At 40.1% G+C, this 60,948-nt stretch overlaps 5 protein-coding genes and 1 non-coding gene across 11 annotated transcripts; 5 read left to right on the top strand and 1 right to left on the bottom strand.

Annotated features, from left to right (window-relative positions):
• The first annotated feature begins 1,296 nt into the window (after positions 1-1,296).
• ints9 (integrator complex subunit 9) lies at positions 1,297-5,570 on the top strand. The gene is made up of 17 exons (XM_054762803.1): positions 1,297-1,452; positions 1,753-1,880; positions 1,965-2,025; positions 2,094-2,156; positions 2,272-2,411; positions 2,511-2,597; positions 2,668-2,788; positions 2,987-3,121; positions 3,282-3,393; positions 3,469-3,649; positions 3,724-3,784; positions 3,866-4,037; positions 4,104-4,228; positions 4,307-4,474; positions 4,671-4,769; positions 5,036-5,173; positions 5,247-5,570. The coding sequence occupies exons 1-17, from the start codon at positions 1,444-1,446 to the stop codon at positions 5,421-5,423; spliced, it is 1,977 nt and encodes a 658-aa protein (XP_054618778.1). The 5' UTR covers positions 1,297-1,443; the 3' UTR covers positions 5,424-5,570.
• On the bottom strand, positions 5,527-8,497 carry glrx5 (glutaredoxin 5 homolog (S. cerevisiae)). Its single transcript, XM_054762811.1, has 2 exons — positions 8,084-8,497; positions 5,527-6,509 (listed from the first exon to the last, which is right to left on the bottom strand). Exons 1-2 carry the CDS (start codon positions 8,379-8,381, stop codon positions 6,337-6,339), a joined length of 471 nt encoding a protein of 156 aa, XP_054618786.1. The 5' UTR covers positions 8,382-8,497; the 3' UTR covers positions 5,527-6,336.
• prkrip1 (PRKR interacting protein 1) lies at positions 7,818-9,755 on the top strand. Its single transcript, XM_054762810.1, has one exon. The coding sequence runs from the start codon at positions 8,864-8,866 to the stop codon at positions 9,431-9,433; it is 570 nt and encodes a 189-aa protein (XP_054618785.1). The 5' UTR covers positions 7,818-8,863; the 3' UTR covers positions 9,434-9,755.
• A 22-nt stretch (positions 9,756-9,777) lies between these two features.
• Positions 9,778-10,058, top strand: LOC129172749 (small Cajal body-specific RNA 13). The gene has a single exon (XR_008567078.1). It is a non-coding gene; the product is annotated as a small Cajal body-specific RNA 13 (non-coding RNA).
• Positions 9,906-28,703, top strand: clmnb (calmin b). 6 transcript variants are annotated; one of them, XR_008567074.1, is made up of 13 exons: positions 9,906-10,080; positions 11,528-11,677; positions 11,831-11,892; positions 13,283-13,378; positions 13,798-13,881; positions 13,962-14,054; positions 14,121-14,326; positions 14,392-14,585; positions 16,086-16,168; positions 17,632-18,326; positions 20,267-21,978; positions 27,614-27,646; positions 27,718-28,703. XR_008567074.1 is itself a non-coding variant. In XM_054762805.1 (12 exons), exons 1-11 carry the CDS (start codon positions 10,071-10,073, stop codon positions 20,391-20,393), a joined length of 1,800 nt encoding a protein of 599 aa, XP_054618780.1. In that variant the 5' UTR covers positions 9,906-10,070; the 3' UTR covers positions 20,394-20,425; positions 21,690-27,586. The 6 variants fall into 6 exon arrangements, 4 of the variants coding, with proteins under 4 accessions (XP_054618780.1, XP_054618779.1, XP_054618781.1 ...); XR_008567073.1 differs by having other exon boundaries at positions 27,614-28,703; XM_054762805.1 differs by lacking the exons at positions 27,614-27,646; positions 27,718-28,703 and having other exon boundaries at positions 20,267-20,425; positions 21,690-27,586.
• A 166-nt stretch (positions 28,704-28,869) lies between these two features.
• LOC129172742 (alpha-1-antitrypsin homolog) lies at positions 28,870-34,584 on the top strand. The gene is made up of 5 exons (XM_054762809.1): positions 28,870-29,020; positions 31,448-32,054; positions 32,125-32,395; positions 32,474-32,621; positions 34,138-34,584. Exons 2-5 carry the CDS (start codon positions 31,457-31,459, stop codon positions 34,327-34,329), a joined length of 1,209 nt encoding a protein of 402 aa, XP_054618784.1. The 5' UTR covers positions 28,870-29,020; positions 31,448-31,456; the 3' UTR covers positions 34,330-34,584.
• The last annotated feature ends 26,364 nt before the right edge of the window (positions 34,585-60,948 follow it).

Below are 60,948 nucleotides of genomic sequence, written 5' to 3'. Positions count from 1 at the left end.
GTATAAAAGTAAGAAAAAAAAGTAAAGCATCATAACCATGGATTTTAGTGGAAAAAAGGGATGGGATATGCAGTTAAAATGAAAATCTCTTTCAAAAGGAGTAAAACTATGAATTGCTATAGGGGAGTGCTGAGCCAGGGTGCAGAGTAGAATTTTGTCCCAAAGGCAATGAGAATTGGAAGGGGGAAAAGTACATTTCAGATAGCCAAAAGATAGAGAATAACGTATAAAATCGTTTTTAGGGACGAGGTGGCGTTACTTGAAGAAATGAGACAATCTCCCCGCTTTTTAATTTAAAATATAGATGTTCTGCGAGCCTCTTCATCTGCTTTGTACACTATGTACGCTGTGCGAATGTAGTCTGCTACGTACGAGATGTGAGTGGTAAGATGGCCTCTCTGTGGCTTCAGCGGCTTGCACGGGCGCGTGCGAGGTATGATCGTACAAATCAGTGGGTGGATGTCATAAGACGATAGAAACATTCCCATGCTAACGAAGTATTTTAACAAGAGTCACTTATAAAATAACCTCCACATTTTAAGTATGTTTATTGACCATTTATTTTCTTACATTTAAAACATAACTACCACAGCATGTGACGTCGCAGAAGCGCTGTCGTAAAAAAATTAGCTAAAGGAGGAAGTGACGTATGCTTGCGCACGCTTGGGACCGATTGCGTTGCGGGTACGTATTGCGCGGTAACAGTTCTGTCCCAAATCGTTTACTGCAGTTCCACGCTCACCGGAAATGACGATCTCTAATATTTATTCTATTTTAGCTGCTTTATAATTGTTATTTTTTTTTATTGAACGTGAATCCTCCATAACAAGAAGACACAAAGACAAAAAAACCTGTAGAGATAATAAAACAAATAACGTAAATACAAATACAATAAGACAGTACAAGAAAGTCCTTCTATTCTGCTAGGTAAAGCTGGCGATGATTATTGTTTTTTTTCTCTAGTAGCAATGAAAAATCGTACTTTTGATCTCAAAGGTACTATAATTATCCAATCAGCGATAATAGCAAAGTCAGTAACCGTACAATTGTCATTACTGTTCATCACATATATTTAAACGAAAATAAATATGTGTGAAGGATAACTCCTGAAATTTGTTAATGGAGATTTTTTTTTTTTTTTTTTACCATTTTCTTCAGAATATGTGAAGTTACGATGATTGAGGGTGGGCACTCACCATTTGGGGCGTACTGACTGCAACATTGGGGTTCTGAGGCACACTGCAGTGTAGTATGGAAGTGCGCAAAATTGAAACACAACAACCAACGTTTACGTCACGTGCCTTCCGACACAGTAGGTGGCGGTGTGGTTGTGGCATTTGCTTACAATGTACCTACTATGCCGACGAAGAAGACTATTATGACAGGATGAACTATCAGCAATACTACAAGTAGTGTTAGATATTTTCTGTGTGCTTTACAAACATGAAATTGGTAAGTCATACGCCTATATTAGTATATTATAAGCACATCAGTTAGTACTTGGAGCATCTCGTGTTCTATTAGTACTGTCTGCTATTAGCTTAGCAATTAGCATAGTTGTCTCTCTGCAGTCAAAATGTGAGCTTTGGCTGACTCAGAACTGCATGCCTGATTTTCTTAATATTAATTAAATTACTTCTTCATCGCTTTAACGCCTTCCTTGTTAATATCTGCACAAGTGGTAATGAGTTTTTCCACTTCTTGAATTTCCTTCGTGATCCATGAACTATTTATCTGACTTGGTTCCATTAGTACTGCCTGTCCGGTCATCCTACATTGCCCTGCAATGTGCTCAAATTTAAATCTACAACCATTATGCTGGATTGTGGACTGGACACCACCTCTGTCCTCAATTTCTTGCCTCTTCCGCTTGTCCACAGGTGAGTACCAATGTCAATGATGTATGAATCACATCGCTCTCGCATTTTAAGACGATTCAACTATAATGTATTTCCCTTTTCCAGCCAAAGACTCTCAAAACTTCCTGGTTGGGCAGCAAAAGATGGAACACTAAATCTGGAAAAGGTGTGAGATGCTGAATTTGAGTAAACACTGTTTTTAGAATAATTATGTTGTATTATATCGCTTTTTAGGAGCTGAAAGAGTGTGCAGGAAGAGTGTTTGTGGACTCACAGCCAGAATTCTGTCTTCCTGAGGTAATAAACACGGCCACCGCTACTTTTCTTTAAGGAAAATTCTCTTTCAGAAAGCTGGAATGACAAACCAGTCATCAGCACATGTTAAAAAATGGTTTTCCTGTGCTATAAAAAGAGGGAACTGCTGGATATGTCGACGGTCGATGTCATCCTTATCTCCAACTACCACTGTATGATGGCTCTACCCTACATAACCGAAAACACTGGCTTCACTGGCACAGTCTACGCCACAGAGCCCACTCTGCAGATTGGAAGGTTCAAATTATTAGTCACGACATTTTAATTCACTTTTACATCAGTGAAAGGTGCCCTCTTATGTTTAAAAAAAGTGATGGTGTTTCTTGTTTCGGTCAGACTGCTGATGGAAGAGCTGGTGAACTTCATGGAGAGGGTTCCCAAAGCTCAGTCTGCCACCTGCTGGAAGAACAAGGAAATACAAAGGTAGAAAAAATGTGTTCTGATGATCAACACATGCATGTCAGGTGACTTTAAACGGCAACTATTATACCAGGATGCTTCCTGGACCGCTGAAGGATGCGGTTGATGTTTGGACGTGGAAGCGATGCTACAGTATGCAGGAAGTCAACTCTGCGCTCAGCAAAGTGCAGCTTGTGGGTTATTCACAGAAAGTGGTAAGAATATGTCCTAATACACGCACTGTTGCTTCCACTCGGGCTCATACTATCTTCATAGATTCATAATTGGCCATGACGCATGACACCTATTGACCAGTGTAGAATAATAATTTTGAATTAGACATTTTAACCTTCCTGGAACCATAAACATGGGTTAAAAAAAAAACACTTTCATTTCTTTATCTTTTGAAACAGGAGTTGTTTGGAGCGGTACAAATCTCCCCCTTGAGCTCTGGATACTCTTTGGGAAGCTCCAATTGGATCATCCAGTCCCATCACGAGAAAGTGTCCTACGTTTCAGGGTCATCTCTGCTCACCACGCATCCGCAGGTAGGTTGAGTGTACTGCAGGTGTGGTAGGCAGCTGCCTGTGAGTGCTTTTAGATGGGGGAGGGGGCCACAGCAGCACCCGCTGCTGGTTTAGAACAGCGATACATGCTTTCATCAACGCTATTCATCCCGTCCAAGTCTCGTCTTCTGTCTTATTCCAGCCCATGGACCAAAGCTCCTTGAAGAACAGTGATGTTCTCATTCTGACGGGCCTCACACAGATGCCCACTGCCAACCCGGATGGCATGCTGGGGGAATTCTGCAGCAACCTGGGTAGGCTCAAACATACCCCTCCTGGCCCACGGTGAGATTTCACAACGGAGACGCTTCTTGTCGTTTTTGTTACAGCCATGACAATTCGGGCTGGAGGCAACGTGCTGGTGCCATGCTACTCTTCAGGGGTGATCTACGACCTGCTGGAGTGTCTGTACCAGTTCATCGACAGCGCCAACCTGGGCACCACCCCTTTCTACTTCATCTCACCTGTCGCTAACAGCTCCCTGGAGTTCTCGCAGATCTTTGCCGAGTGGTGAGAACTTGAGATGTTTTTCTTTTAAACGGCTGCCGACATAACGTCACTCTTTTTTTTCTTTGTTCCTTTAGGCTCTGTCACAACAAGCAGTCCAAGGTGTATCTCCCAGAGCCTCCATTCCCGCACGCAGAGGTGCGTCCTGAAGAGGAACAATTCTGATTCTTGAGTAGGTGGTTGACGGGTAATGTGATGCAAGGTGTGCTGTTCTTTCAGTTGATCCAGAGCAACAAGTTGAAGCACTACCCCAGTATTCACGGCGACTTCAGCAGCGACTTCCGCCAACCATGCGTGGTGTTCACCGGTCACCCTTCCTTGCGCTTCGGGGACGTGGTCCACTTCATGGAGCTGTGGGGAAAATCAAGCCTGAACACTATCATCTTCACTGGTGAACAAATATAGGCCACACATGACTGTAATTTAAGTACCTAAACGCATCTTTTTGTGCCACCAGAGCCTGACTTCTCCTACCTGGATGCTTTGGCTCCATACCAGCCGCTGGCTATGAAGTGTGTTTACTGCCCCATTGACACACGACTCAACTTCCACCAAGTATCAAAGCTGCTAAAGGAGGTCCAGGTAAGCAAAGCTTGTTCAAAAGGGGGGGAGCCCGCTTAAATCCCCACATTGTAACATGGCTAACAATTCCCCCCGCAGCCCGTCCACGTGGTGTGTCCCGAGCAGTACACCCAACCGCCAGTGACGCAGTCTCACCGCTCCGACCTGATGCTGGAGCTGCAGCCGCCGCCCATGCCCTACAGGCGCTGCTCTGTGCTAAGCCTGCCCTTCAGACGCCGTTACGAGCGTGTTTACATTCTGCCTGAGGTGAGGCACGCCAGACGGGGAGGCGGTGCAACCAGGTTATTTAAGAAGTGTCACATTTAAATGTCAGCTGCACATTCTCCATGAGTAATTGCCACTGGGGGGGGGAGTCAAGACTCCATTATGGATGGATTATAGTCCTCCCAGTAAACAGGTGGGCAAGATTTAATATCCCAACATCATCTGCTTCTGTTGCTAGCTGGCCAACTCCTTGGTACCTTCTGAGGTCAAACCTGGCATTTCCGTGGCAACGGTGTCGGCCATGCTGCACTCCAAAGACAACAAGCACACGCTGTTGGTATGTGAGGCTTAAGACTAAGTCAAACATTAGTATTGCTGTTTTTAAAAAATGCCTTATGATTATTTGGTTGTGGAAAAGGTTATGTTAGACAAAGTCAAAATATGAGTCATAATTATGAAAAGAAAATTTACAAGAAGAAAGTTAGGGAACATTTTAAGAAACAGCAGAAATTTGGAGAAAAAAAAAACAGCTGTAATTTTACGAGAATTAATATTGAGAAGTTTATAACAGTTTTGCTATTTTTTCCTCTTCTGTATCACCAGTCAGTTCCTAAACCCCCTCCGGCGCCCCCTACCAAGAAGAGGAAGAAGGTGCTGGAGGAGCCCCCAGCAGGGCAGGCGCCCAAACCCCTGCTGAGCGGAGCCGTTCCCCTGGAGGCCTTCCTCGTCACTTTGCAAAAGGTCTGATACTTTACAACTCTTAATACCACGTTTGCAAAATATTGAGCCATACCAAAGTTGATCTACCTCGCAGCACGGCATCACAGAGGTAAAAGTGGAGGAAACTGCGGACGGACACATCCTGCACCTGCAGGCGGAGGACACGCTGATTCAGCTGGAGGAAGACGGGACGCACATCGTGTGCGACAACAACGAGCCTCTACGCACGACGCTACGAGACCTGGTGCTCCGTTTTCTGCAGAAGCTCTGATTGGATGTTTTCTTTTATTGGACAGAAATGAGTGGAAGCAGGTTGTGTGTGTGTCACATTGTACATTTACAGCAGGTTTACTGTAAAGTGCAGGGAGAGACATTTTGTAAAATAGTATTTTGTATGATTAAAGACTCCACTTTGTGATGATAAGCTGTGGTCGGATGTCTCGCGTGTGCCACATCACTCAAATTGAGTCATAAAATATTTTTATTGTCACACAGTTTTGCTAAAATACATCTGATTATGACATAAATGTACACTATCTTGCAATTCAGTGTCCATCCCTCCTGCGCCGTCTTGTTCTCTGGCAGCCCAGGTGTAGCAGTCCACCACAAATGAGCATAAAAAGCAAAAAATGAAGCTACAGTGATTGATAGATGCGGGATATTTGTTGCGTTTCAGCGGGTCTTCACTTTAAAACAGAGGGTGTGCATTTAAGACACTTGTGGCTTCCATGGAGTGCCTGTTTAGCAGTATCCACTTTATTCAATAACATAATTCAAGACAGAATTGCCCCTTCTTTGCTCAATTCTCGTGCGCTGACATCACTCCCTGGTCAAACTTATGCAGGGACAAGTCAACCGGAGGAGTCATTTTGGTCGTAAAGAGACAGCGACATGGTACAAGACTGGCAGCTTTTGAGTAGTATGACTGATAAATGACAGTGAAATGTATTTGTTGTACTTATGTACTGATATTTAATAGTAACATTTCTGCTTATATGATGCATAACGGCAACAAAGTAGTGAGGTTAAACTTAAAGTGTTCTGCCACCTGATCTGCTCATACCATCCATGCTTCGTCACACCTTGTCAGTCAGAAGGGTGATTCAATTTTGCCTGGAGAGTGCGATGTGATATTCAACCCGGTAAATACGTCCTCTGTTTCGTCAGAACTTTTAAAAGTTTGTCTACTTTGAGTCTTTTTCTGCGTCTAGTAGTGCAGACTGGATGCCCAGCTTCTTCAACTCCTCCACTAGATCGCCATTCTGGTGCATCTGAAGGAGGATGTCGCAGCCTCCCACGAACTCGCCGTTGAAGTACACCTGAGGAATCGTCGGCCAATTGGAGAAGGCTTTGACTCCTGCGGGGGATAGATGCTTTACATCAGATGTGAGGAAAAGAGAATTGAGGAATTTGTTTGTATAAAACTGGAACACATTACAGGAAGTTGCAACAAAAAAAGTACATTTATCTCAATTTTAAAGATGAAATAAAATGTATCAAATTTTTTTAAATGAAATGTAACCAATAAGCAGTCCAATTTGATTGAAACTGGGCACATTTCTGTCTTTTTGGGTCTCTTAGCATGGTGACAGCTCATTCTTCATGGCAAAAGCTCTCCAAAGTCAACCTATAGTGACGGCATCTCTTGTCCACAGCCCCCTGTAGGCCACCCTGCATACTTTCAACTGGTTTTAGGTCTGGGCTCTCGCTGGCGCATTCCAAAATGTTCAATTTTCTTCTGTCATTCGCGTCACCGCATAATTAAGACTTCTTTCTTCTGCTTTAATCTGTAAAATCAGTCTTCAGCTATGAATCCAGCTTAGGTCCCTCCCAACTTGATTCACTCAACAATTTCCGGCAGGAAGATACTTTGACAAGACATGATGTTCAATACTGTATACTTGAAGTGGATTAGCTTACAACTCTTCAGTTCAATGTAAGTAATTGAGGAGGATAAGCCTACCGTATTGCCGATATTTATGACGCTCGGTTGCTATTACATATATTCACCAGAAGCGTGAGCTACTCATGAACCACACTGAGTCATGTTCATGTGAGCCATAGAATAAAGACAGCATAATCCGTTATTGTCTGTTCAATTATGCTAATTTTAAAAAGGTTTCAATTGCCAGTGTGTGATGGGAGAATTTTGAGAGGCGCTGGCCGAGATGAGTTATTTTATTTTGGATGCAATTATCGCCAATTTTACATTAACAAACCAAGAATCAAGTTCATTCATACTTGTAAACAATATTAAGGTGTTTTTACTTACTATTTTGTGTCTCCTACGAGGTTATGCTTTTTTCGTACAGCATTTCACAACATCATATGCAAATAATATGCAAATACGACGATGACGCCATCTAGGACAGCCAATAGCTACTTTTCTTACTGATAGTTGGCAACAGTGCTTCCTACACCTTTTCAGAGCTGTTGACTTGTGCATGAATTAATGTAACACCGGTGTTCCAAAATAGAAAGTCTTTGCCCAACGTACGGTTTAGCAAATATGCTTTAAAACAGAACAATATTAACTTTGGTTCGTTTAATGTCAGTTTGGAACCGCACCACACCCTACTACTGCTGCTGAACACTGATAAAAGCAACTCTGGGCTAGGCTAGCTTGTTAGCAAGGGGGGTTGTAACGTCACCATGACTGGCAACATTCCTAGCGCGGTATTTAAACATTACTTTATTATTTTAATTAACCACGGGAAGTAAACCTTCTACCTGTTCGAACATGTTGGGTTGTACGTAAACGTGATAGGTTTTTTTTATATAACTCTATTCAGCGTGTTTGAAATCAACTAAACCCACATACATGACGACGACACAAAGCTACTTGATGTTTGTGAGACATTTCAGACAAAAACGTGACAACAATGTTGAGGTGACAACTTGTTGCTGTTGTTAAATAATCGTCCAACTAACCTTCCCGGAGGTCCTCGTCTGCTAAGACGTTGTACGCAGCGTAGTCGTCCACGCCGTGCATCCGGAGGATTTGGACCACGGCGTTGCTGAAGCCACACATGGGCTGCGCCGGTGTCCCCTTCATGAAGACAACCACCTTGTCCTTCTTCACCACCCCATCAAGGTCTTTATGGAGGCCCGCCGCCGTGCACAGAAGCCGGCTTGACGCCGTCCACACGCGTCCTTCGGCGTGTCCCGGTAGGGAGTACGCCGCCCCGGACCGCATACACCGAGCAGTATATCTTATTAAGCTATTCATGGTGTTTAATCTTTAAATTGAAGTTAATTTCTCGGTTGTGAGTCAAATTTACTTGAAGACAACCCAAAGGGAGCCAGACAAAAAAAAAAACTACGCACGTCTTGAAGAGGCGGGAGCTTAATGTTCATTGGCCAGCTGCTTCCAAACAAAGTCTGAAGTGATTTGCCATTGGTTTGGACACACGTTCATCTTATTGGTTACAACATCCTTGTTTTACAGTCTTAAAGTCAATCAAACATGAAATGAACGTAAATAAAATAGTAAACTAAGTGAAGGGAAGTACATTTAATTGAATTTGATATTATACAAGTCATTGCTTACGAAAGCGTATAATAACTTCCGGGTGGCTTGAGTAAAGCATAACAGTAGGTGGCGGTATGCACCTTTGACGTCATGGTTGCAAACCGCCATTAAACCAGAAGAAGAAGAAGAAGAAGAAAAGAAGAAGAAGAACAAAGCGGAAGTAGACAACGACTGCAAAAATGGCGGCGAACGCAGAGAAGAACAACAACAAACCTGCAAAACAAGGAGGAAAAGGGGGGCAACCGTTGGTAATTGCTAAAACTCTTGCCGAAGAACAACGCCTGAAGTTGGAAAGGTTAATGCGGAACCCCGACAAACTTGCCCCCATCCCCGACCGACAGAAAGAATGGACCCCTCGAGCTCCCCCGGAGTTCGTCCGGGACGTGATGGGCTCCAGCGCCGGTGCGGGCAGTGGCGAGTTCCACGTTTACCGTCATCTCCGAAGGCGGGAATACCAAAGGCAAGACTTTCTGGACAAAATGTCCGCCAAGCAAAAGAAAGAGCAAGCCTATTTGGATAAAGTAGAGCAAAACAAGCTGGACGCCGCGGAGAGGACGGCGAAGCGCAGGAAGAAGCGGGAAAAACTGAAGCAAAAGAAGCTCATGGCAAAGAAAGCCAAACAAGACTCGAAAGCTGATGAAGAAGCGGAGAGCAGCTCGTCTCACAGTGAGGAAGAGAAGGAGCAGGAAGAAGAGAAAGAGGCTGATGATGACGCCGAGGTCCCAAGCTTCATCATGGGGAAGAAATGATTCTATCTAAGGGTGGTGTCCAAAGTCTGGCTTGGGGCCATTTTCGGACCGGAAGTACTTTTATTATTTGCCCGCCACAACAGCAAAAATGCATATTATAAGGAGAGAATTAGACACTTTTGTCCTGGACAGTCTTTTGCAAGGACTAGCAGTTATTGTTGGTGACATTGTGGACGCACATGACCATAATATAGTAGCAACTATGCAGCCTATTTGAATTGGCATGAAGTTGGACTTGGCTGACTTGAGTGAAATCAAACGTTTTTAGACTTAATTTGTTGCAAATAACATTTTAAATAAAATATCTAATGTGAAACATACATCAATGTTGTTTTTTTCCCCTATCTTTGCAGCCTTGTGACTTTGCCGCTTGCACTTGTCCATTGCTTGTGGCTCTAACAAGGTTTGCGAAAAGCAATTCAAAGATTGAGAAGGCGTGACTTCCGGAGGCTCGGAAGCTTCACGTGCGATGTTCTTTGGACACTGCTCCTGCTTTCCACGGTGGCGATGGCTTGGCTATATAGGCATCGCCTTTCTTGAGGCAGGAAGAGGAAAACGGTGGCAGCCAGATATTGTTTGAAGCAGTTGAAGACCTTCCTGTCAGACACTGTTGGCTGTTGCACAATCAAGAGACACAATGCTTTGTGGTAAATAGCATTTAAAATCAGCTCTGTTTGCATTGGTGGAGGAAACGCGGATTCCAAAAAAAAATCATTTTCTTGAAAATAATGGTGCAGCACATTTTATGATTGAATTTTTTAAAAATAAAACTACTTTTTAAAACAAATCTATATAAAATGTTGAATTAAAAAAAACCTAGAAAAAAGTTGTGTGTAATGTTTTTTCCTTTTAAAAAAACTTGTAATTTTACTGCTTTTTTTCTAATATATATATATATATATATACTTTATTCTCAGGGTTTTTTTTCTCCATAATTTACTTTTTTTCCCCTCTTCAGCACATTCTAAAAATAGAATTTAACAAGAAAATTACTTTAAAAAAAAACAAACTTTTTCAAAAACAGCAAAAATGGACAAAGCAGTCAGCAGTAATTTTACAAGAATAAAGTCAAAATGTTAATAGAAAAAAAGTTATTTCATGAGAATAAATTAATATGAAGAAAATGTCATTTTAGTAGCATAAAGTTAATTTGTTTTAAAGGTTGTCATATGAGAAACAAAAAGAATCAAGTAATTTTTGAAAAATTAGATTGGGGTAAAACTTGTAAAATTACGAGAATAAGGTGAAAATATGGGAATAAAGTCAATTACAAGAGGAAAGTTGAAATAGTTGGAAATTGAAAAAAAAACAGCTGTTGTTTTACGAGAACAAAGTCAAAATACTAAAAGCAAAAAATAAGTCACAATTTTTCGTAAATGGGGAAAAATAATGTCATTTTAGTAGACGTTCGCCTATATCACAATGCTGAAATGCATTTAAAAAATATATATATAACGTCTTAGCTTATCTACATGGGTTGGTTTACAAAATATCAGAGTGGCCCTTGCATTCTTTCTTTTTTCAGTGTGTGGCCTTCAGTGGAAAAAGTTTGGACACCCCTGAGTTAAACACTAGTTCCCTTCAAGGCGTCCCCTATTGGTCTGAAATATAGCTGCAATTTAAGCCACAACGGTAAATACATCCATCTTCTATGCCGCTTATCCACACTCGTGTCACGGGTATGCTGGAGCCTATCCCAGCTGACTTGGGGCGAGAGGCGGGGTACACCCTGGACTGGTCGCCAGCCAATCGCAGGACACATACAGTATAGACAAACAAACATTGCGGTAAATACAGTAGATCACAATTCTGATTTTTGTCTGGCTACCCCAGTTTCCTCCCCCATTCCAAAAAAACATGCATGTAAGGTTAATTGGCGACTCTAAATTGTCCATAGGTAGGAATGTGACTGAATGGTGCCCTGCGATTGGCTGGCCTCCACCACCTCCATTGAATTCTACGATGCACAGACAGACAGCACGAGTCATGTTGAATAGTTTTGAAGGCGTGGCGCAATATTTGATAAATATCTCTTCACAGCGTGTTCAGGCAGACTTCCTGTCTAATCTTGCCTCATCTTTATCTCGAGTTCAGAAGTGCCTGGCATTTGTAAAGTTCGTCAGACTTGTCACCACAATAGATCGGGTACAGTGCTGAACTGCCATTTAATGAGAATGCAGGACAAGGACTGCAGCAGCCCCGCTTATGGAATGAAAGATCATCAGCATTTGCATCATCCTCAAGGTACACATGTCATACTGGCTAACTCTTTTTGGTATATTGTGTTAGACTAATTATCACATGCAGTAAATAGGCAAAGAGAGTTTTGTAATGTGCATAATTGTAGTTTGAATTGTTGTGGAGTGTTTGCATGCGCTTACTGTTCTTCTGCTTCAGATGAGAGAACCGCGGTGCAAAAGAGAACCTTCAGCAGGTGGATGAATGTGTTTCTGCAAAGAGTAAGGCACACAAGCACTGGGTAGTTTAATGTGAAATGTGCTTTTGAAACTATTGTTGCCATATACAGTATATGAGGGCTGGGCGATATTGTACATTTTTGCATTGGTCTGATGCCAAGTGCAGGGCCCGTATTACCGATACTGATACTTTTTACTTGAAATGTTTCAAAACCATTGAAAGATTTTTGTGGTTTTGCTTTTAACATTTCAGAAAACATGTGAAACTAATTTACATTTTCAAAAAATACATTACGACCAGTCCAGGGTGTACCCGGCTTCTCGCCCGAAGTCAGCTGGGATAGGCTCCAGCATACCCCCGCGACCATAGTGAGGACAAGCAGTAGAAAATGGATGTACTGTATATAAATAATCTTTAACAAAACTTTAAACAAATCAACGTTTCAGGAAACACATAAAAAAAAAAGACAAAAAACAAATTACAGTACAATCACACAAACCGGGCAGGGAATACAATAATCCCTCACCACTTCTCACTTTGAATTTCACGGTCTTTCATGAATATATAAATTAATAAATCATGCTATTTCGTGTTAAAAAAATGCATTAAGCTCATTTGAAGCATTTTTTGTTTGCCTAAATTGAGCATTTCCAAGCATACAAATGGTTAAATGAACTAAAATACAGTACAAATATAAGGCATTCAGAAGACACATTCAAAGACATTGGGAAGATATGTAGTATTCTACACTGGTCACTAGGTGTCAGTAATGTTACACTGATGAGACAATAGCCACTGCAGGAAGTACTGTCGAGAACAGGAAGTAAAAAAAAAAAGAACAACAATGAACTCTCCCAATGCCAGCGTGCCTTATTTTGTGTTATTATGGCTACTACTGCATATTAGGTAATATAAGTGCCATCGTGTATCTCATGTAGAGGGCTCTAATAATGTTAAAAACAGTATTTAAAAGGTCATAGGTTTTGTATGCTCTATGAAAATATTCCACTTAGAATTAAGGAGTTCTATTTCACGGAAATTCACATATCACGGATAACCACGACACGCAAGGGATTATTCTACACCAAAGCCCAGATGAACAGGAATGGAGGCGAATAAAGGTGCATGTCGTTCAAACGATTAGTTTGAAATATGCGAGTGTGCGTGGTGTGTTGAATAAAGGCATGAAATGGTTGAAAACAAGGCTATCAACCAGCTTATCTCCCGCGTCAAACATAATGAATGTAGCAGATGAAAATAGCGCTTCCAACACCTATCTGTCAGCATGAATACAGTCTTTCATCATTTCTCTTTGCTGTTATTCCACGAGGGTGATCCATCCATGATCCTTAATGACAGTATTCAACTTGCATCACGCTAGTATCGCATCACTGCTGATACTACCGCTGGTTTCCTTTTCATTCATTCCAGTGCGACCCTCCAGTCAAAGTGCATGACCTGTTCGTGGACATTCAAGATGGCCGAATTCTTATGGCCCTGTTGGAAGAGCTGTCTGGGTGCAAACTAGTAAGCATCATACTGGGAACATACAGTGGAAAGTTCAACCAACATTTTTCCAACCAAAAAGTCAATCCTTCATTTTATGTGACGTCAACATATGCCGTCAGACTCCACAAGTTGTACCACTTTTTCTCTGGCATTTTTAATGAAGGGTGTACCCAGTGATTGCACAGAGGACAAGTGTAATGATAACCAAGCATGTAGTGAAAAATAGTTATGTTTTCCTTTCCACTTTTTCATGCACACCAAACCACTTATACAGCTTTTAAAAAGATAAGCTTGCCGAGGTAAATAAATAAATGCACTGGCTACAAGCACAGCATTTATGGTCATCATCATCTAATCTGCAGCAGGACCCGCTGCTCGTTGAGAAGAGCGATGCATGCGTTCATGGCAGACTCTTATATGTCAAACTCTTATATGAGCTTTACAGGTTTAGGTCATCAACTCACCGCATGTTAAGACTGAGCAACATTTCCAAGGCCCTTGCTTTCTTGGATGAAAGACACGTGAGAGACATACTTAAAAGTAGTTGTATTAAACATGGAAAATATGTTGCGTTATTTTCTCTCCATGTTCTTTCACTCAGGTGAAACTGCTTGGCATTGATGCTCCTGGTATCGCTGATGGCATCCCTTCAGTGGTTCTTCCTCTTATATGGACCATCATACTGCATTTCCAGGTCAGTCTAATGTCTTTTTGTCAAGTCCTAGTTGATGCTCAGGTGCTCTGGAATCTCCTAACACAGGTGAAACAGGTGACAGCAGGACACTTGTTTCCGAGCCAACCATCAGTATCGGTGAGCAGCTACCTCTCCTCCAGTGATTTAGACAATGCTGGCAGCTACTCCAGCAACACTCTGCCAAGTAAACCCAAAAACGCCACCAAGGAACCAAAGTACAAGAGGAAAGCGATCGAAAGACTCCTGCTATTGGTGCAAAGATGCACCTCCAAGTGAGTCAAAAGGCAACATTTGAAGCGTAAGACAATGATGCATGTTTGTGTGCACTGTTTCACAGGTTTGGCATAGAGGTTCATGACTTTGGGAAGAGTTGGAGAAGCGGACTAGCATTCCAAGCTATCATTAAGTCCAGAAATCCAACATTGGTTAACATGACGGAGAGCCTGTCCATGGAGCCAAGAGAATGCATTCAGCGGGCTTTTACCATAGCCCGTCGTCATTTACGTATTCCATCTTTGCTTGATCCTGAAGGTAAAACATTTGGCTTCCCCTTTCCCGTCTCCCTCTGCAACCTGTAAAGCTTTGAGTGATTGATGACAAGCTTTTTTTTTCCTCTAACAGGAAGATGGTGTTATGTTTCATTGCCTGTTTACTTTTGCTTTCAAAGCACATGGCTTTACTTTTTTCCTGCACCAAAAGCAAATATTCTTGATCATAAGTGTGCTTTTACTTGACCAAGTTACACCATTTAAAGGCCATAGCTGTCCAAACTTTTTCCACCGAGGACCACAAACTGAAAAATGACCGGACGCAAGCGCCACTTTGATATTTTCTAAGCCAACACATGGAAAAAAAAACTGCGTCTCAGCTTTATGATATACAGTAGGTAAAAAAGTGTATTATTAGAAGTATTATGAACTTCAGTCTTTGCTGTTTTTCTCCCATTTTTGCTGTTTTTTTTCCTTATACTTATAACTTATAAGTATAACTTATAACTTATAACTTTTACCACAACCTAATATTCCAAAAATCACAACTTTAATGTGTTGTTTGTTTCTCGTATTACAGCTTTTTTTTTTATTTCTTTTTTTTACCTTACTCCCATAATATTATAACTTTTCCCCCAACGTAATTTTCCAAATATTACAACATTACTTTGTTGTTTATTTCTCATAATATTAGAGTTTTTCAAAAATATTTATATTTGCTCTTTAATATTTCAACCCAATGCTCCTAAAATGACATTTTTCCTCATAATCGTACGAGTTTATTCTTTAAAATTGAGACAAGTTGAAACGCAGCATGGTGGTACTGTATGTCCCAGAGTTACAAAATTGAACTCATTCAATCCCAGCCATTTTTCAAAAGACAACCCCTTCAGTAACGTCCATTTCAGACAATATTGACTGATTTTTCAAGGCACACAGAATATTGTGTTCTATGTTTATATAAACATGGAACCTACCAAAAGAAAGATTAGATTCTTTTCATCAGAAAAAAAAAGTTTGCTTGTACCTTTTTCCGTTCTTTAGTAATCAGCAGTAGAACATAGGTAAGATCGCGTGTGTGTGCATGTGTGAAAATTTCCCTACAATGCGTAACCTTCCTCACATTACACTCCTCCACGCTCTTCCACTTCCTCCTTGCCGTCGAGTGTGTTTTTACATGCAAACGATCCATGCCGAGCTCTTATCAAACACACTTCTGCCACCTTGTGGCCGTTTTTATGGCTTAAAACCGCTCTAAACGTGACATCTATTAGTTTGCAGTTGCGTCATCACCTCTTTTTGCCTCTCGCGCAAAAAAAATGTGAAAGACGTATTTAGGGATTGGGCATTCGGGTTTATAAAAACGTATCAATACGTCTTTGGTGTTGAATGAGTTAATGGGCCACACTTAAATTGGCTGTACTGTATGCGCATAAAGCAAAAAGTTTTTTATTTCTTTCCTATTTAATTGGAACTAATTTTCATATAAATTAAATGTCATACCTCTTATTCTCTGAAATAATTGTTTGTCCCTGTTCTGTAGATGTGGCATGCATATCCCCCGATGAACAGTCCATCATCACTTACGTGTCCATGCTCATGGGATGCCATTCGCTCATTGATAAGGTTTGTATTTTTCTGAATTAAAGGAGTTTTTATGCACTTTGGGAAACAAAAAGGGAATGATTAGTAGCTATCTGGTGAACAAGGGCCGCTTACTGGCACCCCAAAGTGCCACAATTATCACATGAGATTTATAGATCTGCTATACAGCTTTGTTGTGAAATGTAATGTTAAATAATTATACTGAAACTGTGCATTTCATAACCAACGTATTTATTTCACAGCTGATTTATATATTTCATGACCTTTTTAATTATTTAATGACATTTGTTGTCATTGTATGGCTTTTTAAAAATTATTTCATGGTATTTTTATTCATTTATTGGCCTTTTATTTCATGCTACTACTGCAGCATTGGAAAGTGTCGTGCAGAATAAGCTGTTATAACGGCAAAGGAATGCCTCACTTACTGTATATTTTCTTCCCAGCTTACTTCTAATATAATTAATCATACATGTTATGCAGTATTTTTGTGTGTGTGCAAGACAATTAAATAAATAGTTAGATGTATGTTAACTTATGATGCCGTTTTTATTATCAACTATATTTCTCCAATACGTTTTCATTTTTTTAAATTATACTTATGTATGGAGGATTTTTTGTGTGTGTCAAAATTAATTACTTAAATAGATTTAAAAAAAGTAATTATTTATTTAATTATCAATTCATTAAATTGCTCCATATAATGTCACATCGTTATTTTTTAAAATGAAATATTTATTTCACGGCTGACGTTTTTATTTTGTGGCATTTTAAATTATTTAATGACATGTATGTTTGTTTTATGGCATTTTTATTATTTAATGGTAGTTTTATTTTATTTACTGGCCTTTCGTTATTTCATGCGACTGCAGCGTTGAAAAGTGCCAAGCAGAATGAGCTGTTATAACGGCGAAGGAACGGCTCACCTATTTTCCTCCCAGTTTCCCAATACTTTTATCTATTTAATAAAATTAATTATACATATTATGCACTATTTATTTGTGTGCCAAAATTAAATAGAAATTATATAAATTAAATAATTATATTTAAACAGTGTATTCATTATTTATTCCACAACCGATATATTTATTTCATGGCCTATTTCATGGCCTTTAAGGACCTTTTTATTTGTTTTATGGCTGTTTTTATGATCATATTATTTTATAATTAACTTTATTTTCTTCCAAGTTTCCCGGTACTTACAGTATATATAAATAATTCAACATTTTAATTGTTTCATCTATTTTATAACAATCTATTTCATGGTGTATTTAATTTTGCTATACAGTGCACAATTTTTTTTATATATTATATGATATAATAATATTGTAATATTATATGATATAACAACAATTTTATGATATTGAATTTTGTGACATTTTTAATTATTTAATGACATTTGTATTTGTTCATGACTTTAAAAAATATTTATTGGTATTGATTTATTGGTATTTTATTTCATTTTTTTTTTTTTTTTTGAACAGGATCACACTGCAGATATGGAGGAGAGCGTTCCCTGGATCCCAAATTTGAGATCTGCTGTCAATGCAGAGACCACTGTTGGGGATCTATCAGCCCACTGCGTTGAGAAGAGCAGTGAGCAGGATCTTTGGGAACGGTGGACAACAACATCTTTTGGAAGCTCTTGTGACAACTCCTCTTCACACTATCGTCGCAGCAGCACCAAACACCCCGAGGGAGCCTCACAAGTAAGTGGAAAGAAAGTCGGACAGGCCTCAGAGCCCCCGAGTCCGCTGAAGGCAGGAGGAATCAGCCAGGAGATCCGATCATGGATGGAGAAGGGATGCAGCAAAGCAAAGAGAGATGAGGGTCATTTCTCCATGAGTTCCGAGGAAGGGATTTACAGCTTGTCAGCGCTGGACTCAGAGGAGGAGGACGCACACAGCCGCAACGTGGACATAAACAAAGACGTTTTTCATTCATACGCTTTGTTCAGAAGAGAAGTAGCAAGAGTTGAAGAAGAAACATTTGAAGAAATGATGCTGAATGGAGAAAAATCCCAACACCTGAAAGCTCCAATCGAGGAGGGTAACGATGACGGTGATGACGAGAGCGGGGAAGGGAAAGTGGGAAAATATACATCAGTGAAGAGGAAAGCTGGTCAGTGGAAGACGGAAGAATGTGGCCGAATGAAAGACGACACACGCTCCCAAATAAGGTACACAGTTATTACAATTACACAAGGCCGTGCTCACGCAAGCAAACTCAGATATTTGCGGAGTGTGTGGTTCCGTGAGACCAGTGGTTCTCAATTATTGTCTGTCACGCCCCCAACCGGGGGACAGAAATGTTTTCTGAAAAACTGCATCTCAGCTTTGTGGTTTTGGTGAAAAAGCCCATTATTAGTATGAACTTCACTCTTTGTTCTTTTTTCCCCATTTTGCAGTTGTTTTTCTTTTTTTTACATTTTTAGAATATTTAAACTTTCATATAAAATAATCTTTGCAAATATTCTTTTCGTAATATTATTACTTTATTCCCATAATATTTTGACTTTCTTCTCATAATACTACTAACTTTCTCCCCAACCTAATTCTCTATAAATGACAACTTTATTTTGTCGTTTCTCCCAACGTATATTTTTTTTAATACTTCAACTCTGTGCTACTAAAATGACATTATTTTCCCTCATAACATTACAAGTTTATTCTCAAAAAATTGCAACTTTTTTTCTCGTAAGGATCTTTGTTCTCTTAATATTTTGACTTTATTTCCGTAAAATTACAGCTTTTTTCCATTTCTGCTATTTTGATATTACAATTATTTTTTTCCCTAATTCTATAATATTATACCTTTTTCCCAACCTAATTTCCCCAAAATTACAGCTTTATTTTGTTCTGTTTGTTTCTCATAATATTCCGACTTTTAAAAAAAACATTTCAACGCCACGCTACCAAAATAACATAATATAATAATATAATAAATTTTTTATTATTTTTCCTCATATTATTACGAGTTTATTCTTGTACAATTGCAGCTTTTTTGTCATTAGAATGTCACTTGTTTCTCTTAATATTTTGACTTTATTCCTGTAAAATTAATCAAAATTGTTGTTTTTTCAAAATGTTTCCATAATTCCATATTATTGTAACTTTTTTCCCCAAATTAATTTTCCAAAAATTACAGCTTTATTTTGTTTTGTTTGTTTCTCATAATATTTACAAAAATAACCTCTTTTTTCTTTAATATTTCAAAACTATGCTACTAAAATGAGACAGTAATTATCCTCATAATATTCAGAGTTTATTCTTATAAAATTAGGCTTTTTTTCTTGTTAGAATACGACTTTTGTTCCTGTCAATATTTTGACTTTACTCCGGTAAAATTACAGCGTTTTCCATTTCTGCTGGGGGTTTTTTCCCCATAATTTCATTTTATAATTTTTTCCTCAACTTAATTTTCCAAAAATTGCAACTTTATTTTGTTCTGTTTGTTTCTCATAATATTTACAAAAATAAGTAACTTTAAATATTTACAAAAATATTTTTTTCTTTAATATTTCAACTCCATGCTTAGTAGCATGGAGTTAAAAAATCTGTCATTATTATTCATCATATTATTACAATTTTATTAATATGTTCTGTTTTCTCTTAATATTTTGACTTTATTCCCGTACAAATTACAGCTTTTTTTGTTTTTTTTTTCTTTTTTTTAATTTCCATGATATTATAACTTTTCCCTCAACCTAATTTTCCAAAAATTTCAACTTCATTTTGTTTTGTTTGTTTTTTATTTATTATGACTTCAGAAAAACGTCTTTTTTCTTGAATTATTCAACTTCATGATGCTAAAATGAGATTATTTTTTCCTCATTAGTATCATCCTCGTTATTCTCATAAAATTAAGACATTTTCTCGTTAGATTACGTTGTTCTCTTAACATTTGACCTTATTCTTGTAAAATTAACGCAGATACTTCCATTATTGCTGGGGTTTTGTTGTTGTCTTGTTAAATTATGCTTTTCTTTTTCCTGTTAAATAGTCTTTGGACTGTTGAAGTAAATACACAGTGACACATCAGAGTTCAGGCCTAATAGGTTTTCAGTGTACTATCTCCATTTCTCCACTTAAAACTAACATTTGTGTGTTTTCCCAACAGCGTGGGAGGATTCTTTCCTCAATCTTCTCCTGCGTCATGTGACACCACCCCATTGGAGCTGAAAATGCTCTTGCTGCTGTGGATCCTGCTCTACTGCTGCCTCATTGTGCCTCAAATGAACCTTTGAATCACCCCGCAGTGCACCCTCCTTATTAAAAAGTGCTTATTGTGCTTGTTTGGGGGCTGGGGGATACGTCTTCTGTATCTGTGTCACGCACTGTTTCCCTCAAGACAACATTTAATGATTATATTTGGGCATCTTACAGCCAATAGCACACGGTTATCATCAAAATTACACCCATTTGCTTGCTCTGCTGCTTACTGCTTACACTACAAATTGCACACATAGGTTTTGGCGTTTTTGTTTTTTTTTAACTAAATCTATGCATGTTTAATTGAAAAGTGTGGCAAAATCATTTTAATTTCACCCACAAGGTGGCACTGCAGCATCAACTACAGTGCTGTATCACGTCATCTGCAGACAATCCCGCATTATCTGCTGTTTAATTACGTACTGACATAGTGAGATTAATTTGATAATACTTAATGAGCACTTTGATATTTCACACTCTGCCTACTTTTGATTTTCAAGTACCGTGTGATCATCAATGATGGCAAGCTGACATGCTTAATGATACAACACACGGGTGTGTTGTATTGCCCCGCAGCACGTTGTAAAAGTCTAATTTAACAAGAAACCTAAAACAAAGCAAAAAAAAAAAAAAAATGAAAAAAATATCATCAGTAATTTGACAAGAATAAAGTGAAAATATTAAGAGAAAAATGTAATCTAACGAGAAAAAGTTACTTTACAACAATAACGTCGTAATTTTAGGAGCATAAAGTTGAAATATTAAAGAAAAACACTTTTTTTATTATGAAGTTGTAGATATGACAAGCAAAACAACGAATAAAATTGTAATTTTGGGGAAATCAGGTTGCGGAAAAAGCTGTAATGTTACAAGAATAAAATCAAAATATGGAGATAAAGTCATCATTACGACAACAAAATTTACAAGAAGAAAGTTGAAATAGCTGGAGGCTTAAAAAACTAATTTTATGACAATAAAGTCAAGAGGTAAAAGCTGCAATTTTACAAGAATAAACTCATAACATTACGAGGAAAAATAACGTCATTTTAGTAGCATAGAGCTGGAATATTAAAGAAAAAACATGTTATTTTTAAAGTCATAATATTATGAGAAAAAAACTAAGCAAAATAAAATTGTAATTGTTGTAAAATTTGCTTTGGGAAAAGAGTTATAATTATGGGAAGAAAATTTACAAGAAAGGCGAAGTAGTTATAGTATTAACTGCTGTACTTTAACAAAAATAAAGTCAAAATAGTAACAAAAAAAATGTTGTTTTCTAACAAGAAAAAGGTAACAATTTTCCATCCATCCATTTTCCTCCGCTTATCCAGGTCCGGGTCGCGGGGCAGCAGTCTCAGTAAGGAAGCCCAGACTTCCCGGTCCCCGGCCACCTCCTCCAGCTCCACCAGGAGGACACCAAGGCGTTCCCAGGCCAGCTGTGAGACATAATCCCTCCAGTGTGTCCTAGGTCTGCCCCGGGGCTTTCTCCCGGCTGGACATGGGCATGGGAACACCTCACCAGGGAGGTGTCCGGACTAGATGCCCGAGCCACCTCAACTGGCTCCTCTCGATGTGAAGGAGCAGCGGCTCTACTCTGAGCTCCTCACCCTGTCCCTTAGGGTGAGTCCAGCTACACTGTGAAGGAAACTCATTTCAGTAACAATTTTATGAGAAGAAACCATAATATGGGGGAAAATAATGTCATTTTAGTAGTTTGAAAGTTTGAAATACTGAAAGAAAAAAAAAGTTATTAATTTTTATTTTTATGAGAAACAAAACAAGCAAAATTGTAATTATTGGAAAATTAGGTTGCAGAAAAAATTTGAATTATGAGAATAAAAGTCACAATATTATGGGAATAATATGGGAATGGGAAAGTCGTCATTACAAGAACAAAATTTACAAAAAAGTTTTTAAACATTTGGGGGAAAAACATCAAAAATGGGAAAAACAGCTGCAATTTTATGAGAATAAATGAGAAAAAAATTGTATTCTAACGACAAAAAAACTGCAATTTTACAACAATAAACTATAATAAAAAATGTCATTTTAGTAGCATAGTGTTGAAATATTAAAGAAAAAAATATGTTCTTTTTCAAAAGTCAGAATATAGAAACAAAATAAAATAAACTTGTGAATTTTGGAAAATAAGGTTTGGGGGAAAAAAAGTTATGATGTTACGGGAATAAAGTCATAATAATACGAAAAGAAAATTCACAAAAAATATTTAAGAAGAAAGTTTAAATATTTGGAAAAAAACCCAGCAAAAATGGGTAAAAAAGTTCATATTAATAATGTGCTTTTTCACCTATATCACAAAGATGGGATGCTGTTTTTTTCTTGAAATATATACAACTTCTTAGCATATATACTGTACGTGTGTTGCTTTACAAAATATTCAGTATGTGGCCCTCGATGGAAAAGGTTTGGACACCCCTACTTCCTCCTAATTGCTCTGTATTACTTAAGATTAATGTGTACTCAAAGGCATCTGATATGCCAGCGGTAGGGAACCCATGGCTCGGGAGCCAGTTGTGATTCTTTTGATGACTACAACTGGCTCTTTATTATACATGGCTCTCATGGAAATACATTTTTAAATATGTGGCTTTCATGACTCTCTGAGCCAAAAAGGTTCTCGACCCCTGCGTTATGTAAGGGTTCAAACTCTATGTTGACCAGAGTGTGTGTAAAACGGAGATGTGGGTATGCCACACGCACACACACACACACACACACACGGTGTTTTTCTACAAAACTAAAAAAAAAAAATCACGCTGCCATTGTTTGCTTGGGGCTCAGCTCATGGGTCAAAAGCAACTTTAAGCACCACCCCCTCACAGAGCAAAGAGAGCAACGCTCCGCCAAGGCCTGCGGATAAAGTACATCTTTTTTGGAGGCTTTTAGGTGCCCGATATGTCTTTAGAACAACCCTTGGCTTCCATTCATTTTCCATTTTGCTTGTTCTCATTAGCATCATTCGTGAGCTGGAGTCTATCCCAGCTGACTTTGGGTGCGAGGTGGGGTCCACCCTGGAGTGGTCACCAATCAATCACAAGGAACAAATATCACAGGGGGTGGGCAATTATTATTATTATTATTTTTAAACACTAAAGAAGTAGCCAGCAATGATTTTCAATGCGCGTTCGAATCACACAGGATATAGCCACGAGCGATCACAACTCGGCTTGCCGCAGTCCAAAGAACCACCTCACCCACAGCACCAACAAAAACAACCTACCCCCTAACCTACCCCCTGCGTGGGCATACAAATGATACCTATATCTTTACCGCAAAGCATGCCGGGTATCTTGCAGAGTTTGCCTCCAAAGTTGGCTTCTGTTTGAAGCCCAACTTGTGTTTTCCTGCACTTTCTTTCTGGGGCAAGTTGCTTTTTTGAGAGCGCCATGATTAAAAAGCCTGAGAGAGGCAATTATTTAATGGCTTGCTTAAATAACATACATTTCTCACTTACCCACTCTGGTAATGGAGCCATGCTAATGGTTCTCTTTTGGTCCACGACTTTTCACAGTTCTGTAATATGTCTGCTCCCAGTCCAATGTACCGTAATTAAGGTAACATACATTGAATTTGTGGTACCCGTGGTATTTTACTCCATGTTATCAGCAAGTCAAGCTAGCCCACAGTTTCGTGTCCCGTGTAATCCGTGGACAATAGAGTAGAATACACAAAAACTGGGCAGGAGCTCACCGGCTATTAGTTTTAAATGATAAATAATCTGAAGCTCTTTATTCTGACCTGAACACATAAACAGCAGTGCAGTTCCCACACCATACATGTACAGCATCACACAAACACGTCTCTAGTCCCGTCGTCATCGGAAAGACACTTCCTCATGCTCGCTGGACAACCGCGAGCTGCTTTCAGGGACACTAGCGTCTTTATTATGCGTGTATGTGTGGTCTAGATAAACACAAATACAAAGAAAAACAATAAGTAGATATTCTTATCACTTTGTAGCTATTAATGCAGAAGTACAAGTTGCTGCATTTAAGTATACTTGGAAATCCCAGAAAATAAACTCTCTACCGCTTAAATGGCGTGGTGTCTTTGAACGCAACACCGCAATGCTACTATTAAAGAAGCCATTGCTAGGTAAATACTGTACATTTCAAGACATACAATAGTTTGAAACCCGTTATTCATCTCATAAAAAAATGTTTAGTTATTTGACAGTCCTATTTTTTTTATAAATAGAAAGTGGTGTGATGGCGCTAAAAAGAGTGCCGCAGCTTTTAATCCAGTAGAGAGCGCTGTTTCACGAACGCACAAATAGCAGCGATTTACTACATTCAATTTGCCATTTGTGCTCATGCATGTTTATTTGTTCTGAGGTAATGTGGGGAAAAAAATTCTGCTGCTTATCCTGTTCAGGGTCAAGGGTGAGATGGAGCCTATCCCAATTGGCTTTGGTTTAGAGGCGGGGTTTGTCATTCCTCCAAACCCTCATTTCGGACCCACATTTGCAATGCAAGTGATTGTTGGAATTATTAAAGCATATTCAGCTCCACAACCCTCCCCTTCTCTCTTCAATTGCCATTGTTCACTATAGGAACGGCCATGGTGATCAATGAACTATGGGACGTTCAAGGACTGCCGAACAAAGTGCGAAAAAACACTATCATTGAAGCATAAAGACATAATAATGTAAAAATTGTGGGCTTTTTTTAAGCAGTACTACATGTATGCTGTACATTTTACCTGTATTATCACGTATGTATAAATGATTACTTATTACTAGAGTTAGGGTGAAAGAGACGACCTATTTTCAGGAAAAAAATATACCATCCATTCATCTTCTTCCGCTTATCCGAGGTCGGGTCATGGGGCAGCAGCCTAAGCCTCTCCCTAGCCACTTTGTCCAGCTCCTCCCGGCAGAACCCGAGGCGTTCCCAGGCCAGTTGAGAGACATAGTCTCTCCAACACGTCCTGGGTTTTCCCCGAGGCCTCCTACAGGTTGGACGTGCCCTGAACACCTCCGCAGGGAGGTCTGGCTCCTCTCAATGCGGAGGAGCAGTGGTTCTACTCTTGAGTTTCTCCTGGATGACAGTGCTTCTCACCTTATCTCTAAGGGAGAGCCCAGCCACCTTACGGGAAAAACTCATTTCGGCCGCTTGTACCCGCGATCTTGTCCTTTCAGTCACTACCCACAGTTCATGACCTGTAAATTGAGAGCTGTGCCTTTCGGCTCAGCTCCCTCTTCACCACAACGGACCAACGCAGAGTCCACATCACTGCAGAAAATATACAATGCATATGTGTATTATTAAAATAAAAAATAGAATAAATAAAATCATACATTCCAATTAAATAATGAATTTTTTTTTAAAACCAAAAATCCCCCAATCTGCAGGGCCGCGAATGCAAATTTGCAGGGATGACTGCATGATGCTTGATTTGATCAAGCTGTCCTAATAGTTGAGATAAATGGCCAGCGTTGTCAAAATGATGAGAACAGGTTATCAAGTACAGCGCTGAGTGTATCCACAATGTACACTTTGTGTCCTCCTGGCCATGCAGCGTATCGATCTGTCTCATGTCCCCGTAGTTCCGCTTGAGTTGTATTGTTCCGTAGGATGATGAATGACGCTGAGTAGATTTCAAGTCAGCAATAATTACTGCTCTCTACATCAGTGAGCCAAGACAATCAGACAGTTTAGAGCCAATCTATTAACACCCTGATTGCTGTTTTCACAAGGAGGCAGAACTCAATTCCCTCGGTTCCAGCTTGCGAAATCCTCCAATTCGCAAAGCCTCCTGAGCTACTGTGCACCATCGTGCATTTTGACCTATCATTATAACAGTCAAAGATGGTGAGACTCGTCAAGAACCCACGAGGCTCCTATTTTTTGTCATCCAAACAAGAACACCATGAAAATCCCCACCATATGAGAGACGCTTGAGGGGAAACATTACATGGTAGAAGTTCACTTTCATTTGCAGTTGACACATGAATTGCACTTATGTACCAATCCATCTGTCGCTCAGGTGTCCTAAGTCGAGGCCAGTCATTTTGAAAAGCCTGGAAATAATGCATATTGTGCCAAATATCCAGTGTGTGTTTTAAACTGTAAATAATTCGTATTTTTTATGGCCGAAGACGGCGCTGTCTCACAAGTCAATTCACTCAACATTTTCCAGCAGGAAGATGCTTTGACAAGACATAACTGCGTGTTACATAACATGCATGTTTTATTAAGTACAATACAGGCTACTGTATGCCTGTAATTGCTTCTCGATGTGTTAAACGGAATTTAAAATGTTTAAAAACTGTGAGAGGCATATTGTAGGGCAAGGATGTCCAAACTTTTTCCACCAAGAATGCAAGGGCTGTTTTGACACACTTTGCACATTAAAGATGAGAAAAACAGTGCTTAAAGGGATTTATTGCACCACCTGTCATAAAAAAGGAAAACTCACATTTACTCTTATTGTTATTTAATTGCCACTTCACTGACACTTTTAAAATAATTTTCATTTGACAAGAAGAACTACATCTGTGAGTACCTTTATCCAAGTCCCGCACGGCAAAAGCACGCCTTTCGATGACGTATAGGTCGGATATATGTGACCTGGCCGCTCAGACTGCAGTAGATCGGATACATATCGGATTTCTGTCTACATGCGAACAAGTGCTGAGTTGCATTAAAAAAAAAAAAATCAAAATTGTGCTGTTCACAGTGACATGAAAAAATAAGATACAGGTCGCAAATGAGTGCGAGTACGAGAGCAAGACAAGATGAGATTTTTACATTAATTTGAAGAAAAATACAATTAAAAAAATGACTGGCCAAACCAATTTTTACACTTTATTTAAACGAGTCACTAAGCAAAAATTTAAATGTTTATCGTCCCGCATATTGATGATAAACAATATCATTGTCAACATTTTTTGTGACCAAATAAACCACTAATGTTATGATAGTATGTCATAATAATAATATAACATAAGGATGCGATATTTTCTTTGATATGTCATGTTTGACTCTGTAAAGTTGTGGAATTGCCGTTTGTGGCATGTGTGTTCTCACAATATACAACAATTCATATTGTCTGTCAAACGTTTGCCGCATTTCTTCAAATGCTGGCTTTTCTACTGTATTAAAGAGCAGCATTTCTTTTCCAATGACGTTCTGTAAACGCACACAATTTTGCGCTGTTCTGTTTGTATTTACTTTGCCGATCAAACCTTTCAATGAGTGTTAACTGTCGGTGTGTTTTTTTTTTTTCCCAGATGGGAAAACTAGGTCGGGTGGATATGTTTGAGGTGGGCAAGTGTTGTCACGACTTTCGAACAAATTGATGAGCTCACCTTGCTCATTATTAATATTCCCACAGGGGGGCTGTGACATTTGGCTTTGCGATCATCTTTTTTCCTCCTAATTTTTACTACCTTGCATTGCTCCTCGCAAGGCTCCGCTCTTTTGCTGTGTGTATGCTAGCGGCCCCGCCTCCCCACCCACCGTCCCAGAGACAAAGCGACTGTATGCCTGACAAGGTGTCACTCTCTATGAAGCGTCTAGGTGAGTGAAACAGTGACACAGAGTGAAACCTCTTCCTGCCTGTTTGGAGGTGAGAGACGAGAAAAACAGACACGCATGCACATGGCGATATACAGAGGCGGGCAAAATGGCAAAATTTTCATGTATCATGTGATTTAATTAATTAGTTAATTAATTAATTTGAAACAGTTTTTTTCTGAACAAGAAATTTCATCATGTTTTGAGCTAAAAAAAAAAATCGAAATCGGAATAGTGTGAACGTAGCCATCGACTCACACATTCACATTGGGAGAATTCCTTGTTTTTTTTCTGGACAGCGTACTTCCTGCGGTACATTACATTACACATTACTGACACCAAGTGACCAGTGCAGAATACTACATATCACATCTTTGAATGAGTCTTCTGAATGCCGTATGTTTGTATTTTCGTTCATTTCATTTGGCTCACCGATGTAGACAGCAGACCATTTTAATTCATTTGATGAAAACGCAAAATTTGAACCATGAAGTGGCGTGGGAAAATATCCCTGTTTTTAATTTTTTTTTTTTTTGTTAGTTGCAGTTTTTAAACACTTTCCAAACCAGACAAAACCTTCATCTCACTTTGAGTGGAAGAATACAAATGACACATGGTGACCTTGCTTGTTTGTAGTTTGGACCCTACGGCGGATCCACTAAAGTTTGACAATTTGTGACCTGAGCAAACTTTTGGGAGAAATATTCGTCTAACATCATAAACAACTTTAGAATTCAAACCGTTATTTGTTCCTCTCGGTTTGCCTTGAGGTCAAATATATTTAATATCGCAGCGCAAGTGATGTCACAATAATAACTTGTGAAAGTGTCTTTGTATATGGAGGCTGGGGATAAAGTTAAAGTACAAGATGATTACTTTTAACATCAAAGTCTCTGATGCAATGTGTTCCAGATGAAGGACCCCAGGCTCTCGGCCCCTTTTGTTGCACATGTGAGTTGTGTTACATCAGTGAGGATGGTCTAGACAGATAACATATCTCTTTGCTAGGACAGAGGCAGTTGTGATTAATCTTTAACTTACATGTCAAGTGACTCTCCACGCTAGTGTATAAAATGGAGAAAATTCTGTTGATCTGTCCGCAGCGAAGAGGACATTAACGGGTAAGCAGTAGCGCAGGTTTTGAGATAAAAATATGCATACTCATTGGTGTGGTGAAGAATTTTGAGACAGCTCTGTGCAAAAGCCATCATTGGTAGATTTGTTGTTTTTGGTTTTGTACAGGCTATTTCTTCTCTTTAGCCTTTCTTCCTGGTTCTTTCATGTTGGTATCAGAGAGGTAGTCGATGATCACATAATTTAAAAGGTTTTCAACTTGTATCAAAAAGGAAGATGGACAAAGAGCTCAGTATACATAGCAGTTACCGATCCCCTCTAGAAAGTGAAAGGTAAGCTTGTGTAGAAGTGAGAGTTGAGCTTGTGTGAATGAGAACAATGAATTTATTGTGTTTCTGCCTCGTCCAGTATTTTTCCATCAGTCATATGTAACTGTTGCGCAACTCTTGGATTGTGCTATGTGAGTGTGCCTCAAAAAGACCTTCAATGAGAAGCTATGAGACTGAAAATGTATTGAGCTAATAAACTGAATCTAAAGGGTATTGTACTGTTTCAAAGGTCATACAGTGTATCCCGATATATTTGCCATTCAGCATTTGTGACTCCGCATATTCACAGATTGTTGGTCAAAATTTATGGTATTTTGATTTTTTTCGGAAAATAGGCCGTTTTCCCCGCAGAAAACCCATGTCATACACCCTAAGTCTGTAATAATTTATAAATACGTAATAATACAGATAAAATGTACCATTATGTCTTTACTGTATGCTTCATGAAGAATATTTTTTTTGTCAAGCGTTTTTTTGTCAGCAATCCTTGAACACACCATAATTGCTGTGAGGGGAGGAAATCTTACATATAATTTCTATAACTTGACTCCGATTTCATCTGTTCATAGATCATCTTACATTATCATTCATTTAGTTCTCAGTTCCTATACATTTTATACTTTAAATGTGTTTTAATAAGGGTGTGAGGTATATTGAAGAAATATTCGAAATCGGAGGAGAACAACAACGTCAGGATAGCAGGAGGGTTTGGAGGGGGGAGCAGCAAGCCGTGTGTCAAAAAAAGACATAAGGGGTGTCTCGATCCAATATCGATATGGGATACAGGTCCGATATCAGCAAAAAATGAGTATCAGATTATATTGTCCTGCATCTAAAATCTCTGATACAAGCAGTCCACTCCTGCACGTTTATTCAGCTTCTTTTGGATCACGAAGCTGGAATCTGTTAAATATTATATAGTCTAATAGCTCAGTGCAGTCACTTTTATAACTTCTCATCGAGGCCTTCAGGACACGCACACACACACGCACACACACACACATACATACACTCACCTAGCACAATCAGAGCTGTGCAACACTTCAGATATGACTCATGGGAAATAACTGAGACACACAATAGATGCATTATTGTCACTCACACTAGCTTGACTATGGCTTTCACATAGATTTAGCTTTTGCTTTTTGGACACAGGCTTAGGTTTCACTTTCTAGAGGGTTGCAGCAACTGCTCTATAGACTGAATTGTGTGCACATTAACTACTACTCTGATAGCAACCTGGTCCAAAGAACCAAGAAGAAATGGTCAATGAAAAAAGAAATAGCCATTACAAATTGAAGTAGATTTGCTGACATCTTGTGATTTTCCTTTTTGCAGTAGTGTGTCAGAAAATTTCGGTTGAAGTTCAAATTGTACCACTTTTGGGGGCTTGACTGTATTCTGAAAAGACAATAATAGAAAAGCGTATTGCACAGTAATGTAAAGCTGCAATAACCCTGCCTCACATGCAAAACTGGAATGGAAGAAAGTCTATTGGTAGTTTAGTGGTTCACATAGCTGACTTTGTGAACCACAAGTGACCGGATCGTCACCCTATTTGTAAAAAAAAAAAAAAAAAATGCTCGCATTGTAACGGCTATTTCTTTTCTTGAACCTTTCTTCCTGGTCTTTGGACGGCGTCGCTATCGGAGATGATAGTGATGATAGTCAATGATCACACAATTTATAAAGTTTACAAATTGTGTTTAAAAATAAGAGCAATATATTTAGTTGCAGCTCTGGACTCTTATCAACTACGGAAATTGAGGAAAGATTCCAGACGAAAAACACAGTCTATATAAAGTGAAACTTAAGCTTGTGTGCATGGAAGAAAACCCATGTCATACACCCTAAGTCATACACCCTGTGTGAAAGTGAGAATTAAGCTGGTGTGAGTGGGAACAATACATCTAATGTGTGTCTCCCAGCAATTTTAAATGAGTCATATCTAAGTGCTGTGCGGCTCCGATTGTGCTATATGAGTGTGTGCGTGTGTATCACGGAGGGTGAGAGTGTGTGTGTCCTGAAGGCCCCTATGAGAAGTATAAGACTGGCAATGCACTGAGCTTTTAGACTGTATGATATCTAACAGCATCATTTTTTGCTCTTGGCTCATATTTGGCTTCTCTAATTTTGTCTGCACAGGCGGTGAAGATGCGCACTTTCTTTGCAAGTTGCACTATTGCGGCATTGCTGCTGGCTGCCTGCCTGGCAGACCACCACCACCAGTCTGGGGGGGACATGAGCTGCCACATGCTGTCCCCTCACAATGCTGATTTTGGCTTTGCCCTTTATAAAACTCTGAATGCCAAAGCAGATGCCGGAAAGAACATCTTCTTCTCCCCGCTGGGCATTTCCTCCGCCCTGTCCCTGCTGTCCACGGGTGCCGCTGGTGAGACCCACAGCCAGATCTTTGCCACCCTGGGCTACGGTGGTCATGAGCAGGCTAAGATTGACGAAGCATACAAGCACCTTTTCCACACGCTCGAACACAACCAGGAGTCCCATCAGCTGGATATCGGCAATGCAGTCGCCGTGCACACGGGCTTCACTCCTGCTGCGTCGTTCATGAAGGCTGCCAAGGAATCGTACTCTTCAGAGGTCCTCAAAGTCGACTTCGGCAAACCTCAAGAGGCTGCGGCCGAGATCAACACGTACATTGCTGGCAAAACCAACAACAAGATTAAAGACCAGGTGAAGGACTTGGATGCTGACATGGCGATGATGCTGATTAACTACGTGTACTTCAGAGGTAGGAGACAAGCAATACACAGCAGATCAGTCACAGAAAAGCCTTCACAAACCTAAATGTCTGCCTATAGGACATTGGGAGAGACCCTTCAACAGCTCGCTGACAGGGAAGGCCGACTTCCACGTAGACGAGAACACCAAAGTGGAGGTAGACATGATGAAGAGGATGGGTCGCCATGACTTTCATTACGACCATGAAAACGGCACCTCCGTCCTCATGCTGCCATACAAAGGCAACACCTCCATGATGATCATCCTGCCTGACGAAGGCAAGATGAAAACAATAGAAGAGCACATCACCAAGGAATCCATCAAGCACTGGCATGACTCTCTTCACAGACAGTAAGACTATTCTTGACATTTTTAGACTCGAAAAGGTATTATTGTACATCACAATGACTCCTCCTTGATGTGCTTCAGATCTGTGGACGTTTTCTTGCCCAAATTTGCCATTGCCACCGACGCTGCCCTGGACACCGCACTGAAAGAAATGGGGATAACTGCTGCATTCGGAGACACCGCCGATTTGTCCGGCATATCCCAGGATCTGAAGCTTAAAGTATCTAAGGTACCACTTACATGTGCTTACTTTCTGCCAAGTAAGGTCGAAGCACACAGTAACACAGTAGAAACACAGTAGAAACCAAGGGTACTGTGGGAGTCCGCTGTTACAAAAGGCACACCAAAGTACCGTGAAGAGCTTTGTGCCATTCCCAGAGCCACTAGGCTTCAGTAATGTTCCATTATTGAGACATGTAATTAGATTACCGTCACACTGCATGTCATAAGACACAGTGAAAAGAAGTTGTCCTCCCATTTAGTGTGGAAGTGGTATGTTTTTGGCTTCTTTGTCCTTCTTCCAGTTCCTTTTTTAAACCCTTTCCCAAGTTTAGAATACAGTAAATAAATTGGAGGCCAACTGGTTAGCGCGCTGACTTGCTAATGTTACAGCCATGGTCGTCTCTTGTGTCCCTGTGGTGATCGCGCAGCCTGCGCATTACAGTTAAGCAATGTGAACAAACAAAGAACATGACTACAGGTGTGTTATTTCATGTCTAAAGGGCTTTAATAATGGCAAAGATTGTATTTGGAAGGTCATAAACGGGTGTTCTATGCTCTAACTACGAAAATATTTCATTTATTTATATTGAATCCTACTTCATGAAAATTCCCTTACCGCATTGGGGTCTGGAACCAATTGAATGCGATAAACGAGGGACGGCTGTATATATACACATGTACCTGTACATACTTGCATATACATATACTGTATACACATATGATATATATGTGATATATATATATGTATATGTGTATATGTATGAATATATACTTTATTTCTAACTTCAGATGCTTGATATTGCCTTTCCTACAGATATGCTATTTACTGATAATGTCCAGCACTTCATTACCGATACCGATATCAGCAGCACTTCCCTCAAACTAATGTTGTAATGAATGAACACTTTATTCGTCTTTTACTGTGCTGCATTTCACAAATAAACAAAAGAATTTGTGCAAAACAAGACACATACAGCAATATGCAATACAAGTTATAGAGAAAGTGCTATTTTAAACTTTTTGTCACAACAAAATGACTAATAATCAACCTATACTTGTCCTCCTACTGTATTATTGTATCGATGATACAGTTCGGAGAGTTGTCGCATTTCTATGTTGTACAAACATCTGTACAAGTATCAAGTGCAAAGCATAAAACTTTGGACGAATACAATCGGTGAAATTAAAAACTGGGTATGGCTGGGTTGTTTTCATTAACGCTGGTTGCTGCCTATTATTTTGCTGCAGGTACGCTAGTTGCGAGTGACTGCAAGTCATTCTTCCTCAGGTGTGACATTTAAAGTATTCAAGAAGACGCCTTACTCCCCCCTCACAATACCAGCGATTTATAGTCATTACCAGCCGCACATTTACAATCCGAAGGCGAAACTTGGGAGGAGTACAGTACAGTGTGATGAGGCCTCGCTTGTGTGCCCATATCATTATCGGTAGTAAATCCAATACCGACACCGATGGGAATATGATCCGACGTCCCCATTTCTAACCCACTGCTGCCCCCACAGGCATCCCATCAGGCGGTCCTGAGCGTGGATGAAACAGGGACAGAGGCTGCGGCCGTCACCACCTTGGAGGTCATTCCCATGAGCATGCCCATCAAGATGACCATGGACAGACCCTTCTTGGTCTTCATCCTGGAGGATTCCACCCAAAGCATCCTCTTTATGGGCAAGATCAATAACCCTGCAGCTCATTAGATGAAGACGTGTAGCATGTTTTCATCTTTTTTTTTTGTATTTTGCTATGAATTCAATACGTAAAGACATTGGATTCCATAGAATACAACTTACCAAAAGGTCACACTCATCAGTTGTCCAAAAAACATCAACGGTGCTGTCCAGCAAACTACGAGTGGTCAATAAAGTCATGGTTATGTCCATAACTGTTTGCGACTCAATGATCAAATGATGGTTTTCTTTCCCCTTGATGAAATAAAGACTCACTATCAACAATGACAGTCTTTCAACCTTGAGTCAGTGTTACTAACCAATACATGACACACACCATATGCAATTAACCACTTAATAGCAAATGTAAAAATATGCATCTCAGGTGCGCATCTCACTTGTTTTCAATTATAAAATGAAGTTAAAAGAACTGTATTCACCTGGCTTTTTTTCCAACCTAAAAATCTAGTCTGATGAGATCAATTATTTTTTGGGTTACAGTCATCCCTCGTTTATCGCGGTTAATTTGACCCAGGCCCGTAAATTTCCGTGAAGTAGGCTCCAATGTTAATAAATTCAATATTTTCATAATAAAGCATTGAAAACCTGTTTATTAACTTCTAAATATGTTTTTACTATTTTTAGATTCCTGTAGACATGAAATAACATTACCCTTGTAGTCACCTTTACGATCCTGTTTGTTTCCACCACATTGCTAAACTGTGATGCACAGGCTACGGGGTCACTGCAGGGACACAAGAGATGGCCATGACTTTAAATATTAGCAAGCTGGTCAGCTAACTAGTTAGCCTCCAATTTATTTACTGTATTCTAAACTTAAGAAAGGTTTAAAATGGGTAAAAATGTACCACTTCCGCACTGAACGGGAGGATGACTTGTTTTCGCTCTGTTGTGTCGGACATCACATGACATCACATGGTTCTAAATATTCATATTTGCATATGAAATATGGATATTACAAAATGATATATTACCTCTTTGACAGTGTCAATCAAAAAGAGCATCACTGACTTTTGTACAGGCCTCATTGGATTGGATCTCTTTGGACTGTGCAGGTGTAGCTAAGTACCTAAGCGGCTGCAGTTTGGAGACAAACCAAGAGCTTCTGCTGGAAGCACCATTTTCTTCATTATTGGAAATTCTCACTAATCTGCCTGGATTGGGGGGACTTGCAGCCAGATGTCCTCCAGCTGAGGCCACACACCTTCATCCAGGATAGGTCATTACGTCCAATGAGCATCTGCTCTGCGCTATGGTTTCAGTCCTCTAGGGCTTTGAGTGTGTTGTTAGTCGGTGGACTGCCATGTGGTCCATGCCACCAAGATTAGGGATGGACACAAGAAACTAGTACACTACACATGCCACCAGGGTGTTGGAAGCAAGAGATACAGGAGGTCCTCAGTCTACATACGGGGATTCTGTCACGTAGCAATGCTTTTGTCAATGATGTGGATCTGTTCCTGCCACATTGGCTTCCGCCTACCTGGGTTGAATACAGAAATAATATTGACACTTGAGCCGGCTGGCATGTTTCATGTGGGGAGTCTCAGAAGCAGGGCTGGTAAAACATGGCTTGTAAAAATATCAGTATGCTTCAACAAATGTGCACATTAGATGTGCACATGGTCCAACGACATCTGAAAGCCATTTCCCCGCGCATCTTCTGAGGTTGCTGCTGCATCAAACACTTCCACGAACTCACTTAAACATGACAATCTATGAAACCCATTTGCTTAACTGCCATGCTTATATGACCTTCACTCCCCTCAATGGACAAGCTTTTCATTTTTACATATACCGTGGAACCTTGGTTAGCATCATTAAATCGCTCCAGAAGGTCCGACTCTAACCGAAATGGACACTAACTGAATCATTTTTTCCCCCACAAGAAACCAATGAATCCGTTCCAGAATGCCAAAAATGTTACCACAACACAAGTGTTTATAGTTTTAGAATGATAGTTTTACATGCAGAAACCAATTGGAAATGCATAGAAATACACATACATGATGAATTAAAGGGATTAATGAACATTTAAGGTTACTTTTGCCTTCATTGAAGACGTGATTCTTGGCGTGATTGTTCCCAAAGACACAATGTGGCAACGAGATCGACACCTTCTCACAATAGAGTGGAACCTCGGTTAGTGTACGCCTTAGTTTGCATGATTTTCAGTTAAAAATCCATCAATTTTCTATACCGCTTCTCCTCTTTAGGGTCGCGGGGGCATGCTGGAGCCTATCCCAGCTGACTTCGGGCGCCAGGCGGGGTACACCCTGGACTGGTCGCGAGCCAATCGCAGGGCACATATAGAGAAACGACCATTCACGCTCACATTCATACCTATGGACAATTTAGAGTCTCCAATGAAGCTAACATGCATGTTTTTGGAAAATGTACCGTACACCAAAATTTTGCCCTGGTTAATGTACAATATAGCGCGAGTCTTGTCATGTTGTTAATACACTGTTTGAGTCCAACTGTGTCAAAATAGAACAAAAAAATCAGTGTGCCTTGACTGAAAGACCAGTCAAAACCATCTAAAATGGCCCGGACTGAAGGGGTTGTCTTTTGAAAAATGTCTGGGATTGAATGAGTTAATCCACGCCAATGTAGCATCCAACAGCTTTTAAATCACTAGGTATTGTTGTTTTAAGAAGGCCTACAAGAGATGACACATTGATATTTGGCCAGTCGGGGAAGATGATGAATCGAGGACAGTGTGACGACTAACAAAGCTGATCTATCACAAATAATACAAATGTCAGGCTGCAAATGAGTTAATCAGTCTTTCATCGTGACACATTTATTACCATCAGTCAAGTCAACCTGTCGAGGTCTCCAAAAGGTCCTTTGTTTCTATTTTGCATCCTGTTGACTCTGATTAAAAAGTTAACGCGCTCCCGATATCAGCAGCTAATTGGATCTCATATCAGCACAGCACTTCCTGCATACAATTACCGGAAAAGTTGCGTATTGTTTTTGTTTTTTTTGTTAATTGCTGTGAGCTTGCCATGTATGCAGTCTTGGTTGGGAGTCGGGATCTTCCCAGAGGAAATGACACAGAAATGAAAATAAGAACAGGAATATCCCAGCATTGTCCAGCATGAGTGAGCTCACGTGCTGATTTACACAAATCTGCTTGTTTGCCCCCCCCTCAAGAGCCAGCTTTTTGGGGACAACGGTACGAGAAAACGTAATCAGCTTTAAACGATGCACAATATCAGTCTCAGTGATCCGCTTTAAGATGTGTAAATTAGCCCCAAGAAGCCCGGACACCATCATTTGTCTTTGATCGATTTTCTTTAGCTGCTTATTTCTCCTGAGTGAGTGGAGAGGATGGAACGGAGGGATGAACAAATAAGATGATGATGAGATACAAATACAACTTTGTGGGCAGCGAAGTTTTCCTCCGGGTTAAGTCGCGTTTTTGCAGAGCGAGCTGTCTCCGATGAAGATAGATTTGCCTTGAAAATGCGCCGCTGTTTGTTATTTTACATAAATGAACAAAACGGGAGTCCCCACTCACTATAACCTCATTTGTGGAAGACATTTGTGGCTTGATTGGAGGATAAACAGATGGAAAATGTTCTCGGAACCAATCTTTAAAGAATAAACAAATGTAATGGGTAAAGGAAAGGTTGTGTAGTCAGTGTTCTCCCTGGATAACATCATCTTGTTTTTCACTTTCACTTTCACGTTCTTGGCATATTATTTGTCTTGAAATACGGTGAGCGTGTCTGAGCAATGTTCCCTTGTAGAATAAGCGGAACGTTACAGTAACGGAACATGCAAATTCAATACATTTCCCATTCATTTTCTGTGGGAAAATTGTCACACAAAATATGAAATTATCGAGTCGAGTCCTCAATGAGGTGAACATTTTGACATTACAGTCGTCCCCCTCCACATCACTCCCTCACTCTATTGGGGGTTTAAAAAAATAACGAATTAATAAATGATTGCCGTTTCATGGTTGACTATGGCCTATTATTGGTGGTATTCTGGTCACTAGGTGTCAGTAATGTTACACTGACGAAACATTACCTGCCTTATCCGACATGAGAGAGTGAAAAAAGTTCTCCTCCCATATACATGTGGAAGTGGTACATTTTTGCCTTCTTACTTCTTCCGCAGCACATTTGGAACCCTTTCTTGGGTTTAGAATCAATGCTTTGGAGTCTTAACTAGTTAGCTCGGTAGCTTGCTATATGCTGTAAGCTGTCTCTTACGTCCCTGCGGTGATCCCGTAGCCTGTGCATTAGTGTTGCGCAATGTGGTATAAAATAATAGGAGTGCAAAGGTAACTATAGGGTTGTTATTTCATGTCGACAGGGCTCTACTAATAATGGTAATAAACCTATTTAGAAAGTCATAAACAGGTTTTCCATGCTCTAACTATGAAAATATTCTGTTTATTAATACTGGATCTTACTTTGTCTGGAAACAATTATCCGCGATAAACGAGGGACAACTCTTTATTGGTTTGAATTTGTCGAGACATGTGGGAGGGACAAAAAATGTGGCGGACGTGCATTGATGTGGTGTCCAATCATCACAATTGTTATCACTGACATACTGTATATAGGAGAGTGCAAGATTTGATTTTTTATGTTATTTTTTTAAGTACATTTAGACTCCCTTGGTTCGGAGAACGTGTGATATTGCAGTTTATCATTACAATAAGAAGAATTACCAGGACTGATACAGTATCTACAGTTTATTGTCAATAAGACGGTAATCGGGAGGGCCAAAATGATCATTTCTCATTTCCCATCTGGCAACGCTGTCACTGAAGTTCATTAGAATGGAAGGTTTTACTTTGAATCAATGTTAATGAAATCACAGCTCAATGCTTCTTCCTTTTGCTTGTGGCAAACGCCTCGATTACATTAAAGAAAAAAAAAAAAAGCTTTTAACTGCAGAACAGAAGCAAGTTCGCAAACTTACACCTGTTTACACAAACTCTCCTGCGATGCTGAGGAATGCGCAGAGACGTTACTTTAAAAGCGTCTATAAGGTCGCGTCTCTGAGTGAAGATTTTGCGCTGGGGGGGGGATTTCAGATCTGTGACAGTGTTACATGAACAGTTATTCCTTACTTGAAGAGTACAGTAGGATAAAAGCAGCTTTGAATTAAAACGCCTGGTGTAGTGAAGTCTTCAAAACCAGCCACTTTCAAAGTGTGGCGCGGCGGGCCTCACAACATAAAAAGCCTCCTCCAGTCCCCCGACTTCACCACCACCACCCCTCAAATGAATTGATCACCTGGGGTCTATTTTGATAAGAAACTTTGGGAAGTTTAGGGCGGTTATGAATAATAAATGTGTTTTTAAAAATTCTTTATTTTTCTCAAGATGCTGGTATCTTCTGGCACACCCCCTGAGAGGCTCGCCTCACACTGAAAATTTGCATATCATATCATGAGGTCTTTTTAAGTTTTCCCTGATTTCATTTTGATGCCACTTGGACATCTAATGAGCGATCTCGCTCGTCAGCTGCCGCTCATTCCTGTTTTTCCTGGAAATGGCAGCCAGAAAGTGTTTTTCCGGATGTAAGAATTGGGTATCGAAACCGGAGTAAGGCAACAATGGGAGGATATTTAGTTTCCGGGGAGCTAAAGACTTACTTCACGGTCGCTGCTTTCGCCACAAAGCACAGTTCTACACCAGATTCTCCAGTATTCATCGAATTACAGTCGTCCCTCGTTTCGAATGTCACGGATTCACTTTATCACATTTTTTTCAAAATATATTAATTCACAATTTATGCTGTTTTGTGGTTGAATACCTTCTGTTATTTGTCAAAACATATGCATATTTATGCAAATGTTATATACGTTTGGCGTAAATGAAGCATTTTCAAACATAAAAATGGCAAAATGAACTAAAATTTAAAAAAAAAAGCATTCAAAAGATGCATTCAAAGACGATTCCACGCTGATCACAAGGTGTCAGTAATCTTGTTGATAACGACCTCACTCGTTGACCTCACTTCCTGTCTGCCCCTCACTCAGCTCCACTGGGGAACACATTTACAGTAACACACTCAAGCACAAGTCTTATTTATGTCTTAAATGTCTTATTTTCTCTTATTATGCCTACTATATTGGGTGACACCTGTGTAAAGGGTGTTAGTTCATGTCTATAGGGCTCTAATCATGTTTAAAAAGTTTTTAGAAGGTCATAAAACGGTTTTCTATGCTCTAACTACATATAAGGAATAAGGAATCCTACTTTGCGGAGATTCACTGAGCATGGTCGGGTCTGGAACCAATCAATCGCGATAAAGAAGTTATTAATGTATATCACATATCCTGATGACCATTAGCACGTAACGGGTTCAGAGGGGTGTGTTTCTATGCGGCAGAGTGGGTGTGGCTGGCCAAGAGGACACAACTTGATATTTATGGAGGTTTTTATTAAAATAAACTTACTAGAGTGCCCCACTGGGATCCACTGTCATTTTAAATGAGGTGTTCTCTTGAAAACAGCAAATCAGATCAACTATTGCTGGACTTTGTGAGTTGTCATTTTGACACTGGGCGGGGGGAATAGTCACACAAGACACTATATTCTCCTATATCTGCTAATGTTATGCATTATTTTAAGTATAAACAACACTCGAGCATGTTGTAACCTTACAGTTGTCAGCTTCAAGTGAGTCCCTGTCCTTTGACCTTGTCAATAATGAAGTTTTTACACAATCAGCAAACTTTGCCTCCCTTTCCTACCGCCCCCACACACCGAATCCAGCAGAGGACATGAGGGAGAACTGTTTAAATGAGAAACCTGCGTGGGCAGCACTTTAGAGGAGTTGAAACGCTTCCAATCTGTCCAGTTAGGGAACAAATAAAGTTACTTTTGATTCTATTAGGAGTTCTCCTGACTATGTAGCTTTTGGCCCCAGTCGGTAACTTCAGCCTACGCAGTCCAAACACCCGGGGAGTATTTGTCTCTATCAGAGCAAGGGCCCTGTTTACGTTCAATGACACCCGACACAACATGCCAAAGTAACCAAAATCGCAAGGTCGGATCAGTACAAAGTTTTGTCATGTAATCCGTAGCCGAGTACGAGCACGCCGTTAATGAAAGTGCGGTCACCATTTGAACAGACGCAATGAGAATCCAAACAACACCAGTCCACCTCCAGCAACACGGTGAAATAACAGACGTTGTACGTCTCAACCCGGCAAAGAAATCAATTATGGATGCATACTTCACAATTTGTCACATCAGTGTCTTCATTTTCATGCGCGCCACGCATTTGATCTTCTTGAAGACGGCATCAAAACCAAAGGCGAGAGATCTGAAGGCTCTTCAGAGGATGGAGAACACTAGAAAGAGTAATGAACGCATCTCTGTGCAGAGGCTTGCAGATGATGGCGAGTTTGCGACGCGTTCAAGATCAAAGCAGTGGGGGGGTGTGGGCGGATATGACAGCGCAAGAGTTTCTTAGTCTAACCCAGGGGTGTCCCAAGTGTGGACACCCCTAAAAAGATATCTAAAAAGATATTTAAGAAAAAAAAAACAACAACAACAACAAAAATGCAAAACTCAGCCGTCATTTTAAAACAATAAAGTCAAAATATTAAGAGAAAAAAGTTGTAATCTAACAAGAAAAGTCCTACTTTTATGACAATAACGTCATTTTATGAAAATAAAGTTTTTTTAAACATCGTAATAGTATGAAAAACCAACAAAACAACTATGTTGTAATTTTTTTAAATTATGGTTGCGGAAAACGTTACAGTATAATGTTACGAAAATAAAGTCCAAATATTATGGGAATAAAGTCATAATTACAAGATGAAAATTTACAAGATGAAAATTTAACCAGTTGGAAAATTTAAAAAAATAAAGCAGAAATGAAAAACCAGCTGTAATTTTACGAGAATAAAGTCAAAATATTAAGAAAAAAACTTGTATTCTAATGCGAAAAAAAGTTGCAGTTTTACAAGAATAAAAGTAATGTCTATTTAGTAGCGTAGAGTTGAAATATTGAAGAAAAAAAATTAAAAGTCCTAATATTATGTCAAACAAAACAAAATAAAGTTGTCATTTTCAGAGGAAAATGGGTGGATCGATGGATGTATGTTCCAAAAGGTCAGCCAAAAATCAAAATGTACGAAAACCGAGGCATTTTTTCCAATAGGAAATCATGTAAATCAGTCAATCTGTTCCAGACACCCAAAAATATTAACACAAAATACATTTTTACATGCAGAAATTGATGTGAAATAATTACAAATGACAAATGGATGAAACTTATTGTCAGTGCGGACTTCCCGTACATCTCGGCGAGATTGTATTCAATAGTGTTTCTCACCTTCTTTATCAAAGTGCTGGCACGCTTTCCTCGGCCCCATGGCGGGTTATTTAGCAGTCACACTCCATAAAAAACACACGGACAGAGAGTCAGCAATCCTTAGGATGCTTTGTTTGGGTACTCGATTTTGCGGAATGATCCCGTACAGGGCAAACAGACTAGTTTGTTACGTGGAATACTGCACGAAAACCGAAGCAAGGTTTTGACTGAGGTTTGACTGTTTTGTGATTTTGTTGGCAAACTCAGAGAATAAGTCATCGGACACAGGAGGGCTTTGCGGGAAAACAATCCCCTAAAAAGTTTTGAGGAGGCCCTGTATTTTCGTGGTTTCACATCGCACATGAATGATTCAGCATTCATTGTCCTGCAAATTAGCTGATTTTTGTTAAAAAAAATATTTTTACCGAGAATGTTTCCTTCTGAAAATAGGCCATATTTTCCACAGAAAACACATCCCATTCACCATAAGTCGGTAAGTAGGTGTTAATACAAGTAAAATGTACTGCATACATGTACAAATGTTAGAAAGCACACAATTGTTACATGTTTATGTCTTTGTGCTTCACTGACACTGTTTTTTCCTACTTTGTTCAGCGGTCCTTAAACGCACTGCAGCTGCTGTGAGACATGCTAGCTCGTGACTCTAATCCATCTGTTCTATCGTCTTACATCATCATTTATTAGTGGTGAGTACCCATACATTTTATAATTGAACGTGTATGTTATTTTAAGTGTTTAAAAAGTGTGTGAGACATATTTAAGGCTTAAACCTTGATTGGGAATTGAGCATTTAACTTGTTAGCTTCCACTGGTTCGAAATCGGAGAACTCCGACGTGAAGGCAGCAGGAGGGTTTGGAGGGGTAAATATAGACATTTTTATGGGTGTATCAATTGCGAATTTTAGCCTTTCACTGGTAGGCGTGGAATGTTACTCCCGCGAAAAGAAGGGGATGTGCTATATCACCCATATCTTCTCCTTTCAAGTGGAAAAATGTTAATGCCCCCGCAAGGGTTATTGATTTTCTTGCATATTATCTTCTCCGATGCTCACCGAGCCATGCAGAAATGAGTCAATACTGGTGGGGAAAACCGCACTCTCTGCACTCATGTCTTTTTGATGAGCTCAGCGATCTGAGCGTGGCAGCTGGATGTCAGACGTCAATATAACCCCCAAACTGAGGCGGTTGTGTTTGGGTGGGTAAAAAGGTTAACCTCAAGTCCAGCCATTATCTTAAGCAGGAAGACCGCAGACATCCTGGTGCGTCTTTCCATCTAAGTGATATTTTACAGTATGGGGAATGAGAGCATTGTGTTTGCTTGCTCAGCGTGCCTTGCTGCATGTGCTCCCTTCGGCGCTGTAATCGTGATGGATGAAGAAACAGTCTAATTTAGTCGAAGTTACAGCAGCGCTGCAAAAAGGAACACAAGTGCAATGGCAGGCTGCTTGGCGACACACAGTGCTTCATATTGGTTTTGGGTTGTTTCCAGGCGGATTGTAGTCTTAAATACAAAACCTAATTAAATATAAACCCACTATAAATGACTACATTTTAAATAGCTAATGCAACTGTCGAGCATTTCTGACTGACGCAAATAATTTGAGCGTGGTTGCGTTGGGTTTGTCTGGACTTTGGGCTCAAACACACAGTGGAACATTCATTCATGCATGCTGTTCAGGGTCAGTGGTCCATCCCAGCTGACTTTGGCGAGAGGCAGCGTGCACCCTGGGCGGGTCACCACTTACACGACTGTCAACTGGTAATTTCATCAAACCTGCCAACATTTGCGTGTGAAAATAAGTGAAAACAAAAGAATGACTTTGAATTAATTAATATGATTGAGTATTAACAATATTTAGACCTGTACTTTTACATGAATCAAAGAACTGGACCAATATCGATGACATTTCAACTACAGACAGTGTTTGTCATACATTCAGGTGCAGGCTGCCCGCCACAAATACATTAGGACCGCCACAAATAGATTTTAGACACATAGACATATCGTACAGTAGGTTGCATCTCATGGACATAAATAAAGCATCTATCTATCTATCTATCTATCTATCTATCTATCTATCTATCTATCTATCTATCTATCTATCTATCTATCCATCCATCCATCCATCCATCCATCCATCCATCCATCCATCCATCCATCCATCCATCCATCTATCTATCTATCTCACCTCATACGCACCTGGCCTGCCAGAGAACAAGACAACGTAGCAGGAAGGATCAGTTTTGCCAACTTAGCCACTCTGTTGCTATAGTTAGCAAGTATTCCGACCCCTCTAGAGTCCGTTTTACAAAAAAAGCACTCCCAGGCGGCTCTGTCTTGTTTGTGGCACAAAGAGAAGCGACGGAAGAAAATTCTTTTTATTTGTAAGCATTTGTTTTGCTCTTCATGTTCTTTTGGTCACTTTTTGTCACTCACAGTGTTGACAATTTCCGTGTGGGGTTTGCGTGATCTCCCCGTGCGTGCGTGGGTTTTCTGCGGGTACTCCGGTTTCCTCCCACATTTAAAAAATATGCATGTTAGGTTGACCGGCGACTCTAAATTATCCATAAGTATGAATGTTTGTTTGCCAATATGTGCCCTGTGATTGGCTGGCAACCAGTCCAGGGTGTATGGCCAAAGTCAGCTGGGATGGGCTCCAGCATACCCCCGTGATTAAGTGGCATATCAAATGAATGAATGAATAAAGATTATGATGTCATGCTTACTTTTACTTGAATAGTTTGAATAGTTGAGTACTCTTTCCATGTCTGGTTATATATATATATATATATTATATTAAATGTTTTCTCCTCTATTGTAACTTTTGGCAGTGAATTTTAGGACATACATACACATAACATGTAAACTAAGTTCAATAAGTGGAATATACATAGACCAGTAGGTGGCACTGTGGTGTTACAGGAGCATTTCTGGAGCCAAAGCACCTTGTCATCATTGTTCCCTTAGTGCTTCACTCATTTGAGTTTATAATTTGGACCAAATCTGAAGCACAGCCGCTCCTGCATTTATTGGTCTACTTTACACATCAAAGTCAAATGAGCTGAATGGCTGGAAGGTCATGGAAAAGCTCCTATCATCTGTTCTCATCTATGTGCTACAGGCTGCACCGCAAGCCCATTCAGAGAAACACACACTGCATGGAACATTTGGGTGAAAAAGAAGAGGAGGAACACGCATTATTTCAGTCATTATGCGCAGTATACGAGATACAAAAAAGAAGATCTGTGTAGGGCTGTTCTATCACAGTATTTTTTTTTTGGATAAGAGGTAAGCTTCTTTACACAAATCCGATGCCTGGGATGAATTCTGTTTGGGCGTTTGTCACTATTGTCATTATAGTGAAACATACGTGGGACGGCAAGGGTGCATCGAGAACAAAAACCCAGTGCTTCTTGCTCAGTCGTGTGCATTCAAGTCTGGAGCGCCACACAAAAAAACCCAAGAAAACACTGAGTACACAACACACAAGTGGCATCGACCCAAAATGCTGAGTGCCTGTGCCTAACCTCGTTAAAAGTGCATCAAAGCTGTAAAAAGCAGAGGCGGAAGACAGGGCGACATAAGGAAGCTGCTCTGGAGTCAAACATGATCAATAAGAAAACATTCTTCTTATGTTGTTTTTAAATAAAAGTCCTCCTAGTGATGTACACGTTATGCACACACAGCCCTCTAAAGATGGCTTAATTGTCCAATTCCCATTTAGTGCACTTTAGATCCCCATCATTTGCAGGGACTGCGTCTCAGACTACCAGCTCATGGCGAAAAACATATAACCCACAGGTATGCTGGGTACGTTTGTGGGGTCTTCCCAGCATGCTTTGCGGGTTATAAATGAGTATAAAACATATTGTTTTGCATGCACATTAGTGTGTCAGCGTCCAGCGACCTACATTGTGTGTTCCATGTGTTACTCAATAAACCCATCCATCCATCTATTTTCTATGCCGCTTCTCCTCATTAGGGTCGCGGGGGCATGCTGGAGCCTATCCCAGCTGGCTTCGGGCGACAGGCGGGGTACACCCTGGACTGGTTGCCAGCCAATCGCAGGGCACATATAGACAAACAACCATTCACACCTACTTAAACCCAAAATAAAATAATTAAATGGCCTTTTAGAGGAGATTGTAATCTCAAAAGGGTGTTTTTTCCCACAAAGAAACATTTTTTTGATAAAGAAACCAGAAATTTGTGGTGTTGCGAATGCTGAATCGCGAATCGATGGAGATCCATTGTATTTATTATCCTTCTTTGGTGACTTATGCAAGAAAATGCACAAAGAGAATTTGTATGCAGGAATTGTGATGTCTTATTACTATTACTCCCACCGACAGTCCAAAGCGTCACCCCCTAATCACACTGACCTTTCACGTCGTTGACCCTAATGCAAACACAAATGTTGCAAAGTGTGTGGCAACGGCTGCTGCCTTGTGTTTTTTTTTTTTTGTCTCGAATGCATTCTTTGATGCTCTGACCCTAAAATCTGAGCATATCTGTGCTGTTGACAAATGGGATCAGACGCGTGTTATGACAGAGAAAGCCCCCGAGCTGGAGGATTGATTGTCTGACTAGCTCAGTGTTTTGATATCAGAACCAATCAGTGGTGAGACACGGAGCTGCATCACCCGAACAGGAACAACACTGCTCTCCCCAGGTTGTTGCGACAAGAGTTGACTTTTATTTCTTTACAATATTCCATTGTAATGTGAGTGTCATTGTGAATAAATCACATCTAAAGTGCAGCAAAATGCTGCTGGCCTGGTCCTCACACACACACACACACGGGCGTGAACACACACACACAGAAACGCATGTAAATCACATATCGTAGCTCCCCAAGTCACTGCCTGATAAAGCTTTTTTTTATTGACCTGTGAGATGTTATAAAAATATAATTCAACAAGAAAACTAAAAAAAACCCAGAAATAATTGCACCCCCCCAGCACCACCACCAATTTTAACAAGAATAAAGTCAATATATTAGGAGAATAAATGTCACTTCTGCGTTACCTATGGATGCACGGACACGGTGGCGGGTTTACGACTGCAACCAATGCTTATTTTCTTAGCTGATTAATCTGAAGGAAATTATCAAATATTCACATTTGAGAGGCTGAAATCAGAGGATGATTATTTATTTATATACATTAAAAAATGACCAATTGAATACCAAGATAGTTGTCACTTAATTGGATAATGGATTGATTATCTATTCAAAGATCAATTGTTGCAGCTTTAAGCAGGTTAGTTCAATAAAGTCTCACACGGAGGGGCACGACCCACAAAAAGGCAAAGTATCAAAATAATGAAGCAAGCTAGGCGGTACAGTTAAGGCAAACAAAACTCACCATGGGAGGTGGAAAACCGGAACATGCAAGAAAAGAAGAAAAATACCAAGAAACAGGAAAACAGTTAAGAGAGATGCAACGGACTGCATCAAACACAAAGGTAACCAAATTTCCAGACTATAGAGCGCACCGGTATTTAAGACGGACCCACTAAATTTAAAGAGAAAAAAAAAAGTCCATATATAGGCAGCACTGATCTATAAGCCTCAGGTGTCTACGTCATAACATGGGATATTTAGTACTCAGAAAGATGTTACACATAACGTTTTTTTAACTTTGAATTAAATACTTTTTTCCAATTAGTGCAGAACAGTGCGGGTAAGACAGCTAGTTAAACAGTAGCCGACTAGAAAAGTCATTCACTGCTGTCCTCGTCTTCCTCCTGGGAAATAAAACCACTAAAGTCGTCCTCTTCAAGTGTTGGAACTGAACAGCCCCACAATTCCCTCAGCACACACGCTGCTGGTCTCTCACCTTCTTTCGCTGTCACTACCCTGAGGCAAATCAGCCCCCGGAGCCTGTGCTGTCCTCCCCGGCTCCCTGAAACCCGGACAGCGACAGTGGACCTCCCAACACCACTCCACGCTGCCAAGATCCACCAGCAGACCAGAGCAAAAACCGCTATATCGATCACCTTCACCCTTAAAGCCGCACATCACATGCACCTCTCCACACATTCTCCATGATGAGTAATGATGTGCAGATCGATACTGAAAGATTCATACCTCCGATATCATATCTTTAGGCTCTAAAATCAATTCTCAATTCAAAATATCGATACTTTGATACTGCAGACATTTGAGGTAATGTATATCATTAACAGGAACACAGTGGAAAGTAACTAAATTGTTGAGACATTGTCTAACTGGTATGCAATTGTATTGATTTGAAATACACTACTTTTTAAAATTTACCTGCCGCGTTCGCTGATACCAGCCCGAATTGGAAAATAAATCACTGGTATTGCACATCACTAATGATGGGGGCGGGCACGTAAAGCACAAAATGACTGCTCCGAAGCAAACAAGATGTTGCGAGACCAGAACACGACCACACATTAACCGCATCACTGTATAAGCCGCAGAGTTCAAAGCGTGAAAAAAAAGTTGTGGCTTATACACTGAAATTACGATAGCTGTAAATATAACGCTAATTACCAGAGTGCAGGTAATGCATTCAGTCCAAACAGGAAACGTGTCACAAAATGAAAGCACAAACAGGAAATAATGGCAGAAAAGGCAATAACCCAACTAAAAGTCCAAACTGTTATGAGGGACATGACACGGTAATATTACAAAAAGTTGTAATATTACCCAAAAATATACATAACTTATTAGTAGAGGTATCATGAAACACCCCACTCACGAAACCAGATGATGCTTAAGATTGGGTCCATGCGACGAGATTTTAACATTCATTTTATTAAAAGTACAATGAAAAAATACAAAAAAAAAGAAAATGACAATATATTGCAATCTACCAAGACAAAGACTGTATGACTGACAAAAGGGTTCACTCCATTCATGCCATTGTTCTATGGAACAAATGCGCCAAGGTGCTGAAACCAATGCACAGAATGAATCCTCTTCCTGCCTGTTTGGAAGCGATAGACGAGGAAAACAGACACACATCCACATGGCGATATATGGAGGCCGGCAAAATGAACAAGTTCATTTTAATTTTGTGTGTGATTATTATCGCCAGACAGTTTTTTACTGAACAACAAATCTCATCATGTTTTCATCTTGCGACAACCCTACTTATTAGTATATCTACTTGGGTTGGTTTATAAATTGTAAAATAACAAAATGGCCCCTGTATCCTTTGTTTTTTAGTATGCGCCCCTCATTGGAAGAAGTTTGGACACCCCTGAGCAAGACCTCTCTAAGGTAAAGAATTAATAACAAGTTAACACTTGCATGTCCTGTAGTTTAGGAGCAGGGGCGTGCGGTGAGGTTCCTGTCTGGGCGTGACTCCTCCAAAACGACACGTCAAAAACACAAAGCTCAAAATTCCGACGGAGGAAGGGAGGAACAAGTAAGGCTAACAAATAACCTCACCATGGGAGGTGGAAACAAGAACACAATAGCCACAGGTAAACTAATGAACTAGCGGCACCATGCTGCCGCCTCTATTATTTAAGGCATCACAAATTATTAAATTATTCGATTAGGTGCAGTCAAGGGGAGGAAACTAAACAACACAGGAACAGGTGGTAACAAAATAAAGGCACAAAACAGGAAATATATCAAAACTAGGGCTGTCAAATGATTACAAATCAGATTGATCATGGTTTTCAAATTAATTCATAATGATTAATCACCATGTCACACTATGTTACCTTTTATTACCTTATCATATTACCTTATCATTTTCCTATGCATTTTAAACTAGCAAAGAGTACATTTGTAATACAGGTAGTGAAGAAATGTATTGCAATAAATATGCTTTGCTTCTTCCTACTCCTTTTTGAACATATAGAACAGTAAATTGTACTATGTGATGTATTCCACTGTAACTTGGATGCATGTTCAAAATAAATGAACTGTTAACCATTATCATGTCTGAAATATGCCCATTTTTACTGCATTTTATTGGAAGAAAGATAAATGACAGGGCAGGATTATATATATTTGTATGGATTAACAGTGCCAAATTAATTTAAAATTGAAATGAACAGATGGCACACGTCTTAAAATCTATTTACATCACACATTAAAAAGTCAGTTACAAAGTGAGTGATAAGAATACCCACTTATTGATTTTCATTGCATTTCTGTTTTTTTTTTTTTTTAGACCACCCATACACGCATAATAATGACATTGTAATGTTCGGAGTGTCCATGAAGGCATCTCGCGCTCTCTCTGGTGACAATGAGGAGGTGTTGTTGCAATGAATGGACCAGAGACGTGTTTGTTTGGAGTACGAGGTATGTATACGGTGTTGGAATTGCACTACTGTTGATGTGTTCAGGTAGGAAAAAAGTTATAAAAGAACATCAGACACTCTGTGACTCTTTGCGAATTCTGTCATCATAATAGAGGGCCGTGGCTTGCCCTGATGTGTGTGCGATGTAATGTAATTAATATATGAAATATATTAGTTACCGCTGTTAACAGCCCTAATAAAAACTAGAAATAAACTAAACTGGAGACAAAACCTTACCAATATTGTTGCTTGTATTAGACCAGGAGGCGAATGCCACGTAATGTTTGACAGTAGGCAACTGTCAAACTGCAAGCTTGTTTTAATATTCACACCCATGTGTCGTACTGGTGCAAGTCACTTCCAAATGTTGTTCAAGCCTTCCATTGTCCCCCAACGAACACAATGTACTGCTAATATCAAGGCATACGCTTGTGAATATTCATGTCGTTGTGCTCTGAAATGTTCATTGGGATTCCAAACCTGCTGCACGAGCAAAATGTACAATGGCAACATTGCTGTAAGTCAGATGATTTAGTAATTAACTACTTCAAAAACAAGTTCATTTATTAATTACATTTCACCTCTCATCTGCCACCCTCGAGTAGCCAAAAGCCCTCCGTCCAAAATGTGAATGCCAATGTGGAGGTGGCTCACTTCCTGCAACACTGCTGCCAAAACTACAAAGTCTTTAGAAACGCTTCAAGTTTCCTCAGTTCATTTCCCAAGTGGTGGAGCTTGCAGAATTCTGCGGCGCTTCCAGCCTCTTTGTCACACCTCACTTACACTTTGACTTTACTTGCACAAAAGCGGGGTATATGTGCCTTCAGGCTTGCCTGGGATCTATACAATATACCCCCTTAGCAAGGAGTGAAGAGAGGTCATATATTTCTACTGGCCCTGGCCTCCCCTCTTGCGGCTGCAAGAGCTTGTGCTAAAATGGCCCTCAAAGACACACTTCACAATCGCGGAGAGCTGGTACAAGTGTGCTGCTCTGCCCCTAGGCCAGGAACTACTTGTCAAAGTGAAAGTGTGCAAGTCTGGACCTGCAGTACATCTAAAGTGGGGAAAAAAACTCAGCAATAAATAATTCTGTTTTTATTTGCTCCTGGGCTCTCCTTAAAATAGTAAATAGTAAAAAAAAAAAAGTATAAATTTACTTTCACACCATTGTGGTAAATACAAATCAACAGAGGTAAATGCACGAGTTGACTATTAGATGATGACCTTCAAGTCCCCTGATGTATTTGACAGCAAGTACTTTGACTGCTTCTGGTTCTCCATTTAACTTGATGTACATTTTGCAGTCGGTGCTCCAAGTACCTTGAATTTCCCCCCGCTTCCTTAAGTTGTATGCTTTCTTGCCGATTTTGGTGTTGTGTTTTGCGCCTTTACGTCATTTTAGTTTCAATGAACACAAACGATCAGCTCACAGAGAGCCAAACGACACACAAAAAAGGCACAAAATAAAGTAGACTAGGAGGCACAGCTACGGCTAACGTAATGATGCCATGGGAGGTGGAAACAGGAGTGCACCAAAGCAGGAGAATACAATCGTCCCTCGCCACTTTGCGGGTCGTGCACTCACTTTATCACGTAAAAAAAAAAGAAAAGAAAATTAAAATAAATAATTGATGTTTTTTGGTTGACTATGGTCTTTTATTAATTATTATTAGTAAAAAAATATATGCATATGTAAGCAAATTTAGCATATTCATGGCCTAAATTAAGCATTTTCGAGGATAGAAATGGCTAAATGAACTAAAATACTAATCCAGTATAAGGCATTAAAAGATGATGAAATGTAGTGTTGTATGCTGGCCACTAGGTGTCATGAGTAACACATGCACCAGACTGGATTGCCTGGACAACAGGCTTTTATTGCAGGTTTGAATGATCTCACAACAGGCACAATAATAACATAATCATAATAATAACACGGGCTAATGTTGTGGCTGCAATCCAGCAAAAAAGACATAAGCAACACACTTCAGCACGAGTCTTATGTCTTAAATTACTTATTTTCTTTGATAATATCTACTATATTGGATAATAGAAGTGCAAAGCTGACTTTAGGGGTGTTATTTCATGTCTAGAGGGCTCTAATGTTAAAATCCATATTTAGAAGGTTGTAAACAGGTCTTTTATGCTGTAATTATGAAAATATTCGATTTATAAATAAGGAATCCAACTTTGCGGAAACTCACTTAGGACGGTCGGGTCTGGAACCAATTAACCGTGATAAACGAGGGATACCAGGGAACAAGAAAACCAAGAAGATGCAATGGAATGACCAGGTAACAGGAATCCAAGGACAAGTGCAACACAAGTCCAAGCAAAAACAAATGTTCATCATAAGCAACCAGAGTAAAAGTACTGCATACGGCGCCAGACAGGAAACAGAAATAACCAAATAACGCATAATAATGGCAACAGCACAATAATACAATAACACAATAGCACAGGAAAGAATGGTGGAACTGAGAAATAGACAAACCAAGAGTCCAAACTGTCATGTGGAGTATGACAATAATACTTTTATATGCACAACAAAATGGCCTTTTCATCAATAACAACAACGAAAACAGTACATATAAAAATAAAATAAAATGTCTTTTTTTTTGGACAGAGACAGTGGGTGGTATAATTACTTGATTTCCTGCTGATTTTATAAGTTTATCCCCTCAAAAACACATGGAAGATCCAGAATTTTTATTGTAAGTTTATTTTAACACAACAATACAAAAACGATCAACACAAAAATGCAAAAAAAAAAGCATATATAAAAGGTTAGAAATAGACCTGCTTTTGATTGATGGTAGTGCTAACATGGGGTGTCCTGTCATCCACCAATATAGTCAAACAGAAAAGTAGGTGATGGGTGTTGCCATGGCAAAAGCAGAAACGCTCTGTTGTCCTCATCATTTTTTTCCATAAGCTTTTGTTTTGAGTCTTGCTGCTTTCAAAGCCTTAGCCAGTTACGAGGTACAATGTACGCAACAAATAATGTGTCCCATTCCAAAAAGAAAGCTGAATATAACATCCTTGATCATCCAGAGGTAAACTCAAGCCTGTGTTGACCTTTCAAAGCTATAACGTGCATCTTCGTGTCACCTGGCCACTTGATGGCACCGTCGTCTCACCTTTCCCCTCTGTCTCCGCAACCAAACAGCTGTTCATGTGTCGACTGATTGACGGCAAGCATTTTTCCACCAATAGGAAGGTGGTATCATGTTTCATTTACTTTTACTTTGAAAGCCCTCCTGAGCCGAAACCGCTGACAAATGAGGAATAACATGATGACACAATCACTACGTTTACATGCAGTCAATATTCGCGTTCAAGTCGATATTCCGGTTTCTGAAACATTCGGAATAACCCGTTTACATGCGTGAAGTGACAAAAAAAAAAATGTACGGACAACGTCTCGACGCACAGAAAACGTCATGACACAATGCACGTCATTTCCGCTTCTTCTTCATGTATCCAAAAACAGCAACACCGGCACGGCGGATAATGAACGACTCTGTTTGAGCTGTGCCATCCATATCCATGCTACCCGTTTCCACCAGAGCCCCGCGGACACTTTTGAAGGTGTGTGCGTACTAACCCTGCTTCGCGTAACTTCACACTCACCTTCTGATAGATTTCGCTATCGCGGCACTTTCTACTGTCTATAAAAGACGTAATGTTCCTGTCTTTCACCACACTAACAAGGTTTCCTGCTCGCTTCAAATGTTTTGGGTTTTGCGTGTCGCCATGTTTACAAGTAGTTCCTGCCAAAGACACAAGATTCCTTTCAAATAGAACATGCAATACAACACAAATTAGTGTTTCCTTTCATCGGGATATCTCGGTAAGTGTGACCCGATATTCGGGTTAGAAAAGGAGCAACCCAGGTGTAATATTCAGGTTTTTAAAAACAGAATATGAGCATATTCCATTTTTTCAAAAGGGTTATTGGTGTTTACATGGCCGTGCGCAACCGGGTTATTGCTAACATTCCAGTTATGATTGGGTTATTTGACCGCATGTAAATGTAAAGCCAAATAACAGTGAACATTATTGATCATAAATCTGGTTTTACTTGATCGATTTAAACCGTTTAAAAAGGGCGATGAAGGCGTGGAGCAATACGAGCTCAAGCTGACAACGCACAGACTCTCCTTACCAAGCATTTTCCTCGCTAATGTGGGCTCTTTGAATAAAATGGACGGGTTATGACTCTACAACACCCACAGTTAGACTTTTGGACTGCAATATCCTAATTTGCACCGAGACATGACTTAACAGCGGCGTTCCAGACAATGCTATTGAGCTAGCCGACCGCCACACACTTCGATAGAACAGCGGCTGAAACAGACAAGACCAAAGGCGGAGGACTGTGCATCTATTTGAACTGCTTTCTGTGTCATGAAATAAATAAAAAGGCACTGTTGTTGCACACCTTCCCCCGTTGGTTTGACTGTGTTAGGCTTTTTCTTTAAAAAGGTGGAAATAGTCGCAAATGAGATTGCCATTAGGGTGCTCGTAAAACTAAAACAACACAGCAATATGTGGCTATTGGTCAACCATGCACAAAAACTAACAAATCAGATTAGACTGTGAAAAGGTTGCTGGTTTGATCATTTGTCCTCCTATGACAATGTCAACGTATCCTTATCCCCCCGATGTAGGTCAGTGTGGCAAAACAAGTACCTTGAAGGTAGAAAACCGCTATACAAGTGAAAGTCCATTAACATGCAAACTCCACATTAAGATCTCCTGACTGTGCGGCCAACTTTCTAACCACTAGGTTGTCCTAAACCTCTACCTTCTTCAAAATCTGGACAAATCTGATGGAAACACACTGTGTTCGACTTTAGTGGTTCCAAGGCAAGGACAAACAATTAAGGACAAACAAGTGATTGTGTCCATGATGCAAACCAAAACAAATCTTTATTGTCGGTGGGAAAGCTCATAGGTGGAGCATCAAAGAGACTGGTGGAGACCCACTGACACGGAAGAGAGAGTGAAGATCAATGGATCATCTATTATGTCCAGTGCTTAATGGAAAGTGTCTGTTGTGGATGAATACAATGCTTCCAAAAGGGAGTCTTCAGGGAGAGCCTTCCTTGCCTTAGTTTGATGTCATGATCAGTTCAATACCCAGAATCCTCGTCGTCGTCTATTGACCCACTGCTTAACGTCCTTTCCTGCACAAGCAACAGTCAAACCGCACTTTATTACTGTTTTTTTGTTTCACTCCTTAAAGTCTCCCTCACTGTGTATCCACCACACTGTGAAATAGCTACTCTCTAATATATGTCCCCGTCCTCATTTTTTCATTGTTTACGCCTTGTCTCGTAAATGATCCTGTGACAGATAGAGTGACACCGTCAAGGAGGTTAACAGCATGTCTTTTACTGAGGTTGCAGTTGGAAGTGAAGCTGAACAGTCTGCATTACACTGGCCATCCTTTTTACACAGAATATTAGAAACAACCTTGATGTGCTCGCACCACCTCCCACCACAACCGTTGTGCTATAAAAGAGAGCAGAATTCATGACTGTGCTGGGCTGCATGATATTGCTGCGGGATGGCAGAGTGGAGCGTCGCTGTCTTGTGTCCTTGTTAAAAAGGCCTCTGCGGTTTATGTGTCTGCTGGCACTGTGAACTGTGGCCCTGGGATTTATAACATCTCATTACAGAACCATCATAAAAGCCATGTTTATAAATGTTAATGTTTCTGATTTATATTTAAATGTAACCTATACGTCGCAGTTGAAAGGTGTGCTAATGAGGGGTTGACAGGAGCGGAAAGACAGACTGATCGAGATGTGAGGAAGGGAATGAAAAATGAAATTGCTGTGATGACTTTTATGCCTTTTATTGTTCTTTACTCCATGCATGTTTGCCGACTGGTCATGAAAACCACTTGAGCATTTCCATAAACAATTAATGACGCATGACTTTTTTAGTCCGTTTGTGGGCACCACTGATGATTTCATGTCATATTAGTAGGTTGATGGAGCAGAACCAGTCGAGCCAGATGGTTCGCAAATTCATCAAGGGGAAGAGATTGTACTGAAAATGTCTTTCACACCCATTCCGGGCATCAAAATCACAACAAAATAAAGGATAAACAGCATCCAGTCATCTCGACAAGCAAATGACCTGGTGTCGGTGTGCTCGGAGTACCTCAAGACTGGGGCGTGGCTGGCGTCCTGTTGCAGACCTAGCACATGAACTGCAGAACAGAATAAAGATCAGGGAGAGCTGAGACCCCATCTACCTATCCTTTCATCCCTTCCTAAAAGATTAAATAATTTACCTCTACAGAATGAGGGTGATTTCAGTCTGCTCCGTCACCTTGCGGTACCTTCTGAGAATGTCATGAACCTTTGGATGTTCTGCATCAGGGTAGCAAGTTGCAATTCTCTGCCAAAACCCTCAGGTTGTTTTTTGTGTCTGCAACCATGCCATGTCAACCATATAGCCTTTTAGTTTATTGCATCGCTTGCCGCTGTAGTCACTAACAATGATGACTGAAGAGCGACAGAGAGTGGTTTTGAACCTGGAACTGGTCACTTTTATTAAAAATGTTGATCCACAATCAGAGGAGGGGTTTACTGAGGTGGGCCATATGGCCTCTGAACGAGTCGAGGCAGAGGATGGCCACGTTTGCTACACTTTTTTGATTGCTGAGAGATGGAGGATGGAGAAATGGATTTCAGGTGTTTTGGATGTCAGCAGATTGATTTGACAATCTTCATACTCCATCAGGGCAAGCACGGTATGCCTGTTGATGTCACCCTAGGCCTGTGCTAGAACTGCTCAAAAGGTGACCTTCTCTCTCCAAGCCCTGATTACACTGTACTGACAGCTAACGTTAAAGAGAACATGTGCAGGGTACTGACTGAAAAATACTGCTCACCTAAGTCCTCCTAAGAAAGGCCAACATCTTGGATCCCGGGTATCATGCAACCGTGGAGGAGGAAGAGGCATTGCATAATGTCAAACATCAGCTTGTTCAAAAGCTTCTGGAGTTAAAATAACCCAAAGGAAGTGGAGAAGGTACCAGTGGTGAGAGATGCTGCTGTAGAAATGAGGATGCACTTTCTGTACTCACAAAGAAGAGGCTTCTTCAAAACAGAAGAGCTTACCTCACACGTGAGGCCCGGGTCGCAGTTCCAAAAAGAGTGCAGGCTGATGCAGAGCTGACCAAGTTCCTCCAGGAAGATGTACTCAATGCATCTTCTGTTCCCTTAATGTGGTGGTGTGTCTATCAAAGAAGATATCCTTTGATGTGCAAGTTGGTGCAAAAATACATGTGCATTTGTGCAACAAGCACCAGCTCTGATAGAATGTTTACCACAGCTGGCAACATTGCTACTCTAGAGCGATGCTGCCTTAAACCACACGAGGTCAACATGTTGGTGTTTCCTTGCTCGGAGTCTGCCAAATTAAGTGGCTTCAGATTTGCATATGGCCTGTGGCTATTCTGCACTTTTTTGTTTACCTGTTAAGGAAGAACTCTCGATGTTCATTATTTATTGAAGTGCAATTTTCTTTACAGAGACACAATTTTATTTATTGCTTTTATTAGGGTTGCCCAATAATATCGGCCACCGATGATTATTAGCCCGATATTGGCATAAAAAAGTGATATCGGCCAACGCCGGTATCGGTGTTTTACCAATATTGAAAGCTGACATAGAGCTTTTAGCGCCTATGTCGCAAAATTTCAACATTGATGAATCATGTTGTTAATACTGTGCCACTCACAAGTCTGTGAGGAAGAAGTAACTATTTATTTAGCAAGCGGAGTAACAACAGAGCTAACAATGAACTTAAAAAAAAAGCAAAAAAGCCAATATCGGACATCCCTAGTTTTAATTGCTGTGTGTGTTTTTTATTGGAGTTTTTTTTTCTTAACAGAGACAGTGTTCGGCAAGATGAGAGCAGCACATGAAACGAGCGTGTATAAGAAGATGATCTGGCACCAAATGAGCCCATGCACCAGGCTGAAACACACAATGATAAGGATTGCTTGCAGGTGTGTATGATTGGCCCCGCCCCAGCCGGCAAGGTGGCGTACTGCAACACATGACAGACAGGCGGCAGCAGAGCAACTAACACAGATCATGACAGACAGGGTCTATTTTATTTTTATTATTACAATGTTAAATACTCTTGAGAAATTAAAGTTTATTGCTTTTGATACAATGTACTCGCGTTAATATGCCATATATTATCATTACATTCATGAAAAAATAGTCTCAAAAAATTCCGACGATAACATCGTTTATCTGCAAGAATTTGTAGGACAATTATTGTCCAGCAAAAATTGTTATCAGGACAGGCTGGTCAGACTGGTAGACACTAGGAAAGTTTTAGATTGTAAAAGGCTGTAGCAAAGAGCTATCTGTCTTCCAGTTGAGTATCTTTCATAATAAGCAAAGTCCATTTTTTTCCCTTTCCGTCAACCAGCTGTGTTGGACGCTTTAATGTAAAGCACATTCTCAAGCTCATTCTCCTGATAGCAACATGTGATCAGGTACTGCTTCACAGGGGTGTACTTGGGGAGATTTGGAAAAGGAAGTGTCAATGGCATTTTCAAGCAGAGCAAATTTGAGATGATGCTGCTCACCCATGAACCGAATCAACCCCTGGAACGGGAGTCCTAGTCTCCCACGTAATTGTTGCTGATCCTATCTTCACCTTGCATTGAAGTTTTATGCGACAATCTGCTATTATTGCCACACCAGAGCGAGGAGACATCATAGCGATGGAGAATTCTTGGGAGACCAGACAAAATGCTGTGAAAGCCTGCTGTTTTGGTGAACATCCCAGAGAGCCGCTACATCCCATCGCAAGGACACAACAGCAGAGTAACTAGGATGGATGGATTGAGCGGCGTTGAAACAGCCAGATGACCTGCTCTACCTCCAGAGGTACTGCCACCTGCAGTAAGTCTCAAAAAATGTCCACAGAAAGTTATGTTCTGAGAGACTTTTGAAAGTTTCAAGGTCTGGTCAACCCCCTAGATGATTACTTCAATTGATAGGATACCTGTATTCTTGTGAATCAGGCTATCTTCAAAGGTTAAAAGCACAACTCTTTAAGATGACATCTCACTAACATACTGATATTATCAGTCTATCTGCAGATACAAACCCAATGAAGTGAGTCCTTTCCCCTGCTCAGGAGGTGACACAATTTGACATCAAAGCTGAATCATAGGTTATTAGTACTGGGAAGTGAGGCCGGTGGTGCGTTTCAAACACTCAGGCTTTCTGTTAGTCACAGCTCTGAAGATAGATTCATATTAATATGTGAAAGAAATGTGATCATCAAGGCAAACAAAGCGCTGCAAGCTCACACCCTCCCTTCTGGCTTAGAAGTGAGATCAAGCTGCTTTGTGCCAAATGATCCCATTTCTTCCCTGCTGGGCTAAATCTGACTCTTATCCACTTACAAGTCTTATTACTAACCTTCCGTATGGTTGCGGAAAGTTTGGATATAGCGTAGCTGATGGCAAGGAAACAACAGTTTATCTGTCACTAAAACAAGGCTAGTTTTGTGGACTAGGCAGGGAAACATGTTCCAGATGCATATTAATACATGAGGTTTTATGCTGTCGTGCATAAAATAACCAAAAGTGGTTTTTTCAGGATGTTCTGTCTCAGGTATGTCATTCTACCATCAAATGTCCCCGTTATCATTAATAACTGGAGGGAGAAATAGTTGCATTGATGATACGAAATGCCCAGGTCGTCTAGGTCAGTGGTGCTTAACTGGTTTGGCTGCGGGACCATCACCCCACAATGACGACCAAGGACCCAAATTGTGGAAATTTTTCAATTCCAACTTGACAAATATCTAACATTTAAAAGGGACTATTATTTAAAGGTTACGCGGCTGCCTACAGTAGGTGTGCTCCTCGTGGTGCCGTAGCAAGCGAATAGCAAAGGGAAGAATGTGAGGTGCATTCACGGGTATCGGGTCATTACGTTATAATTGACC

This window comes from Dunckerocampus dactyliophorus, chromosome 19 (genome assembly GCF_027744805.1).
Source record: "Dunckerocampus dactyliophorus isolate RoL2022-P2 chromosome 19, RoL_Ddac_1.1, whole genome shotgun sequence".
Classification (NCBI taxonomy): Eukaryota; Metazoa; Chordata; class Actinopteri; order Syngnathiformes; family Syngnathidae; genus Dunckerocampus; species Dunckerocampus dactyliophorus.
The sequence above is the reverse complement of the archived record's forward strand: the minus strand, read 5'-3'. Positions and strand labels throughout refer to the sequence as shown.

Coding starts and splice junctions, on each gene's coding strand:
- ints9 (XM_054762803.1), top strand. Junction 4,475..4,670: donor GTGTTTACATTCTGCCTGAG/GTGAGGCACGCC, acceptor TTCTGTTGCTAG/CTGGCCAACTCCTTGGTACC. Junction 4,770..5,035: donor ACAACAAGCACACGCTGTTG/GTATGTGAGGCT, acceptor CTGTATCACCAG/TCAGTTCCTAAACCCCCTCC.
- clmnb (XM_054762805.1), top strand. Junction 11,678..11,830: donor GCATTTGCATCATCCTCAAG/GTACACATGTCA, acceptor CTTCTGCTTCAG/ATGAGAGAACCGCGGTGCAA. Junction 13,882..13,961: donor CTTTCTTGGATGAAAGACAC/GTGAGAGACATA, acceptor TCTTTCACTCAG/GTGAAACTGCTTGGCATTGA.
- glrx5 (XM_054762811.1), bottom strand. CDS start 8,381: ATGAATAGCTTAATAAGATATACTGCTCGGTGTATGCGGTCCGGGGCG. Junction 6,510..8,083: donor AGACGAGGACCTCCGGGAAG/GTTAGTTGGACG, acceptor TATCCCCCGCAG/GAGTCAAAGCCTTCTCCAAT.
- prkrip1 (XM_054762810.1), top strand. CDS start 8,864: ATGGCGGCGAACGCAGAGAAGAACAACAACAAACCTGCAAAACAAGGA.
- LOC129172742 (XM_054762809.1), top strand. CDS start 31,457: ATGCGCACTTTCTTTGCAAGTTGCACTATTGCGGCATTGCTGCTGGCT. Junction 32,055..32,124: donor TAACTACGTGTACTTCAGAG/GTAGGAGACAAG, acceptor GTCTGCCTATAG/GACATTGGGAGAGACCCTTC. Junction 32,396..32,473: donor CATGACTCTCTTCACAGACA/GTAAGACTATTC, acceptor GATGTGCTTCAG/ATCTGTGGACGTTTTCTTGC.